At 44.1% G+C, this 72,089-nt stretch overlaps 2 protein-coding genes across 5 annotated transcripts; both read right to left on the bottom strand.

Annotated features, from left to right (window-relative positions):
* Window positions 1–4,855: 4,855 nt before the first annotated feature.
* REELD1 (reeler domain containing 1) lies at window positions 4,856–22,786 on the bottom strand (the record flags this gene model as incomplete). Its single annotated transcript, XM_079770260.1, is given in 10 exon segments — window positions 4,856–5,488; window positions 6,262–6,325; window positions 6,835–7,129; window positions 11,267–11,430; window positions 13,619–13,716; window positions 13,718–13,931; window positions 15,177–15,226; window positions 15,230–15,396; window positions 18,668–18,783; window positions 22,716–22,786. Coding segments are annotated over 10 exon segments (1,872 nt in total).
* A 2,466-nt stretch (window positions 22,787–25,252) lies between these two features.
* Window positions 25,253–38,252, bottom strand: LSM6 (LSM6 homolog, U6 small nuclear RNA and mRNA degradation associated). 4 transcript variants are annotated; one of them, XM_079770639.1, is made up of 5 exons: window positions 38,054–38,252; window positions 36,531–36,634; window positions 31,379–31,494; window positions 28,079–28,192; window positions 25,253–25,578 (listed from the first exon to the last, which is right to left on the bottom strand). In XM_079770639.1, the coding sequence occupies exons 3-5, from the start codon at window positions 31,470–31,472 to the stop codon at window positions 25,544–25,546; spliced, it is 243 nt and encodes an 80-aa protein (XP_079626765.1). In that variant the 5' UTR covers window positions 31,473–31,494; window positions 36,531–36,634; window positions 38,054–38,252; the 3' UTR covers window positions 25,253–25,543. The 4 variants fall into 4 exon arrangements, with proteins under 4 accessions (XP_079626765.1, XP_079626766.1, XP_079626764.1 ...); XM_079770640.1 differs by lacking the exon at window positions 38,054–38,252 and adding an exon at window positions 37,491–38,035; XM_079770638.1 differs by lacking the exon at window positions 36,531–36,634.
* Between the last annotated feature and the right edge of the window lie 33,837 nt (window positions 38,253–72,089).

Below are 72,089 nucleotides of genomic sequence, written 5' to 3' on the forward strand. Positions count from 1 at the left end.
TATATATATATATATTAAAAATTAAAAAAAAAAAAACAACCTTCAGTCTCTGCCTTTACATGGCATCCTAGTCAGGGGAGGCAGAACAGAATAAAAAAATACAAATAAATGCATAAGACCCGCCCAGTAAGAAGCATGATAAGTATAAAGCAGGAGGGGCACAGGGAGTGGGAAGAGGTTCCTGTGGCCGGGGGAAGCCCCTCTGACGAGGCAGCACCGGGACAAAGTTACGGGGGCTGTGCACATCTGGGGGCTGTGCACATCTGGGGGCTGTGCACATCTGGGGGCTGGGGTTCCAGACAAAAAACAGCCAGAGCCCGTGAGCTGAACGGGGCTGCACAGCCTTCGTGGAGCCTTCCCGCGGCGCCGAGAATGTTTGGGAGCCGCGAAGGTGGTGAGGGCCGGGTCAGCCACGCGAGATGCTCAGATTTCCTTCTGAGGGACGGAGAGCCATCGGAGAACTCAGAAACAGTGTGGCATACACAGACCTATGGTTTAAAAGCAAAAGATAAATAAAAAAGCACCCAAATACATTTGGCAGGCTCCGGGTGTCCTGGCTGCTCCACCATCACTGTCAATGGAGCGAGGTCTCCAATGTCCTTTCTGTGCCTGTAAAGAACAGAAGAAACAGACAGAGCGTCCTCTTTCTTTGCATCTAAAGGCTCTCCTGCCGGTCTAAACCCGAGACGACGACAGGGGCTGGCTTCGCAGCCCCCTGGGGCCGTTTGGAGCAGAGTTCTGAATATCCTAAGACTGGGAAGAGGTTCTCAGGTTTAATAAAACAAATTAATGCAAATTCATGTCACTCGAATAACAGAAATTCCTCACCACTTTTAGGAGAGGGAGCTGCGGGTCCGAAAGGCCGGAGTCACTGATTCATGCGCCAAGTCCAAGGCCGGGAGAGGGTCCGCTGTCTGGAACTCGCTCATAAGCCGCTAGCCTTTCCCACGCGACTTTGCAAAGTAAACGCGACACTTGTTTAAATATTTACCAGCTTGTTGACCCATTTTTTTTTGTTGTTGTTAATTAGAATTTTTTTAAAAAGAAAACAAACATTGTAACAGCAAATTAATCCAGACAGCCTTAGACAGTGAGACCGCTCAGCCCGGCTACAGTTGAGCATGAAGTCAAGATTATAGTATCCGAGGGGAGACATTAATTAGAAATATCAAAGGCAGGCTCTGAATGCAAAGGAGGGTAAGGCCCACGCCTGCCCCCAATCTGTGGCTGTTAAATTAACAATAGAGGTGAAAACATTGTTTAGAATATGAAGAGTCTTCAGCAATTGTTTTTCTGTTATTTTCCCTTAAATGTGTGGTCAGCCCCAAACCTCTTTCTCCTATAAAAAGTGGTTGGCTGAACAATTCTGTAGCTGTTCCTACAAAACAAAAAAGCTATTTTTAAGATGTTGCATTGGAGTCCTTTGCTTTTTTAAAACTTTTAATGGCTTTGTGCCTTAGTAGGAGCCTTCAGGTTAAGTTAACAGCATCCTGCTTGCTCCCCTCTGGGCCTCTCTGAGGCCAGGCTGGGAGACCTTCAGGATCCCAGTAACAGAGGGTTTTATGTCTGCTGATGCAGGCCTGTGGACTCCAGCCGCCCTTGCCAAAAACAGAGTTTACTCAGAAAGTCTCAGCAAAAATGCCTGGCCCCCAGCAGGAACTGTTGCCAGTGGCGACCGTGGGGTGGAGGTTGTCATGGGAAGGGAATAGCGTTTTCTTGGTGGTCACAGAATTTCTCTAAACGGACTAGACTTAGAGCCAGTGCCGCAGCTGCAGGACCGGGCTATTAACCGTGGCATGTCAGTTGCAGTTAGTCCTAGACAGCTAAGTGTTGAGCGTGAATTTCTTCTACCCAGCAGCCGCAAGAGGTAAATAATTTTGTGATCCGCTTTTCTCTGACAAGGAAGCTCAGGCTCCAAGGTCGTCCGGCCAACTCTTCTGTGTCACTTGACTCTTTTGCCAGAGCTGAAGCTCCCAGCTGGAGGGGAAATGCCCACCTAACCCTGACGCCTGGAGATTTTCCTCACCCGCTTTGAAGCTTTGCAGGGAAGGTGACCCAGGGCGTCTCCCAGATGAACAGTCAGTCTCTCCTTCTGCTCTCATGTAAGCCCCGTGGCAGGTCGGCAGTCCAACGAGAGAGGTAGTGAATTAGAGAGAGCTTCAAATCCTTTGCCACTTCTCCCATCAAAAAGTGAAATTGGCCCTGACCAGTTGCTCAGTGGTTAGAGCATTGGCCTGAGGACTGAAAGGCCTCGGGTTCAATTCCAGCCAAGGGCACGTACCTCGGTTGCAGGCTCAATCCCCGGCTCCAGTTGGGGGAAGTGTAGGAGGCAACCCGTTGATGTGGCTCTCTCACATTGAGGTTTCTCCCTCTGTGTCTCTCCTCCTCCCTTCCACCCTGTCTAAAAATCAATGGAAGCCCTCGTCAGTTTGGCTCAGTGGATAGAGCATCGGCCTGTGGACTGAAGGATCTCGGGTTTGATTCCGGTCAAGGGCACATGCCCGGGTTGCAGGCTTGATCCCCAGTGTGGGGCCTGCTGGAGGCAGCCAATCAATGATTCTGTCTTATCACTGATGTTTCTATCTCTCTCTCCCTCTCCCTTCCTCTCTGAAATCAATAATATATATATCAATGGAAACAATATCCTCTGGTGAGGATTAACTAAACAAACAGCAAAATCGATTGCCCTTCCCTCTGAAGAGTAAGGGCTGGCCCTGTTTCTTGCTGTGACTGCTGGAAAGTGGCCAAAGTAAAACCGTGTAACCCCTGAGGCTGGGCCTTAAGGGATGCCCAGCTTCTGGTTTTGTCTGCTTGGTGCTCTCCACTCGGAACCTGGCCACTAGCTGTAAGACGCCATGAAGAGGAGAACCAAATTGCTTCCTACATTCATCACAGCCCCAGTGGAGCCCCGGCCGCAGCCAGCACCACCTGCCAGCCTTGCCAGTGAGTCCTCTGGGGTGTTGCAGCCCACTCAACAGCATGTGGAGCAGAAGAACTGCCCGGCTGAGCCCAGGCAGCCTCAGAATCCTAAAAGATGATAACTGGTGGTGGCACTGGTTGTTTTAAACCACTGAGTTGTGGGGTAGTTCGTTTCACAACAGTGGATAACCAAACAGTCTGTTTACCCAGGAAAACGCCCTCTTGGACAAGAAAGATCTGGAAGGGGTTGCATTTATATGGGGTATACCTGGCTCTGATGGGATGTGGCCAGGTAAGAACCCTCCGTGAGAAGGTTCCTTGTTTGCATTTCGGGGAGGATATCTCTGAGGAGGGCTGGGCACGTGGCGGCGATGTCTGTGGCCCCCGCTGAGTCAGGGCATTTGTGTCTTTCCGGGGCATTCCCAGCACACTTCCATTGTGGGTACCTGGGTCTCCACGTGCCTGATGAGGCCTGAAGCCAGAGAGCAGGTGTGCCTGGCCCAGAATTCGGGAGGAGAGAGTCTTGGACTTGATGCCAAGGAGCTACCAGGGGCTGGAAACCCAACACACGCAACTTACTGTAAAAGCAATGCTTTTATTGTTGAATCAAGATGTCATAAAGGCCCATCTCTCTCTCTCTCTCTTTGGCAAGTTACTGAACTTAATCCTCATAAAGTCATCATGAGGGTTAAAAGTGAAAATATATGTGAAGTTCTCAGTGCCGTACCTGTAGGATTTAGGTGCTCCATCAATACATACCCTTCCGAATTCATAGTGGTTTTTGTTTGCACATGAAAATGGACCAGGACTCCACAGACTATAGGGGGGTGAAGGCCTGTGCTGGGGGGCGGGGGCGGGCTGGGAGAGGTCAATGGAGGAAAAAGGAGACATATGTAATACTTTAAACAATAAAGACTTAAAGAAAGAAAGAAAATGGACTGGGACTCTGCAAAGGCAGTTACTGATGTGCCATGTGAGGGGAGCACATTCAAGGTTTATATTCGAACCTGTCGTTTTGACCCTCCGTAGTATCTATAGGACTCTGGCTACACCAAGATGACCTTCATGAAGTCACCAGTGCACTTGGGTGGGTTCCGTGCACAATGCTCTCTTCCTAACACCCCCTGAGCGCCCCCCACTTCCCCACAAGGCTGTCCTCCGAACTGTGCTGGCCTCGTTTTTTGTCCCGCCTGACCTTTGGCAAAAGGTAATCCATCTGCTCACGGTTGAGCTACATGAGCCTCCCGTCAAGTGTAAATGGATGGGCGGTCTCAGATCCATTTGCACCTGATGAAGAGCTGGCTTGCCCCGCACTGGTGTTTATGGCCTCGTGTTCTGTGTCTGTCTCCCCACAGATGTGTTTAATCAAGCCCTCACGCTCTCTTTACTTGCCATCGATTTCCACGGCGGGTCTGCCAGACCTCTGAGTTGCCGACTACTCTGACTACCCTTGCGCTCGCCTAGCCCAATAATCAGAGCTGGTTCTGAACTCTAGTTCTGTGGGGGTGGTTTGGATCTGTGAAGCACGAGTTACAGTTCTTTCTCTTGCAAGAGACGCAACCCCACATTCCTTTTTTTTTTTCAAAGAGAGGAGATGAGGCTGACACAGGGAGGAGGGACACAGTTTTTATTTGTGGGTTCCTTAAGGCAATGGAGGAAGCCGAGAGGCCACTGGAGTCTAGTTAATGAGCAGGTTATACAATATTCATTGTGTTGAGTTCAACTCTTCAAACAGAACATCTAATTGCGAAAGGAAAAAAAGCAGCTAAATACAGTTGTTGAAACAACAAAGCTTGGGAAGGACTCAGTGCTTCCTGCAGTAACCACGAGCTGACGGCACCCAGCGGGTCCTGTGCTCCCCAGCTCTTCTCATTAGCTCTGTTCTGAGACTCTACAGGGTCTAAGGAGGCCCCCGAGAGGCTGGGACGACGGCTCCTCAGAGGACTGTTTTCTTGCTATCCACAGAGGGGGTGATCCAGTTGTATTCAGCTTCAACCAGGACACAGCTGTTCTCCCCAAGCTGCCTGACATGCACAGCCTCACCCCCGTCACTCCTGGCAACCGCACCCCCTGCAGGCTCCCTGAAGGACACCCCTGTCCGCTTGTGGCAATACTGGGTGTGCAGATAGCAAAGGCCAGCAGCCAAAACCATGCCCAAGGTGGCCAAAAGGCAAAGCAGGATTCCCAGTTGGAGAGTCTTGAGCTGGATCCCCGAAGGGGCATGGGCTCCCTCTTGCCCAGCCTCGGGCCTTGGGTGGGTCTTCCTGGGGTAGCCCACGCTGCCCTCTCCATCTCCCTCCCCCTCTCGGAGTTCCTCGTGCTTTGACCGAGGCAAAAAGCTGGCAGAGGCCCCAGCTGCCTCCGACTGGCCAGCAGCAGTGAGTGGCCCGGGAGAGGCCGAGGTGTGGAAGACAAGTGTTGGGTTGGCTGCCCCAGTGCCAGCCCCAGCCCCAGCCCCAGCCCCAGCCCCAGCCAGCGTTCCAGAAGGCCAGAGGCGCTGAGGGTAGGTAGGACGGATGGTGTCCAGGGGATGCCTCATCACAGTCCTGTGAGAGGCCTCCACCTTGTCCTAGAAAAGCAGAGGGGAAGTCAGAGGCGCTGCTCTTCACCCAAGCTGCCACTGAATGTTGCAGCCAATCTGTGTTCTTGAAAGAATTCCAGGCAGCAGCTGAAAACCCAGTCTTGTGCCTGCTCCTACAAGAGCTCAGAATAAATAGCCCAACTAGATAAACATGCACGTGTTACTGATGGGGACGGGGTGGCTAATGGAAACCTCACAGAGAGCACGGAGGCCAGTTAAGAATAAACTAAGGGTGGCTTCCAGACCGACATGGATGGTTGTCATCTCCAGTGGCCGAAAGCTTTGAGCGATCTTTTTATGCTGACACCCATGTAAGTGGGACCATTTAATCTGATAAATTTGAGTAAGAATATTATACCATGTTTTACTTTGTGTTCCTTTTACGACTTCAAAGGAACATTAATTCACTGGATATGTGTATTTTATATTGGCCATTTACCCAACCTCTGGGACTAGGCATGGTCTTATAAGGCCAATGTTATGAAGCAGGGGTTGGGGGCAGAGAGGAGAGAGGAATTATTAACCAAGCTGAGTGGAAAAACAAATCGCTAAAGCCATCAATTTCTACAATTGCCAATAACTTCAGTGACAAAGGCTGGTGTTGGTTGGTAGAACGATGCTGTGTATACATTATATATACCCTTGCTGCCTTCTCTCTAGCTTTGGCCACTAGGCTAGTAGCTCTAATTTCCCAGCCTGGACCTTCCCACTCTGAGTTCAAAATACCAACCTCACCCTCCATGCACTACTCGGGCTGTTACCTGTTCATTCCTGTCTGAGGACAGGCAAGTTTCTGACAAATCAAAGCTTGGATCATCCTGAGTCCTAAAGGGAAGAATGGAGGTGCTGAGAAGAGGTCACTAGATCAGAAAGCAATTTTCCCTATCACTGTTGTGCACACTGATAAAGTCAGATTGCCTTGAAGGATGCCTGAGTTTGGAGTTGGAGGCTGGAGGGAGGAATGGGGAAAGAGGTGAGTGAGGATGGCAGCAAAGAATTCAGTGACCATTTTTATTTATTACTTTATATAAGTGTATATTTATATGTTACAAATATATATGTCTAAAATATAAAACATATATTTATGTTTCATTTTATTTATAGCAGCATGTCAGAGACCTCACCCTGTCTAAGAGAGTACACTTTGCCCAAGTGATTATCATACCCAGCTCTTTTGACCAGTAGCCCTTTTACAATCAGGGTTTCTCATACACTGAATAACTATGGTTGAGATCTTTTTCTGTCAGACTCCAAGAAGTTTACATTTCCTCAGCACCCTCATGTTTGGAGTCATCCCACAAGATTACTGACTGGCCCACCCCCTGGCCCATGACCTGTGGTGGGCACTAGGGCTGGAAGCAAAGCCCTCGGTAGACAATCTCCTGAGGCCCACGAGCCTCTCCAGCCTGCAGACATCCAAGGAGGGTTCTAAGGTTGGGTTGCTGTCCCTCCTGGCTGGCTGGCCATGGCTGTCTGTAGTAGCTGTGTGTGACGGCGGCTGGAACACAGCCACTGCATCCCCAGGAAACTCTGACACCCCAGTACTGGCAGGAACAGGATCTAAGCTGTCCTCTTCTGCAGTCCCAGCGAAGGCAACAGCAAGAGTATCTGTGTGCTGCTGCCAAAGAGCTACGGGGAGACTGGGAACTAAACAGAGGCCCAAAGACACCACAGAGAGAGGGAGAGCATTTTGTGGCATTGATTAGCACCAGCAGCTGCGATAATGGGCAAATACTAGAGACTTTAATGTGCCTTGAGGACAGACCATTAAGAGTGAACCACTCAAAAGTGTTAATATAAAAATGACCTGACCAGTAATATGAGCCCTGACCAAGCAACAAAGCACTCCATTTCTCTTTTTGTTAATCCTCACCTGAGGATATTTTTTCCATTGATTTTTAGAGTGAGCAGAAGAGGGGGAGGGGAGTGAGGAGAAACATCAATTGGTTGCCTCCCACCAGCACCTCAATTGAGGCTGGGCATTAAACCTGCAACCCAAGTACGGGCCTTTGACCGGGAATCAAATCCATGACCCTTTGGTGCATGGGTCAACGCTGTAACCACTGAGCAACACTAGTCAGAGCAAAGCACTCCATTTCTTAGCTTTTTTAGAGTAAGTTTCTGGACTTCTGGGCTTGTGTATTCCTAAGTCATCAATCAGGGAATATGGAAACCACTGCATTTTTTCTCATCTCTGCCAAAACCTGCTTCTAGCTAGAAAAAAAAGTGAAATCTCATAAACCAGATGTTGAAAAGCCCTCGATCTTTCTAGCCATGTGAGTAACACAAAGTTTCCGGGCTCTGGCAGTGCCTTGAGCCTCTGCTGTGAGCTCACTGCCCTGCATGCCCTCCACTGTCTCATGTCCCCTCTGTGACCGGCTGACGTGACAGCCCAGCATCAGAAATAGCTGCACACAGTGCAGTGAGCCAGCGTGGGTTTCACAGCCAGATTATTGTCTGGATTGTGCTCTCCACTCTGCTAATTGCTGGAGGCTTGGGCAGGTCCTCCCAGAGCATCAGTTTCTTCATTTGCAAAATGGGGCCAGTAGCAGGACCGGCAGCACGCGAATGTTGAGGGGGTGATGTGGGTCGTTGAAGGAGCATGACGCCCGCCTGGCACAGACACACTGTGCCGAGGGCCTTCCTCCTCGATGGTTAGGATGATGGTGATGGGGTTATTCTCACCAAGTGTTGGCAAAGTGTCCCTGCCCAGGGCTCCAGCTGGGTTGTTGAGTTGAATCTTTTTATTTGGGGGGAGAGGGTGCTACTTTGTTCCAATGACTTCATTACTCAAGAACATTGAGAATGAGGTGAAAAATCAATAAACCTAACACAGAGTATGACACAAATTCTGACAGTGTAACATGCCCACCTAAACTCTGAATGCACTCAGACATCTGCGGGCCCACTGTGTGCTGGGCACTGCCACAGGTTCAGAAGGGGTGATTTGTTTCTGAACTGAAATCTAGGAGAAGCTCTTAGATGTCCAACCTTGTCAACGACATTGCGGCGACAGCTTTTACACCAGAGCTAAGGAAGCAGTTCCATCTGCCTACTAAGGAGAACGGGGAAAGTTTCACAAAGGAGATATCTGAACTGCCCCTTGAAAGATGAATAGATCATCCTGAGGCACAGGCCCGTTTGAGGAAATGTCAGAAGGCAGAACATGGAGACATAAAAGTAGGTCATGTCAAATGAGGTCGGGTAGGACCCCGAAGGGTCCCAAGGGTCTGTTGGGAAACGTTTGAGAAATACAATATGCTATCTTCCCAATGTGAGAATTCATAATTCCCACTGGCCTGTTGAGGTCGTCTTACGGTTAAGAAATCTATTTCATTTTGTTAGATGAATGACACCTCCCCCAAAGACACACACACACACAGTGCACACACGTATGTGTGCATGCGTGCACACGTGCACACTCACACACACACTCCTTTATCCTTTGGGAAACACTAGGGTTTGTGTAGAGGAAGAGGCAGGAAAACAGGCTGGGGTCGGAAGGGGAGGAATGTGAGCAGCATAATAAGGCGTTACCCCGTAGCTGCTCAGACTGGAGTGGTGGACCCCCCAGGGGACAGGGTTTCCGCAGGGTCAGCCAAAGAGGACGTGGCAGGACCATCAGGAGGCCCCTTCCTGAAGCCTCCCTTCTATTCACAGTCGCATTAAAGGAAGCATGCCTGAGATCAGAAAGCCACATTTGCATGATTTATAAAATAAAACATGAGGCTTCAGACACATGGTGGGCTTGCAGCATCTTCTTCAGGCCACACGGAGAGGTTTTCTGTGCTTTTAGGAATATGCTGGTGCAGAGGCTGGAGGAGCAGCGCTGGGGGCTGGGAGGAGACAGGGGCTTGGGGCAAAGGCAGGTGTGGAGGGTGGAGGCCCAGGGTTAGCCCTGTGCCTGGGTCTACCAGACTGAGCAGTCAGGGATTCAAATTGGATCCTGGGCATAACAAGTTAACAGAGAATAAAAGAAAGAATAAAGGAAAGTGGGGTTGATTGGATTAAAGACTAGATTTTTTCTATGCATCTGTTCAGAGCACTTAACTAAAATTCAATAATGAAAATGAATTCCACAGCACCAGGAATTTTCAGGGAGGTGAAGCATTCTCTAGCTGGTTAATGTTTTTGGCTTTTTGTTTGTTTGTTTCAGAAGTTCATCGGCCAATGGGGTCTAAAATCACATGGTGAACCAGGAAAAAGTTTAATGCCATCAACAGACTCCGATTCCTGAGACTGTTCTCCAACCCAGGCTGCCAAGAGCCATCTACCCACCGTGGAAATGAACAATAAAAACCGGATGAGTTCTTATTGAAGAAGGAGGAGGAGGAGGAGGAGAAAAAGGAGGAGGAGGAGGAGGAGGAGGAAGAGGAGGAGGAGGGGGAGGAAGAGGAGGGAGAGGAGGAGGGGGAGAAGGAAGAGGAGGAGGAGAGAGAGGAGGAGGGGGAGGAGGAGGGGGAGGAGGAGGAGGAGGGAGAGGAGGAGGGGGAGGAGGAGGAGGAGGAGGAGGAGGAGGAGGAGGAGGAGGAGGGGGAGGAAGAGGAGGGAGAGGAGGAGGGGGAGAAGGAGGAGGAGGAGGAGAAGGAGGAGGGAGAGGAGGAGGGGGAGAGAGAGGAGGAGGGGGAGGAGGAGGAGGAGGAGAGAGGAGGAGGAGGAGGAGGAGGAGAGAGGAGGAGGGGGAGGAAGGAGAGGAGGAGGGGAAGGGGAGGAGGAGGAAGAGAAGAAGGAGATCATTTCTTTCTTGAGCTCCCCTGCAGCTTCAGGGTTTGAGGAAAGCCGCTGAAATATTGTGATGATTGGTAGAGTTGGGGGTGGCAGAAGGCGATTGCCATTTTTTTGTTTTATTGCACAGTTCTAACTCTCCACCCTAGGGCTCAACTTAATTTGGGTGGTTGAGTGGACAGTGTTTGTTGCTACAAACACAGCAACTGGGCACATCCCCGCTAAGGGCTGCGTCACTGTGGTAGGCAGTGAGAGGACATGAGCAGAGCAAGGACGACGGGCCAGGTGACCTTTCCTCTCCTGGCATACCGATGGGCATGCGGCTTGGACCCCCTGACCTTTCCTCCCTCGAGATAACTTCTAGGCCTCAGTTGTATTTCAGCTCCAGGCCCAGGAAAGCAACAAACCAGACCAGTGACCCCAGGGCTGACCTCAGGACCAGCTGCACTGAATAAGGACCCCCTGCCCTGGTGCCAACCAATCAGTGGAGACAAGACCCTGAAAGGACACACCTGGAAAGCTGCTGGATATTCTATTGAGATCTCCCCCTGGCCCTCCCCTGAAATCTCCACCCTTAAAACCCTTAGGCAGAGGGTCCAGTACCTCTCCCGCCCCAGCCTGCCCCTGCCTTTCCCTTCCCCTCCTCCCCAGCCCCCCCAGGCACATTACCATTAGCTTCCTAACTCCCAGGCTCCCAGGGCCTTCCTTTGCCTCTATAACTTGTTTCCTCGGTGCATTTCTTCTACAAATTACTTCTCCCACTTCTGTGAGTTTATAAATACATGTTCTCTTGTAGTTTGAATTCCTTCCTAGACAGAACTCAAGTACCAAGGTTGCTGAACCCAGGTCCGGTCTGACCCCACTGGTCTAACCTGGAGCCTTTCCGGTCGCCTACTACCTTGTCACGAATTGCTGCAGTTGGCCAAGGAGGGTGACTATTGCTTGTGTTGCAGAAACTGGAAACTAGTAACTCTGAAGTGAAAATAGGTAACTCTAAATTAGAATGCCAACCTGGCCAGTGAATACAGCGGCAAGCGGTACCTGGGGCAGGCCTTTCCGCATCCTCCGGCCTCCGCCCCAGGGTGGGCAGCAGGGAGCCGGGCTCCGCACGGCGATGGGAAGGGGCTCCGCTGCTCGTCTGCTGAGACACAGCCGATGACTCGATCCTCGCCCAGTAAACGAAATATGACTGGACGACTGATAAACTGGGGAAGGAAAGCAGGGAGATCAGGATTTAGTTTTCCTTAAATAATACCACAGTCCATCCTTCTAGAAAAGAAGTAACGAACAAAAAGATACAGAACAAAAGTCTGAATTAGAAGAGCCAGAGAGGGATGACTGCATTAACCCTGGAGCGACTTCATTCTTTTTTAAAAACAGAAACTCAATAGCAGCAAATAATGAAAATAGGAGAGGATAAGCACAAATCAATAAATATAGTCATTAAAAATTGCATTCTGACTAAAGGGTGTCTTCTTTAACTGTTCAGACTCAAAAGGTTTTATCTTTGACTTTATTAATAGCCACTTCTGGTATACTGTATTGTTATTTGAATTACGCCATCAATTATAATTCTACTAGAGGCCCGATGCATGAAGATTAGTGCAAGAATGGGCCTTCCTTCCCCTGGCTGCCGGCACCGCCTTTACTCGGGCCCAGAGCTGCCTTTCCGCCTTCCCACGCTGCCCAGAGGCCAAGAGTGGCTGGGGCGGTGCAGAACACCTGCATCATCACCATGGCGATGACCAAGCATCCCGCCCCCAGCTGCTCAGCACCTGTGTATGCAAATTAACCCACCATGTTTGTTGGGTTAATTTACATACTCACTCCTGATTGGCTGGTGTGCGTCGTAAAGGTATGGTCAATTTGCATCTTTCTCTTTTATTAGTGTGAATCGTACAATTGCACAATTCTATGTAATTGCAGATTCTATTGAAAATTAGAGATAAATCATTAATAAATACTCTAAGCCAGTGGTCGGCAAACTCATTAGTCAACAGAGCCAAATATCAACAGTACAACAATTGAAATTTCTTTTGAGAGCCAAATTTTTTAAACTTAAACTTCTTCTAACGCCACTTCTTCAAAATAGACTCGCCCAGGCCGTGGTATCTTGTGGAAGAGCCACACTCAAGGGGCCAAAGAGCCGCATGTGGCTCGCGAGTCGCGGTTTGCCGACCACTACTCTAAGCAATATTTTGAATACATATGCTTTTCTCCAGTAAAAATCAGTTTCATAAACATTCTCTCATTTATTCTCCCCAAAATTTCACCAAGGCAGTAATTGGATTATTGGCAAGTGTCATTTTTCTCACTGCAAATATTCAGAAAGCAGTTATACAAATGCGATTGATTCGCTGAGGCCATCCAGTGAAGGTGCCAGGAAGAGCCATGGTAGGGGACTCGCCACATGGTGGTTATTGTGGGGAAGGACCCGGAGGTGAGAGAGCATGGGGCGACTTTGGGAGGCGCTTCTGACCAAGGGACTTAGCCCCTTTTCTGCCAAATGGAGATAACAGCTTCAAAACTAGTTCCTGTGGCAGCTGAGATGGTAAGTCTGAAAATAGAAATGAGATGCTTTGGAAAATAGAAGTAACTGTACAGGTTTAAGGACTTCACACCGCGCACATCCCTGCATTGGACCAGAACCAAAAGCTTGGCAGAAGCTGGGTCACCCCAGCAGCCACGTGGCAGAATCATCGGAGCCGGGGGTTCTCCTTGCTGCTCTGCCTGCTGCGTTAGGACATGAGGAAGGGATGGGAAAGGAACACCCCAGGGTGGGGGCCGCAGACCTCATCTGTCGCTGTCCCCAGTGCAGGGGGAAGCATGGGGTCTGGGTGCCACCACCCTCAGGCACAGCCTCCCTCTTACATGCCTGAGTGGGTGGGGAAAACAACTGAGGAAGAAAGGAAACGCACCCTTTCCTAAAAACAACAAGGAAATGCTCCTTTTTGAATGCCAGTGTCCCATGTTGAGGGATGCTGCTGCTTACACAGGGCTCTCTGTCGCCAGGCTCTGCTCTGAGCTGGCTGCCTGCACAGGCTGAGGTGGTGCTGCCATCGCTGCGAGGGGCAGAGACCTCAGTGGCGTCCATGTGCCTGCCTGCCTGCCTCAGCCGCTCTCCCACCAGCAGCCCTCTGGTCCTCCCTGAGCCCAAGATTCATCTGTGCGGCCGGGAGGAGGGGATCGCACCCTTTCTGGACCACGGAGGATGGGAAGGAGGGGGGATGGGGGCAAATGCTTTGGGTTCCCCCCTGCACAGGCTCTCTAGTTGGGGTAGCCCCAGTGAGCCTGTCCCTGTCATAAGGTGGCCGGAGAGGTGGGGGGTGAGGGAAAGCTCCCCTCTTTTCCCAGGGGAAGGCTAGTGACTGCGGAGCAGCGCTGGGCTCTTACAGGAATCGGACGTCCCCCACGGGCTGGGCAGGGGCCTTCCACACGAAGGCCAGGCTTCTCCTCGGGGACTTGTCAGCGTGGGTGACCGTGTCCGCCTCTCCGTCTGGAGTGGGGAGGAACGAGAAAGAAAGTGCCGGCTGCTTGATGATCGGGCGCTCTCCGGGCCTGAGGCAGAAATCCCATGAAATCACCACTGCTCCTCACAGTCACTGCAACAGAAGACGCGCTCCAGGCGAGCGCACCTGGCGTGGCGCCCCTCGCGGATGTTACAGGGGCGTCTCCAGAACGGAAAGCGGCATGCTCGGGGCCGGGCCTCCAGAAAACGAACAGCTCATCAGAGGGGAAAATAAGTTGATGTGATATTTTACACCCAAATAATCTCTATTGGGTCTCAGAGATATGTAAAAATCACATTCAAAAGAACTAAACAATTAAAAACAATGTTTAAAATATATACATCGGAGTGAGGAATGCCTCTCTAAGCAAAACCCAGTAGCCATAAGGGAAAAAAAAAATTTTTTTTAAGATATTGAATATGGAAGAAATCAAAAGACAAATGGTAAACTGAGAAAAATATTTGTAAGATACAAAACAGACAAATACACAAAGAGTTACAGTGAATCCATAAAAAGATAACAAGACCCAAAATTAAGAAAGGACTCCACAAGAAATAAAACAAGCTTGAACATAATTTTAAACGAGACACCATTTTATTCCCGTCATGTAAATAAACTTAAAGCTGTGTCATCATAGCCATACTGATTGGACGACAGGAAGAGGAAAGCGCTCATTCACTAATGCTGGGCCTCTAAATCGGGCAACTCCTCGCGGGGGCAACCTGGGAACATTTTCCAGACTTAAAATGCAGTCACCTCTGGTACACCTGCAACGTGGGTGGACCTAGGAAACATGATAGCAAGTGAAGTAAGTCAGGCCCCAAGTGACAACTATTAAATGATTCCACTTAGGATATGAGAGACAGGAAGATTCGAGATTGCCAGGGGCTGGGGGAGAGGGGAGCAGCCTCTTATTGGTGTCTCTCTCTTCCCTGTCTTCCTGCCCCCCCCCTCCTCATCTGTGCCTCTGGGGATCGCCTCCCCAATAAACTCCCTGCACTTGAATTCTTTCTCTGCTTTTGGAGGCCCCTGAACTAAAACAGTGGGAAATGCTCTTTTCACTCCTCAAATAATTTTAGTTTTAAATAATGAGGAATAAAGTATATTTTGCACATCCTGATACACAGGATACATGAAGTTTGTTCAGGGCAAAACTACATTATGTCTTATACTAAGGACAGAATAATTTTTATAATAACGTTATTTGTGTCCTCTTCCTGTAAAGATGAGTATCAATATAGAGATTAGCTACGTGATAACAAATATTTTGTGCTTGTCTTTGGCTACTTTATTGCTTCTTAGGATTAAGCCAGAGTTTAGCCCAGGAAACTCCTGGGGGGACAAACCAATTTGGAATTGGTCACTGGGGCCCCGAGGCTCCCCGGGGTGTCTCGAAGCCTCTCCTGTGGTACCTGGCACTGTGTCACGGAGCATAGGAAGACCTGCCGGTGTAGATGGTGATGTGGTGGGGCCTGGGGTTCCGCGGCTGGGCCTACAGGTGCTGGGGCTGCATGTCCTCGCAGACCGCCGGGCTGGCTCCATGGGAGAAGGCGGAGGAGCAGGAAGCCGGGCCGAGGGCGGCACAAACCCAGCCTGTGTGGGCAGCGGCCACCCGCATCCTGCCCTTCCGTGTCACAAGAAACATCAGCTTCAATCCAGATGCTATTTACAAAAATGATATGATGTCTTTGTGAATGTGACTGACCCGAGTCCCACACTGCCTTTAAACCTGAGATCCCTTGAAGGCTGCCTCGCAGATTGCAAGCACTCAAGGTCAAGATCAAAGACACACCAAGCTATTGGGAGTGTTTCATTTCTCAACACTTAAAAAACAACAACACCTTTCTTCCTTTAATTTTCTCAAAAGTCCAGACCACTTCTTTTTAGAAAGAAGATTTAATATTGAAGTCGAAGAAATAAGACAAGAAAATAATTATGCTCTATTGCGAGCTCCTGACAGACTGTCTGATATGCAAGGTCAGGGTGAGCCATAGCCGTTTAACACACTATGGCTGAAGTGAGACACCCAGCATTCCAATACAGTCGGGCGGCACGGCATATGGTAGCTTGGATTAACATCGTATCTCTACAATTGCACATCACCGTTAAATGCTACAAAATTCTGCCAACTCTCAATTACTTAGAGGTCACTGCTGCGTTCCCACCACGATGACAGCTCCTGTCCTCCCTCCTGTGGACTGTTTTTAGTTATTTCACTACTTTTTCAAAGAGGAGATGAGCAGAAAAAGTTATAACCAAAGGGACCCACTCTATACCTTGTTAAATATAGTGTCAAAAAGAACTGGCTCAGGAATGGAATAAAATGATTGGATGAAATAACATCGACAGAGTAATTTTAAATTTTTTTTTTTGCCACCTTGAATGACCATCAACAAAAATAATTCAAAGTTGACTGTGTAAAAGAAGTTCACAGGTGAAAATAAAGTGAGAGATAGCAAATAAGACAGGTAAAAAGCTCTCTGAATAAATATTCAGGACTGTCAGACATTCTTTTTTAAATAGTAATTTGTTTTTATAATCATACTAGAGGCGCGGTGCACGAAATCCGTGCACAGGGGTGGGGTGCGGCCCTCAGCCCAGCCTGCACCCTCTCCAATATGGGACCCCTCGAGGGATGTCCTACTGCCCATTTAGACCTGATCCCGGTGGGATTGGGCCTAAACGGGCAGTCGGACATCCCTCTCACAATCCAGGACTGCTGGCTCCCAACTGCTCGCCTGCCTGCCTTCCTGATTGCCCCTAACCACTTCTGCCTGCCAGCCTGATCACCCCTAACCACTTCGCTGCCAGCCTGATTGATGCCTAACTGCTCCCATGCCAGCCTGTTTGCCCCAACTTCCCTCCTCTGCCAGCCTGATCACCCCTAACTGCCCTCCCCTGCAGGGTTGATCGCCCCCAACTGCCCTCCCCTGCTGGCCATCTTGTGGTGGCCATCTTGTGTCCACATGGGGGCAGGATCTTTGACCACATGGGGGCAGCCATCTTGTGGGTTGGAGTGATGGTCAATCTGCATATTACTCTTTTATTAGATAGGATAGAGGCCTGGTGCATGGGTGGGGCCAGCTGGTTTGCCCTGAAGAGTGTCCCGGATCAGGGTGGGGGTTCCCTTGGGGCATGGGGTGGCCTGAGCGAGGGGCCTGTGGTGGTTTGCAGGCCGGCCATGCCCCCCGGCAACCCAAGCGGAGGCCCTGGTATCTGGAATTTATTTACCTTCTACAATTGAAACTTTGTAGCCTGGAGCGGAGCCAAGCCTCCTGCTCACTCTGTGGCGGCAGCCATTTCTGTTGGAATTTATGTATCTTCTATGATTGAAACTTTGTAGCCTGGAGTGAAGGCCTGAGCCGGCCAGGGCTGCAGAAGCTTGGCTTCCTCCATTGCCAGGGGCAACCCTAGTCTCCTGCTCTTCCAGCTCAGTGGCTGCCACCATTTCTGTTGGAATTTATTTACCTTCTATAATTGAAACTTTGTACCCTTGAGTGGAGGCCTGAGCTTGCCAGGGTGTGTGGAAAGCTTGGCTTCCTCCATTGCCAGGGAAACCCAAGCCTCCCTCCTGCTCTCTGTGGCTGCAGCCATCTTGGTTGGGGTTAATTTGCATACTCGCTCTGATCGGCTGGTGGGCGTGGCTTGTGGGTGTAGTGGAGTGATGGTTAATTTGCATATTACTATTTTATTAGATAGGATGCACAGATATTTTAAAAGTTCTAATATTTTTATCTAAGGAGCAATGCAAAGCAACAGTAGCCCTCCTCTCTAGTAAGTTGGTTTTACAAGGTAAAAATAAAATGTAACAATTTGGTGAAACTAGTTAGAAAAGCAATAGATTAAAGAGACCATCCATACAACTAAAAAATCAAGTGTCATCTAGTCCTGTCTTATCTTCACATGCCATCAGCACCAACTTCTACACTGACCAGACAAGGGAGACAGGAGCATGATTTATAGATCAAATCTCTTAGACTTAAGAGTCCTTCAGATAATACCTTTCTCTGCTAGGTTTGCTTTCCATGATGCAAAAACCTCTACACCACAAGGCACCATCCTACAGCTTTCCAGAACATCCTATATAATAAAAGGCTAATATGCAAATTGATCAAACAGCAGAACGACCGGTCACTATGACGAGCACTGACCACAAGAGAGCAGACGCTCAATGCAGGAGCTGCCCCCTGGTGGTCAGTGCTCTCCCACAGGGGGAGCACGGCTCAGCCAGAAGCCCTGAGCTGGGCTCACAGTTGGCGGTGGTGGGAGCCTCTCCTACCTCTGTGGCAGCGCTAAGGATGTCCAACTGACGGCAGGGAGCGGGCCTAAGTCGTCAGTCGGACATCCCCCAAGGGCTCCCAGACTTCGAGAGAGCACAGGCCAGGCTGAGGGGACCCCCCCCCCCCGCCCCCCAGTGCACAAATTTCGTGCACTGGGCCTCTAGTTAAGAGATAATGAACAATGAGTAGTAAAGCATATTCTCAGTGGAGGGGACCTAGGGCCCTGCATTTTCAGAAGGGTCACATAGAAAATGCCCCTATGCCCTTGTTCAGGGCAAAAGGTGGTCTCCTCTCCCCAAAGGCAGATCAAACACTGATGCCTACAAAGGCAGTGGGTGAGTGCCACACACCACAGAACCCCGCCACAGCCACAATCCCACCCCTTCCCTCCTAAGATCTCGCGATTTCTGCTTCCTCCCAGCACCTGGTCTACCTGAACCCGAGATAGCATGAACTTACCTAAGAGCACACGGTCCTTCAGGTTTGATGGAATTGCAAAGACACGTCCTTTAAACAAGTCTTTTCTTCTCCATTCAGTTTCTCCTCGAATGGGCAGGAAAACAGCTGTTACCCTAATCCTGGCATCCATAGAAACTGTCCCTCCGTGTCCAAATCTGGCCTTAATCGCATTGATTTTCTTTAAGACCACATACACGCAGTTTCCACATCAACATCATCCAAGCCCGTGTGAAGAACTAGACCGACTGGAACAGGTTGTGCCCACGACTGGCACTGGCAGCAGGAGCCCAATGCCTTCACCTTGGTCTCCCTGCCGAGGGGAGAATGAATGAATCAGCCAACCTCCGCATTCTCTGCTTTGGGGTCAAGGTGGGATGAAGACGTTACCCCTGGTGAGGTGGGGCTGATGCCATGGCCAGAGAGCCAAGCTTCGTACAAAAACATTCCACAGCACACTCCCTCCCTCCAACTGCACTGAAGCTGGAGTTCACAAACTTGGATACACATAAGAATCATCAGAGACTCTTGATTAACACAGAGCCTGCACAGCAGTGGTTCTCAAAGTGGGGTCCCCAGAGCACATCGTCAGGACCACCTGGGACCTTTTTAGAAGTACAAATTCCTGGACCCCACTCCAGACCTACTGAATCAGAAACTCCAGGGGTGGGGGTCCACCAATCTGTGGTTTAACAAGCCTTCTAGGTTATTCCAGTACAAGCAAGAGTTGAGAAACACTAGTATAGATTCCCCAGGCTTCTTTCTAGTTTTGTGAAATAAAAATCTGCAGGAGAAAGTATTAGAAATCTGCATTTTTATTACACACCCCAGGAGATTCTTTTGACCAGGCAAGTTATGAAAACACAGAGCTGAAGAATCAGAAGAAAGTCAGTCTGTAAACCCACGGAGACTGGAGGCCCTGTCCATTCTGGGATTTACTGGCAACGATGTTGAGCTTCTCCAAGGGCGTTTGATGGATTGCAATGAGAGTTAGTAAAATGAGGATCTGAACACCAAATTTGTGACAGGCATTTATTTGGACAAAAAAACAAAGATGAATTAGACACTACCCAGACCCATCAATACGCACAAGAAAATGGAGGAGACTCAGAAGGCTACAGGGTGTATGATTCTATGTATATAACGTTCTGAGAAAGGCAAAGTGATAGGAGCAGAAACAGTTCAGGAGTTGCCAGGGCAGGGTTATGGGGAGGAGTGATTGTTTGGGGGATGATGACACTATTCTGAAAGGCCTGTGGTGCTCACACAACTGCATGCACTTGTTAAAATTCATAGACTGCGCACCAAACCCTCACATAAACAAAAATTGTGTGTAAGTAAAAAAGCAGAACAAAGAAAAAAAAATGGAGGTGACAGATAGACACAAGTAACTATTAGGTAAGAGGGATTTTTTAAAGGTGTTAGATGAGATGAACTCTATGAGAACCCCACCGTTTCACAGAGGTTACATCTGAACTGCATCTTCGAGTTTTTCTTGTCAATGAAGAAAGAACATTCTGGGATAAGAGGGATGTATTGAGCACATTGTAGTCCGTGCCCTGACTGCAACCCCTGTAGAGCCTCACGGTTCGAAGTGTGGTCCCTGGGCCAGCAGCATCCCCATCGCCAGGAGCTCGTGGAGTGCAGACCCTCAGGCCCCACTGCATAGCCACCGAGTTGGCTTCGCATTTTAACAAGCCACCCCCCCCCCTCCCCTGTGGTTCTTACGCATATTAAGGCCTGGGCACACTTCTCCAGAGCTCATCGGCCCTCACCTCAGCCCTGGGGAGAGTCCCCTCTCACCAGGATTGATTGGTCACAGGTGGCAGTTTTCCCAAGACCTCAATCCATTGATCGGGCAGCAACCAATCGGGCTGCCTTGGGAATACTGGACTTTTCACAAAACACATTTGAGCTAAAAGATTAAGGAAAGCTAGAAGGGACTAGGTGACACAGCAAAGCCGAACAGTTCATTTCTGAGAGCTTTCCCAATGTTCCCCTTCTCCTTGACTGGGTTTAGTGTGAGAGGGTTAGAAACATCAATGATGAAGAAGAATCATTGATCAGCTGCTTTCTGCATGCCCCACATGGGGGATTGAGCCTGCAACCCGGGCATGTGCCCCAGCTGGGAATCGAACCACGACCTCCTGGTTCATACATCAACGCTCAACCAGGGCCACACCAGCTGGGCCTCATTATCTTTATGGACCATTGGGAGAAAAATGGGCTAGGCCACAGTGCATAGATAGTTGGTCAAATATTCTAGGTGTTTCTGTAAAATATTTTTAGATGAGATTAACATATAAACTGGCAGAATTTGAGTAAAGCAGATGGCCCTCCATGATGTGGGTGGGCTAAACCCAATCAGTTGAATGACTTAATAGAGAAAGAAGGGGCGGTTCTGCCGGCAGACTGCCTTTGGACTTGGACTGCATCCCTTCCCCAGGTCTCCAACCTGCCAGCCACCACTGTATTTTGGACTTGTGTGAGCCAGTTCCTTAAATTAATCTCTCTTCCTCTCTCCATACACAGACACACACACCCTATTGGTTCTGTTTCTTTTGTGAACCTTAATACCTATACTGGGGTAGATATTACCATTGTTCACAAATATTTCTGGTTTTCTCTCCTTCTGGGTCCATGAAAAGATTACACGTTCCTGAAAACTTGAAAGTAAACTATGGTCATGTAACTTGCTTTGGCTAAAATGGAGTCAGTGGCCGGTACCACTTCTAAGCAAAAGCATTGAAGAGCTAGGACATGATTTTTAAAAAGTATTATTTTGGTTAGTCCTCACCCAAGGGTATTTTTTCCATTGAATTTTTAGAGAAAGTGGAAGGGAGAGAGGGAGGGAAGGAGTGAAGAGATGGATTAGTTGCCTCCCCAAAAGTGCCCTGACAAGGGCTGGGGGCCAGGGATGGAACCTGCAATTCCCATGCATGCCCTTGACCGGGAATCGAACCTGTGACCCTTTGGTGTGTGGGCTGACACTCTAACCACTGACATTCTTTATGCTCTCCCCTGTGGCAACAAGCTTTGAGTCATGCTGATATGGTCGAGACTTAAGGTGCTGCCTCCCTCACCCTGGGACCCAGGGTAGAGCACTAAAGAGAATCGTCGTCATTTCAAAAAACTGCGATTTGGTGTTGTTTATGATACACCACTCAACATGCTGATTGCAAATTTTTGATTTTTTCATTGTTGCAATTTCAGTAGGACTATTTGATATGGACAATGAATAGTGATATGGAATACTGTGTGTATTCACATGATGGCATGTTTTTCTAAAATGCTTTTATGTAAACTTTTCACTAACTGGCTCCCCTTTAGTCCACACTATTGTTACAATATTTTGCCAAACCCACCAGCATCAATTCCATTATAAAACTTGGAATAAATGGAGCCCATATGGATATGAACATTTTGTAAACAAGACCTCGAGAACTAGTCTAACCAACTGTCAAATGTTTTATACTTTTATGAAGATCCGAGAATGTGTCCACCTTCTAGCTGCTATAAGTCCCAAATTACTACTAAGAAAAGAAAATCTTTCAATAAGGCAGATGAAACAAAACAGAAAAGCTGGCTTTTGCTAGGTGGAAAAATAAGTGTCAAGATGGAGGTTGAACCACACGGGCCTGTGGGGAAATGAGATAAACAGATGGAGACAATCATTTTCAAAATTATCTAGTCCTGAGGTTATCTGGAATCTCAAGACACGAACATATGGTTGAGATTATCAAATCCATCTAAAGTGTTCTGATTTTAAAATGAATTCTCAAAATTTTGACCCAATTAGACAAAAAGAATGGATAGCACCACTATTTTTTTTTTCCATAAATACCCAAATCTACAAACTCAGTATGGAGACAATGAACCAAGTAGCATTTACTTCAATGCCCCACAAGGCCTCGCACAGTACCCTGCCTACAGTTGTCATTCAATAAATGCTAAATTGACTGTTACCACTTTATCAAACCCACCATCCCCCAGACAAGGGAAGCAGACTAACAGAGGAGCAGGGCAGACATCAGTTAGTGTCACCTCCTGTCCCCAATCTTGCCTGTCCACATCTGAAGTCTTGGCCCCACTTTGGCAAACTGACTCCAACTGGTGAGTCAAAGCTGGTCAGTTAACAACGTAGACACTCGGCGCTGCACGGCTGTGTACTGGCACAAACAGGCAGCGGCTATTGGAATGAAAGTAGTTGCTGGGCATTCAGACCCCAGAGCGGTCAGGACTAACCCTGCAACTCGTCGAGTGGAGTCCAGCTCAACAATGATCGGGTCAGTCTTAGTAAAGGTGCTCAGAGCCATGCGGGCGAGTACAGACCTCCAGAAACAAGGTCACCTGAGACAAAACTTTGTCTTCCTTTTGGCAACTATGTCTTTTTGTGAGGAGAAGAATGGTTATGTAGTTTGGCTGTAAAGAATAATCCTGGCCACAGAATGGGTTGGGATTTACCTCTCAATAGAGGAGCTAGCCAGTCCTCGAGGGTCATGTGCTCTGAGGTCAAAGGTCAGTGTCATCCACACTCAGGGAACAGACTGGCCCTTCGGCCTGGAATGCTGTACTGAGGTCGCTGGTGTCAGGGCAATTCTCAGGCAGTTTCCCCCAGAGGTTGCTCCTCTTCTTAGAGATTATTATAGCCGCCCGGGCGATAAACCATACACAGCAAGTCAATGCTGCTGAGACTTCAGACCTTAAGGAAATCCCTTAGTCACTTGTTACTATTTGTCACGTAATTAAGCACACTCCACATTCCCCTGAATAAAAAAGCTTAAGCTGTAAACCATCTCTCAGTCACATTCCCTTGCTGGATGCTGAGATGAGAACAGGAAAATCATACCACATGTCTGCCATCTGTATTTGTACTTGTCAACAGCTCTGTTTTGGGATAAACAGTTTTGAAGTCAGAATCAATTCGACTTGTTGGAAGATTAGCCAAGGAACAGCTCAGAAGACGAAAACAGAACATGAAGTCAAATAGTCTAAAAAATTAAGCACAATTGCTGTTTTTCACTCAACATTCTGTTTTGTCGTAGAACAAAGAAAAAGAGCATAGCAGCCAGGGTTTGGGGGTAGAGAATATATTTACTCAAGCGAAAAATTATTCAACTTAGAACAAACGCCTTTGCTGCAATGCAATTGGAAAGCATTCCCCGACCTCTAGGAGACTACAGTTAAGAAAAAAGTAATTTTAGCAGTCACACTTTTCTCACGGTTCTACTATGTGAAGGCATACACAGGGGACAGCTTGCGTTGGGTACAGTGCATAATACGGCCCGTTATTACCATAAAAACGGTAGCATTTCCCAAAGTCAACCTTGATTAGAAGTAGTTCCATGGTTGAAAACACTACCCACTGTAGAGGTATTAAAATAGAGAGATGGCAAGGGGGAAATAAAGACATACACCGAAAAGGAGGCCAGGGAGGAAGGTAGCACAAATAGGATGCTACAGATTGCTGGGAGATAACAACGGAATTGCTTTCAGAAGCAGCTGGTGTAAGTGAATGAAGGGCCCAGTAACCTGGCAGCCCCGCGGATCCTAGGAAACAAATGAGAACATGCGTGCTCCACTTGGAGGGACATCCATTTTCTCCCTAAAAGAAGTCGTTTATAAAAGAGCAAATTGGAGATTTGTACTTACAGACTGGTTCCTGTTCAAGCCCCTGTCAAGCAGTGATAAATTACTGAAGCACAGCATAGTGTAGTTTTGGTGTACACACAGATAAACCTTGCAAATGTTTGTTCACCTTTCTCAAGTTATTAATTAAAAAATAATTGTTTCCACTTACTCTATGATCTTTAAAACGAAACAAGACGAAGTGCCACACATACCTCTCCAGAACCAGCACCGCCCCTTTCCCCTACTTCCTGATCCGGCCCCCCAATCCTTCAAGCAAGCCATTGTTTAGACTGGGGAGAGCGGGAGGAGGAAGGCCAATACAACATTCACACAATTGTCTGGTGTTCACTCAACCACAGGGCCCAGATACATTTGTTGTCCCGAGACAGCATAAACTGTTTAGAGAATAAAGCAGGGCTGTGGAAATCTCATTAGTAACTTGTGAACCCCCCTCAGCAGGGTCACGTACCGCAGAGGGGCCGCCTTGTGCCAGTGCTGTGCACGCTGGTGCTTGGCTCCTGGACCGCGGCCACCGCACACAGCTGCCACTTGAGGAAGGCTTCCGGATGCCCCTCCGTGGGCAGGAGTGAGGAGAGATTGTCCCAGTCAGCTCCGCACTGAAACCTGACTGTTTACAACCCTAAGCTGTGCTTTAATCTAGATGACCACCAGACGGATGAGGTGGACCAGCGCCTCCCCGGGTGTGTTCACTAAGTGAGTAACATTGATGCCAGGGCTCCGGAAAGGGAGCAAGGGAATCCAGCAGGTCGAACAGCGCACGAGGAGATGCGAGATGACTGCGGGCAGCCGTGGCTTAAATGGAACGTTTTCACCCAACCAGCATATTGGGAACCTTTCAAATTTCTCCCCCAAATCAAGTCAGATTCCCACTCCCTTCTATGGAAGAGCCCCTCCTAGGTCCCTGATGCTATTTTCTATCAGGTGACTGTATCAGGGGCTGAGCTTCTGACCTCATGGACCCTCAGACTGAAACTGGGTGGCTTTGTAGAATATTTTCACTCAAGTATTTTGTATGGGAAATAGAAGGGGATGGAATAAAAGGGACATCTCTACGATGTTTGAATTATCATCCTGTGCATCATTTTAGTCAGCTAAGTAAAGCAATCAAACCAAATGATTTAAAAGTCATGTAGGGAGAAACAAAGATCTTTCTTTTTCTTTAATTCTTTTTGCATTCTGCACAGACACAGAGGTAAAAAAAAAAATGACTGAAACTTAAATATGAAAGAAATCTTTACAATTAAATCCACAACTTTATACATTTATCTTACTCCCGCCAGTGAAAAATCACCATTATTATTTCTACTTAGTAATTGAAAAATCACCAATTATTATGAAATACGACAAATTATATAAAAAAACCAAAAAGATCTCATAAAAAAATATATCCAGGTCTGAAGAGTGCTGTACGCTTGACGCCTTCACATCCTTCTCTTCTGTGTGCTTATGTATAACACTGAAAGAAACAAAACAAAACAGACAGACATTGAAGAAATGTTCTTAAGTATCATAACAGTAAGTTTTAAAAGCAACAGATTTTGGCCTGACACCTCTGCAAATCTGACAGAAAATTTTCATACTAGACAATAAACCCTAGAACTACTTTAACCTTTTGCACTCGGATGTCGAGTGTGACTCGACACAGTTAGCATTAGAATAAAGGAATTGAGAAAAAAGCAAGCGAGTGCAAAGGGTTAAGACTAATTTTATGAATCTAGACTTGGTTTGATGTTATATAGGACTGTGTTCTAGTCTTAGCTGACTTACTTTTGTGACCAGAAGGATAAAACAAAATGTATGTGAAAGTTACCAGAATACAAAAATGTTTTATAATTATAGGCATATCAATTATGCTTGAAGTAAAGTAAATCAATAAATTTTATGAGGCTAGATTCAGATTACGAATAAAGAACATATTTTCACCCATTTCCCCAACAGAAACTCTAAAGTTGCTGTCTAATTTTATAATTGCAACAGGATAAACAAGAGCTGAGGAGTTTGTTATTTTAAAAAAAGTTCTTTTTCTGAGTTCCCTGGTGTTGCCAAAGTGCTGCTTTGCTAAGCTTCCTGGGACCACCCAAACTGACTCTTCAGGAGAGGTGGTCCTAAGAATAAGACAGGATGTAAGACAAAATGCTACGCCTGGGTCACCATCCCCACCTACTCAGATTCTGACAGATTTGTTCACAGGGAAATTTAGAGATATCTTGATCAAAGGTCATCCTATATAATAAAAGCCTAATATGCTAAGTGTCTGGTCGTCCATTCAACCAATCAAAGCATAATATGCTAATGATATGCTAAGGCCGCTCAACCACTTGCTATGAAGTGCACTGACCAGGGTGCAGATGCTCCGACCAGTAGGTTAGCTTGCTGCTGGGGTCCGGCCCATCGGGACTGAGTGAGACGGGCTGGACATGCCCTGGACTCCTCCCGTGGTCTCTCCCTGACCCCGACTGTGTACTGGTGGGGTTCTTCCGCCTGGCCTGTGCCCTCTCGCAATCCAGGAACCCTTGGAGGATGTCGGAGAGCCGATTTCGGCCTGATCCTGCTCAACGCAGGAGCTGCCCCCTGGTGGTCAGTGCGCTCCCACAGGGGGAGTGCCGCTCAGCCAGAAGAGGGGCTCACAGCTGGCGAGTGCAGTGGTGGTGGTGGGAGCCTCTCCCGCCTCCGCAGCAGTGCTAAGGATGTCCAACTGACAGCTTAGGCCCACTCCTCATCAGTCAGACATCCCCTGAGGGCTCCCGGACTACAGGAGGGAACTCCCCCTCCCACCCCCAGTGCACAAATTTCATGCATGGGGCCTCTAGTAGCACAGATTGATCAAGTAAGCCAAGATCCTCTTTAAGAGTCTAGGACGTGAATGTGGGAGTCTAAAAATAACTACCACTGATTATTAACTATTACATCATGGAAAAGATATATGAAGAGAAGCATCAAAATGACAGTAAAAACATCCTGGGAAATTGGACACGGTCTACATGTTGTATGCATGTGACAGGACCCACCCTATCACTTACAGAACCTGCAACTGACTGCTATCAGTTGTCTTCAAATGTTATGAAAAGTCGTAACATTTCTTAGTAAATGTAAGAGATCAAATAAGAACAGTATGAAAAATGAGAAGCGAAACTCTATGTTAGAACTAAAAAGCTTATATATGAAGATATGGGAAAATATGGCACTGTACGACCAGGAGATAGAATACCCACACTAAGTCAGGGCGCTGAGTTCACAGCAAAGGGGCTGAGGGAATTATCCAGAACTAAAGAACGCACACCAATAAAAAATCCAAACTCAGGAGTCCCAGAGCTCCATGTGGGGAATGGGAACAAAAAGTGGGAAGGGGTCAAGGGATAATTGCCATACTTTTGAAGTCTTCTCCTTCCCCCTAAAAAATTCATATATTACTTTAGTGATAATGTGTTTTTAAACGAGGTACTTAAAAGTAAACATAATAATCACAACCATATATTAGCTGTTAAAAAGCTGAGTAACTTTAGAACCATATTTCCTGTTTTGTCATTTTTGTCAAATTAAAAGATACAATCTCCACAGAGAGCATTTAAATGATTAACAAAGGACAAATAGGACAAGCTAACTGCCAAGTGATACAAACCAAAGATAGCAGGGAAACACTGGCCATTCTTACAGCCCCAGATTCCAGCGTGAGAGGCAGTGTTGGGGGAATAGAATAAACTGTATTCAACAGAAAGAGTTCGGGCCAGTATACCAATGCCCTGCAGTAAGGGCAGGGGAGAATTTTTAGTCCCAAAATTCCATGAAGCTACTAAAAATAAACTGGTCACACTGAAGATCTGAAGTATAAGAATTTAAAAGTAAAACTAAAACTGAACTTTTAAGTTATCTAGAAAACCCGTTGGTGATCCCGACTATAAACACAAAGGCTTAGTTCAGATGTTGTACAACGACACTACAGAGTGAAGGAATATTACCATTGTTTCCTCGGATAAATGCATCCCCATACTTATTCTTCAGTTGTCCATTTACATATTCTTCCGTCTGCTCCAAGGCTATATTCATGTAGCCATCCAGACAAGCCAGGACTCCTGCAGACAGATTGAGTCAAAGAGAAGATACACAAAGCAAGCAAGCATTGAAAATTACAGGGTATACCTTAGAGCTGACCATCTTTCCATTCATTAGCTCTTACATGCTTAATATAAAAATTCACACTGTAAACGACACTAAATAGATGGAAGCATAGAAAAATGCCTTTATTTAATGTCCATCTGAATAAAAGCTAAGAAGCATACAGCATGAAAGTAGGAAAAACAATGAACTTTTAAAGCCTTCACAAAAGTAACATTATAAGAATATGCCAAATAAAATACCATTCATCAAAAACTAAAAAAAGGAGTGGGCAATTATGCGGGAGCAAATGACCATTAGCCAATTCTCCTCACTTCCAGAGGCATTTCTTACTTTAGCCACTAAGTGAAATACGGGTCTGGCAGATTTATTTCATTCTTTCACAACAACTACTGCAGCAAATGAATGTACTCCAAGGTTAAGAGGAAGTCTCCACAATCTGTTAAAATAATAAAAGAGGAGACAGCAGGTGCTCCTGAAGGAACAACTTAAAGCTGTGACTCACAGTGAAGAGCAGCTTGAGAATACAAGGCAACATATTGCATTATAACACATCCCTTTCTGTTTGTTACAGTTATAGTATTTCAAATCCAGACTAATAAAGAAAAATGGCCACAAACATTCTAGGGAACTTTCAAGGAAACTGGGTGAATAGTTTTCAAAACTGAATCTCTAACTTAAAGTGGTATTTTCTAGAGAAATAATTGAAGTGAAAGCAAATATTACAGATTAGATTCAATTAACCAAGTCAACAACTTCATTTAGTCTCAATTTCGTTAGTATGCTCCTCACTCCCTGCCTCTGCCCCCATTCTCCTCTAAACAAGTTTCTTTTCAAAATTGTATACGTGTAATGAGAGCACAAAACATTCACCTAAAAGAATTCTGCTAAAAACTGGAAGCTTTCAGAGAATCACAATGGATTCTGAACATTAACAATTACCTCCTATCAAAAAGTTTATGATACAACTTTAGTTTATTTCCTGCTGTATTAATTTTACAATTAAACCACAATCGTAAAAGAGCAAAAAACTTCTGATACCTGATCTGCAAATCTGTTTGAAAATGCATCAAGAGCATTTCAGAATTAAATATTCACTTCTAATAAAAACAGCTATTCTCAAAGGAAAGGTTTTTTTTAAAGAAAAAGGTGCCAGGAGGTTATAATTGTAACACCTTCCTTTCTCTAAGTGTTAACTACTATAAATATCAGAAAATAAAGTTTTTTTCAAAGTTAAACAGAAATTGCTACAAAGAGCTGGTTTTTATTAGTAGTATTTAACCACAAAATGAGAGCACTGTGTAGTAATACTCTCAACAGTGTACAACACTTTGCTTTAATAGTATAGAAGCCATGAGCAGACATTCAGAAAAAGTGAAAGGTTATGACTACTACTCATGTGAAAGGTTATTTAGCCTCACTAGTAAACAGAGAAATATAAATAAAATGAGATATTACTTGTTGTCAATTAGAATGAAAAAGTTGGGAAAAAAACCTAATACAAGGGTTGGTGAGAGCCTAAAGAAGAATGAATCCTCTGCTCCAATGCTCTTTGACTCAGATATTGAGGGGAATTGATTCTAAAGAAACACTTGAACAAATGCTCAAGATATATGTCAAAGGAGCAAATATGTTTATAATAACAAAACTGGTAAACCCTTAAATGCGCATTCATCGGGAATTGGTTAAAAATTAACACAAAATTGTGGTACATCCACACAAGATAACCCCATGCAGTCATTAGATACTTTATATTGTCAGAGAACTGAACATATTTTTTAATATTAAAAAAAAAAATCAGGGTGCATGTATAGCTGATCCCACTGATGTAAAACTATGCTTATATGGAGACAGATCCAGTTGGTAAGGCAGATTGTCTCTGGGTAGTAGAATTTTGGGAGAATTGGCTTTCTTCTGGAGTATACTTTTCTCCAGTATTTGCTTTGAAATTTATAAAAAACAATCCCACATATATTACATTTATAAAATTTCCCTAAAGATCAGAGATAAAAAGGTCCAGCTGGTTGATCTCCTCAATGAAGTGGGTACTGAGAAGATATTGAACACAGTGTTCACCGTAATCATCTGCTGAACATAGAAGTCTATTACATACTCTTTTAGGCTCATCAGAAGTTCATGGATGAGAAGCAGTACAGAGAGACTTTATAATATCTCACTATTCAGTATAATCCACTGGTTTCACTAAAAAATCAATGTAAACTGGAGAAGTTATTAATATCAAGAAATCAAAACAGTACATAAACAGCAAGGTGTTTGTGTCAAGCTTGAGTCTGAGTCCTAGTTCCTCTCTTACCAGGTGGGGATAATCAACAGAGATCTCAAAGGACTTATATGAAGATAAAATGAAAATTAAAGTGTTGAGTACTCACTGGACCCACAGTAAGCTCTCAATAAAATTAAGTTTGCATGTGTGAAAAGAGAAGAAAGCTCAAGAGATTACTATCATTATTCAGAAGAGATGAAAAATTATTCAAAAAGGAGACTAAGAAAAGGCCATAACACTCTGCTAATGAATTAGTTTTTTGTACCTGTAAACTAGTCCAGGTAATTTAACATATCTTAATTTTGGAAGACTAGAAATTTAGTAACTTTAAAAAATGGAATTTGACACCCACAAAATTAATTTTAGTAGTGTCACAGTCTTAAAAAGAGCATTCTCTAAAAGAACAGAAAGGTGTCTTTGGATAACCCGCACATTATGTGAGTGGGAAGTTTATGCTGTAAAATGACACTGTCTAAATAGCTGCTGCCAATCTTCAATACTTCTGCAAAACAAACGCTATTGTGCCAACGGTTCTTCAGTATCCAGCCAGCTATTCACGCCTGAGGTGACTGGGAATCCGTGGCTGCTACCAGGGTACGAGGGAACTTAGGCACATAGGCTCTCAAAGCAGAGACAGGAGCCGGGAGCCACACAAACCACACCGGAAGTCAGAGCACACACTAGTGTCAGTTGTGTCACGAAAGGGGATCAATCCAGGGGAAGAAGAGGTGGGCATAAAAACTGTTGACAAACAATGCTTTTTGAGGTTCACTGGGTATGTTTAAAAGATTGCTAAAAATCAGTTAGTCACATCTACTTATTTAATTACACCAGTGAGGATGAAGCAGAAAAATATTACCTCGATAATCCACTCCAGAATTTAGTTTTACCACCACTGGTCGTCCAATGATTTGCTTTAAGAAGTCGCTGGGAGTTTGCTTCCGTAGACTCATTGTAACAATCCTGATCAGAAATCTGAAAAGGGGCAATAAAGGCAAGGACAAAAGTTAATTATTGAACAAAAAAAAGCCTGAAGTCCTTAACATATTTACAGGACACCAAGCATCAATGGAGCACATGTGAAGACTCGACATTAATCCACCACCACTCAACAGCTAACATGTTTCAGGACCTACTAGGAGCCAGAAACTAAGCGAGGCATTTTCCATACATTATCTCATCAGTCCTCACATCGACCCTCTGACATAGCCTCATCGTAGAAGGGCCTTGTTCTCAACCTCTTGTAATACTGTCTCACACACAAATCAGCATACCCACTTACTGAATGCTTGTTTTATTTATGCAGAGCACTCTGCTAAGATCCTTATACACACTACCAAATTTAATCTTTACAAGAACCCTGGGAAGGTCTTAATATCCCCTAATGAAAATAAAGGCACACAGAAAGATGAAATAATTTGCTCCCAAATGTGATGAAACCAACATTCAAGCTCAAATCAGTCATATTTTAAAGTCTATTCAAAGGTTCTCATAATTTAAGTTAAATAATTTTCTTTACCAAGAGAAGTCAACATCCCAAGTTAAATAACAGAAAATACAAGTTTCAAAAACTACTCTTGAATTTGGGGGTTATTTGGACCTCCTCATCCACTGCATCTCCCCAAGTCCTGAAAAAAATCTTAATGTGTTCAACTGATTATTTTGCTCAGCAAATTTTAACTTTTTCATTGAACTGTCAGTGTATTTTTTTGCTACACAGTCTAAACAGATAACTAAAATCACAACTACTACTCTGGACAACCACTATTCATTCAGGACTCAGACCACACAACAATGTTATGCAGTTCTGAACACAAGGAAAATAAAAAACAAAGTAAATACTGTAACAGATTATATACCTTTAATGAGTTTAGTAAAAACAAATCTTCCCATTCATTTATAAACTGCCTTATTTATGTGCTGAACATGTGCTGGTTTGTGGATGAATGGATCTAGAGGCTATTAACCCTGAGGGCCTGATATTGACTCCACTCAGGAGTCTTAAGTTCATTTCCTATCAGATGGTAAATCCCATTATGCCAGTTTCTTCATATACTCTGTATAAGATCGAGATCAAACTAGCTGTTTATTTTGTGTTAAAAAACCAGTAAGATGCATCATGAAGTGAAAATCTAGTTCACAAGAATAGTATTAACTGCCTTGTCCAATTAACAACAGAAAAAAGAATATGAACCTAGACTATTAGTTGTTTAACTGATGGTGTCAAGGTTTTTTGTTCATTTGTGAGTTTTTTTGCATTTTTCTTTTTGTTGAATTTTATTGGGGTGACACTGGTTAACAAAATTATACTGGTTTCAGGTGCACAATTCTACAATGCATCACCTGTTACTGTATTGTATGTTCACCATCCCAAGTCCATCACCATTTATCCCCCCATACCCTCTCACACCTCCTCCTTCTCCCCGCCCGCCCCCCCCCCCCGCCCGGAAACAAACACCACACAGTTGTCTGTGTCCATGAGTTTTTTCTTTTTTACTTTATCTCCCCATCCCCCACCCCCAACCCCATCCCCTCGACAGCTGTTAGCCTGCTCTATAGACTGTCTCTATTTTGCTTGTTAGTTCATTTTGTTGATCCCAGACTATTAGTTGTTTAACTGATAGTGTTATTATTTTTAAAAATCTTAATATTATCTCCCCTCGACCTTTTAAAAAAAAGTATAGCTATAGCCTTAGCCGGTTTGGTTCAGTTATTACAAGGTCAAGCTGTGGACTAAAGGGTCCCAGGTTCACTTCTGGTCAAGGGCATGTACCTCAGTTGTAGGTGCAGTCAGAGCGCATGTGGGAGGCAACCTATCACTGTGTTTCTCTCACATAGAGTTTCTCTCTTCCCGTCTCTCTGCCTCCCTTCCATTCCTTCTAAAACATCAATGGAAAAAATAGCCTCAGATGAGGATTAACAAAAAATAAAATGAAGAAGTAAAAGTATAGCTATATTCTTCTAAGCTCATCAAAGATCATACCTCTGCCATTAAGCCTCATCTTTACTCCAATTAACACTGATTTCTGCCTGAAGGCTTTCAACACTTCAAACTTTCACCAGCACCTTAGTGGCAGGCGCACAGGCTGGATAGGGATGTAACACCGACAAGATAACGCCTTGGACCCTTAGAATTTATGCTCAGAAGCAGGCCGCGCACACACACACACACACACACACACACACACACCCTTGTAAAAGGAGAATTTAAAGTTGTATGTAGTTGGGTAGAATTTTGCAGAGAACAGCACACAGAAAGATCAGAGAGGACTTCTGGAGGGGAACCTGAGCTGAGTGTGAAGGAAGAGTCCACCAGCTGAAAGGACAGAAAGCTGGGCAAAGGCATTGGACAGTGTGAGGAGAAAATCTACACAGGCAAGGAGGGCAAGCTGCGGCCCAGAAGCAGCAGGGCCACATTCCTGGGGAGCAGGACTAAAAGAGCTTGGCCTTGAGCCTCCAGGGCCGTTTCCCAAACATGAGCCTTTTGGATCACTTGGAGATTCCGCTTCGGTAGAACCAGGGTAGGAACCGGGGATCTGTTTGCACAAGCCTAGGAGACGCCTATGAACTGGTGGGTATGGGAAATACTGTGTCCGTGGCCGGGGACATGGGAGGGTTGAAGCAGAGACCTGCAGGAGTACCAATGTCCACTTCAGAGAGAGTGGAGATGTGCCACCTCTGCTCTGGCATCAAGTTTCACATCTGGTTGTATTTGATGTAACCTGTCACCAATTACTGTCTTATATTCTTTTTTTTTAAAAATACAAGTCTTTTCTTCCTCAATAGACTGTAGTAAGCCACATGAAAGGAGAGACAAATACCAAGCTTTTCATTTATTCTCCAGAACATCTACATTCTGGCAAATCTCTTGAAAAATATTTTAAGAGTTATTTGGAAAGAGGATGTTGCTTCAAACACATTTTATCCATCACTTTAGAAACCATATTTTTTACATTCATCTTCATTAGGCTTCCTCCGTACTCCCTGTTACTTAATGACTTGCCCATAAATCCATTTTTGTATGAGTAAATTGGTCTCAACATCAATTTTTCCCATCACTTGGCTCATGTAACTTTAACCCTTTGCACTCACTTGCTTTTTTCTCGATTCCTTTATTCTAATGCTAACCGTGTCGAGTCACACTCGACATCCGAGTGCAAAAGGTTAAGTTTCCATCTTTGCAATTGGGTAAGGCAGAAGGAACAGTTCTGACCGTTTCTGAAGCAAGAGAACAGCCTCTTGAATCACAGACACGTAAGGGGAAAAAGGCCTCCTTTCTGCAGGGTCACCTTGATAAAACTCCTCCCTTAAAAATTAACGCCATGATCACCCTCTATGCCTCCTCTGCCTCCAACCCCGGTTTGTTCTAACTAAATTACCTATTTTCACACATGGCTATTAAAAGGCAGAAGCTTCTGAGAGGTCTAAGATGAGAACATCTGCAAATTGCCCTGCAGTGATTTCCTTTAGTTAAAAAAAATGGAGGTGGGGGGGAGAACCAAATTTTACTCATCCAGGTACGTGCCAGGCATTAGAGTCCTGAGCAGTTCTCAAGGTCACCAGGTGAGGTGGCAAGCAGAACCAAGGCTTGATCCCAAAGCCCAAGCCCTTGCAAAGGCACAACTGCCCTTTGGACTATGTCACGGTTCTCCTGCAGAACCAGGCGACGGCCAGACAGTGAGAGGGAGCCTAAATCATTGCAAATCAGCCCGCAAAGAACTATAACGATCAGAAAGAAATATCTCTAATGTGACTATGAGTTACGTCACTGAGGAAAAACCACGTAAATTCTTGTTTCTTGGCCATGTTTACCTGGAAATGTTTGCCTACTCTTAGAATATTTACTAGTACAGCTTAGGGTGAAAAAAAATTTTTGAAAAGCAAAATATTGCTATGATACATAACATTACAACCCAAGTAAATGTACTTTAGCAGAATATATCAGTCTGAGAGGACATCTGACACTGAGAACAGCTCTCCTTCCCAGCGGACCAGTCTCCCGCAGTAGGCTCCAAGCTTCTTGGGTATCTCTGTACCTAAGCACACTGCCCAAGCTGTGGAAGGGGCATTTCTGGGCAGTGCTAAGACAAATCCCCGTCCCTCCCCTCGCCAACTATGGGTATGGTGACTAATACAGTGTCATTCATGCACCTGAGCAGCTATAACAGAGTAACATCTCTATTACTAACCACCAAATAAGATAGGGAGAGAGGAGAAATGTTTCTTTGTTGTCCAAGAAGCACCTGCATCTGAATCAACAGAGATGCTTGCTAAAATGCAGATTCCTGAAGCCTTCCCAAAGTCAGGCTGTCTAGGCAAGGGGCACTGGAATTCACATAAAGTTCCCCAAATAATGCCCGTAAGCAAATGGTTCTTGACCAGGAGAGATTTTGCCCCCCAACCTCAGGGACATTTGGAAATGTCTGGAGGCATTTTGGATTGTCCTGAATGAGGATACTAGATACCTACTGGTATCTAGTAGGTGGAGGCCAAGGATATTGCTTACCCGGCTACAAAGGATAGGAAAGCCCATAACAAAAAATTAACTGGCCCAAAATGTCAATTGCGGGTGAGAAACTGCTATTAAGCCCTAAATCAAAAAGAGCATTGTTCTCTGGTCTCGACATCAAGTTAAAAAAAAAAAAAAACAAACACCTTCAAGGTATAACAAATGAGAACAAACAGCTAAGTTCTAATGGGATGACAGAGTATAAATTGTAACTTATTAAATACTTTACCCCACAGTTAAGAGAATCTAAAAACAACTACTGTCAAAAAATCTTGAAGGGGTTATCATTCTGAATAAGGATTTCTAGTCCTGGTCATGAAAATGGGACCCTTTCCCATTTTTCAGTGTCACAGATCCCTTGGAGGATTGAAATCTCTGTTACTTGGTACAACTGTAAGAGGAAAGATTAATCCAAGGGATGTATGTAAAAATCTCTTCAAATTCTAGTATCGAGTGTGCCACAGCTCAGTGAGACCACCGATGCAGCATCAAGAGTACTCACTTGGGAGGCAGGACACCTGAGTTCTAATCCCAGCTCTGCTACTTAATTAGCTGTGCGCCTTGGATAACTCATCATTTCACCTCTCAAGGCCTCAGGCTCCTCATCTGCAAAATAAGGCAGTTATGCTAGAAGATCACTTAAGTGACCGAACAGTCAGCCAGCCTGCACAGTAACTCCAATAATATACACACACACTAACATAACCTCTCAAGATTCCTTCGCAAAATTTAAGGAAGTGGACTTGCCAGACACCACCATTTAACAAACAAACAACAACAGCAACAAAACTCCAAAGACAGGCTCACCTTTGCTGGTTGGTGTATTATCAGCTATCATAATTTTGGTGCAACAGGCACAGCCCTACATGAATGATGTAAACTACTGAACTATTTTGTTAAACAATTTGGCAATGTGTATGAAGACCTAAAAAGACCTTACTAGGAGGCAGCACCTATTTAATGATTTCACTTCTCAGAATCTAGTCCAAGTAATAATCTAGTCCAAAAATAATCTAAAATACAGGTGTGTGGGTTGTTGTTGTTTTTTGTTTTTTTAGTTTATCAGAGTATTGCTAAAATGAAGCAAGAACTCACAAATATCCCAAATGCCCCACAGTTGGGATAGATGAATAATTTTGGGGACATACCTAATGATGGGTTAGGTAGCTAATCAAAAGAATACACAAAATTAGAGATGTTATTTAGAAGAATTTTTTTTTTAAATGATGAGAGAGGGCAGGAAGAATTTTTAAATAAAACTGGAAAACTAAATATACCGTGAAATGATAAAATAGGTAATCAGCTCAAGGAGAAATGAGCACATGCAAGAGTGAAATACGCAAAGAAACTGTAAGTGGAAGGGTTCGGAGAATGGTTTTCTCACGGAGCTCTTCGGAATTTTCGATTTTTCTGCAATAGCCTGAACTACTAAGGGGAGCACACTCAACCACGAACCCCTTACCTGCACCACCCTGATGCTGGAAGCAAGAGCAAGACCCCCGGCCAGGAACGCGCGCGCCCCTACACACACAAGCCCTGGGCCAGAGCTTAACGCCAGACAACTGCAGGTGGGCGTCCCCACCCTGGGAAGGCGGGCTAGCCCCGCTCTTAATTCCTGGGGTTCAGTGCAAGCACCCCGATGGCTTCAGGCCCGGCGGACAAGGTCCTGCAGCCCTAACGCCCCGGCGAAGCGCGGACGTGCTTGGGAGTCCGCTTTCCCGCCGAATCCCCAGGCTAAAGTCGGGGTTCCCTGCGGAACCTGGACAACCTGGGTGCACTCGGAAGCCAGATCCGGGGGCCCCGGCGGGTGCCGTTCGTTCCCGCGCGGTCCAGGCGCCCCCGCGGGAGGGACTCTCGGGGAGGGCTCGTCTCGGCGCCGACCACCGCGGACCTCCCGGCCGCGCCAGGCGCCACGAGCACCGCCTTCGCGGGACCGGCCTCCCGCAGGCCCCGCGGCTGCTCCCCACCCTGCCCGGGGCGGCGGAACACCGGGGCTAGGAGTGGCCCGGGCGCCTCCGGGCTCACCTCGTGGCCGGGACCCGGAATCCCCGCTCAGGGAGCCCCACAAGTCCAGCCTCCGCCAACGGGACGAAACCGAAAGTGAAACCGCAGAGGCAGCGGCACTTTTCCGCCTCAGCCAATCCCTGCTCCCGTGGCTACGGCGGCCCGCGGGGCCAAAACAGCCCAGCCGGGCGGGAGCGCGCAAATCCTGGAGTTCAGGCAAAGTCGGTGCTGCAGGGTGAAATGGAAAGCGCTGGTGCTCTCTCCTTTAACAGAAAGCCCCTCTCACTCCCGCCCCCAGAAAAAGCCATAAAAGGAAAAACAGGAAGTGCTCTTTCAGGCAGAAATGTAAGAAGTAGCTTGAAGTCATAGGAAACTCATGACTATACACACCCTGAAATGTCCTCAAATAATTGAAAGCAAATAAATAAATAAAAGAAGGGGCCTCCGATCTTTAAGTCCACCTTCGGATTTTGATTTAAGTGTCTGAAGATGACGCCATTATTAGCAAGAGATTGTTTCCGTGGCAACGTTAATTGGCACAAATAGGATTAAAATCACCAAAGTAACTCTGTATTATAATGGAATCAATTGCGTTACATTACAAACTATTTCTAATTGGAAATGGTGTGCAGACATTAAGTGCTGCTATGGGAACTTGGCTTGGAATTTTGCGCGAATTCTCAATATTCTTGCTGTAAATGGAAAGGGAGAGGTAAATAAGGAAACTGTCAAACCCAGACTTGATTCCTTTTTCTGCACACATGGCCTCATCAAATTAAATCGTATACTTTAATTCTACATAATTTGTAACACCATAAACAGTGGTAATATCTTTAAACAGATTCTTAACCCTAAGTGTTATAGAATCTAAGAGGCAGAATTTTTTTTCTAAGACAAAAAATGAATTCCTCCTCTTGTAAGCTAAAGAGATGAACTTTTGATTGATATCACAGATAGAGAACAACTGGGCATGGTTTGGTACAAAAGACAGACTTTCTTGTATCCTTCTATAAAAGCTCACTGTGGGTAAAGACCAAGCATTATGGATTTGTTGAAAGACTATATTTGAAGTCCTTGCAGTATAAAATATAATGTAAACACAAAATTTAAGTATTAATTAAATAAAATAATTAGCTGCAAAGAACATATATAATCCTGTCTAATAAAAGGGTAATATGCAAATTAACCATCACTCCATCACAAAAGATGGCGGCGCCGATAGCCACAACATGGAGGCGCCCAGTCCTCTCAGCCCTGCCAGAGTCCCCCAGTCCTGGGGGGCGGCTGCTGAGAGCGGGCAGCGTGAGCGGCCTGGCGGAATGCTTGCTTCGTTGCCACAGCGACGAGGCAAGCCTTACACGCCCTGCTGCCCATGGGCTTCTGGGCCATGGAGAGCCTCTGGGCAGCTGCGTGTAGGGGCCAGGCCCCGCAGAGAGCTGCTGGTGCACGGATTCGTGCGCAGGGCTACTAGTAGAATATAAAGCCCTGTCCCTTAAAACCTTTTTCACAAAAGATATCAAATTGTACCATATTCCCCACTACTTGTTTCAATTATTTAAAAAAAAAAAAAGGGGGTTTGATTCATAGCTTCTTTCCCTTTGCCAGAGTGCCCTGATGGAGTCATTAAGACTGGTGTGGTATTCAGGGGGTCATGAGGAATTTTAAGGTCATGGTTCATCTTCAGAGGCAGCTGCAATAATTTCCAAGGGGCATGGACTGTAAGGGCCCAACTAGACAAATGGTGTGGGCGCCATGAATTACTTCACAAGCCAACAAGTTTACCTAAATGTGTTTATCCAGAATTCTTTCAGCAGCTTGTGATTGGCTTTTACCAATTCACAAAGCAACTGTCCATATTTCACAGGGTATTTTTAGTATCTTTAATTTTGCAAGGAATCGGCAAGATTTTTCTGAAGACTAGTCCACCAAGAACTCATCTTCAAACCCATGGACATAAACATTAATTTATTAAAGCCATAAAAATAAATATTATAGGTCATAAAAGTAATTTGACAAGATTTAGTTTATCTTACATAGTTGTTTAGTTTAATTTTTAAAATTGTCGAAACTACATTGACACATCATTATCACCCAAACTCCATAGTTTATATTGGGGTTTTTATTGATTTCAGAGAGGCAGGGGAGGGAGAGAGAGGTAGAAACACCAATGATGAGAGACAATCATTGATCAGCTGCCTCTTACATGCCCCCCTACCCGGGATCAAGCCTGCAACCCTGGCATGAGACCTCACAGGAACTGAACTGTGCGTGACGTCCTGGTTCATAGGTTGATGCTCAGATATGGTTTCTGAACCACATTGGCCAGGCATGGGTTTACTTTTGGTGTTGTACATTCTATGGGTTTTGACAAACATATAAAGACATGTGCCTATTATGATAGTATCATACAGAGTATTTTCACTGCCCTAAAAATCCTCTGCGCTCTGCCTATTCATCCCTCTGTCCCCACTAATCCCTGGCAACCACTGATCTTTTTACTGTCTCCATGGTTTTGCCTTTTCCAGAATATCATAAAGTTGGAATCCTACAATATGTAGCCTTTTCAGATTGGCTTCTTTCACTTAGTAATATGCATTTGAATTTCCTCCATGATTTTTCATGGCTTTAAAACTCATTTCTCTTTAATGCTGGATAGTAGTCCATTGTTGATGTACCATAGTTTACTTATCCATTTACTTACTAAAGGACATCTCAGCTACTTCCAAGTTTTGGCAATTATGAATAACCTGCTATAAACATCTGTATGCAGGTTTTTGTGGGGACATAAGTTTTCAACTCATGGTAAATGAGTTGAATTTTCAACTCTTTGGATAAAAACCAGGGAGTCAATTGCTGAATTTTATAATGAGAGAATATTCAGTTTTGTAGGAAACTGCCAAACTGTCTTCCAAAGCAGCTGTACCATTTTGTATCCCCTCCAGCCATGTATGAGGGTTCCTGTTGCTTCACAATGTCACCAGCATTTGGTATTGCCAGTGTTTGGATTTTGGCCATTCAGTAGGTATGTAGTGGAATCCCACTGCAGTTTTGTTTTGCATTTCCCTAATGACATATGATGTGGAGTATTTTTCTAAATAATTTTAAATAGGTTTTTATTGATTTTAGAGAAAGAGGAAGGGAGAGGAATAGAGAGAAACATCAGTGAAAGAGAAATTGATCCGCTGCCTCCTGCATGCCCCCTACTGGGGATCAAGCCCACAACCCCAGCATGCCCCCTACTGGGAATCAAACTGGGGACTTCTTGGTTCATGGGTCAATGCTCAATCATTCAGCCACACTAGTTGGGCTAGAGTATTTTTTTTATATGCTTATTTGCTATCTGTATATCTTCTTTGGTAAGGTATCTTTTCTGATTTTTTGCCATTTATTAAGATTGTTTGATTTTTTTTATCATTGAGTTTTAAGAGTTTGTTGCATATTTTAGACAATAGTTCTTTATCAGATATGCCTTTTGCACATATTTTCTCCCAGTCTATGGCTTGTCTTCTCAATTCTCTTGAACATATTGTGTATTCTTAAAATAGGCAAATCTATAATAATAAAATCGAAATATGCTGAACGACCTTCTGGACATCATTCTGGATGAAGTTGCAGTGGCGGGGGCCAAGGCAGAGGTGGTTAGGGGCAATCAGGCAGGCAGGCAGGCAGGCAAGTAGTTAGGGGTGTTTGGCAGGCAGGCAGAGTGGTTAGGGATGATCAGGCAGGCAGGCAGAGGCAGTTAGGGGCGATCAGGCAGGTAGGCGAGTGGTTAGGGGAGATGAGGCAGGCAGGCGAATGGTTAGGGGCAATCAAGCATGCAGGCAGAAGCAGTTAGGGGTGAGCAGGCAGACAGGCAAGATCAGGCCTAAACCGGCAGTCGGACATCCCCCGAAGGGTCCTGGACTGCAAGAGGGTTCAGACCAGACTGAAGTACCCCCTTCCCCCCCACCATGCACAAATTTCATGCACCAGGCATCTAGTACTAGTATAAAAATACTAAGGTGAACTCTTGCCATTTCATTAGTTGTTCCACACTTCTAGAGTTCTATTCCTTTTTTTTTTTAAAATGTCCTTTAGTGTTTCATGTTCATAACAAATAGTATCATGTCTAGCTTATTTTTAAAACACCCAACAACCTTGTGGACATGTGGGTGATTGTATTATGTTTATGCTGCTGCTGATATATACAAACATGGAACTGGATTGGCCAATAGTCTCCAGAACAGATTTGAATACCCAAATCAGTGTTATAATCCTAAGAATGCTGGTTGTTCTTCTTCAAGCAATGCATTACTGGTGAAGTGCTAGCGTGCACTTGGGCCTTTCCTGGACCTTCAGACTGGACAATAAAAACATCTAATCTGTCACACCCTAGTTTTGGACTACTATTATCTCCCTTTTATCCTGGGATGTGAAAGATGCCCTATAGTTATTGAATATCTCCCCCCTCTCTCTCTTTTTTACAGTGTAGCCTCTCAATCATCACACTTATGGGCAGGGTCTCAGTTACAACTCTCTACCCCAAATGGGCCCAATGCCTTCTCTCTTGTACTCCTGGGCATTAGAACTGTCACTGCCATTCTTCTTCCTCCTGATCCAGTTCAAACCTCATCACCGTCTGGGTGACTGTGGGAGCCTTGGAACTGGTCTCATCAGTTGGAGCCCAAGCCCTTTCTCTTCAACCAGGCAAACTCCTAATTGTACTTTAGGTCTTAGCCCAAACATAGATGCCTTAGAGAAGACCTTTTTTAAAAAAAACATATGTTTTTATTGATTTCAGAGAGGAAGGGAGAGGGAGAGAGAGTTAGAAACATCAATGGTGAGAGAATTATTGATCAGCTGCCTCCTGCACACTCGCATGTGCCCTGACCAGGAATAGCACTGTGATCTCCTGGCTCATAGGTCGACTCTCAACCACTGAGCCACACAGGCTGAGCATTATAGAAGACCTTTGATAATCCCTCAGATTAAATATTGTTCCTCTTGTTCATGACATGTACTTCTCCTTTATGCCACTTGTGAATGCCACTATTAAATAACGCTGTGTGTGAGTGTGTGTGTGTGTGTGTGTGTGTGTGTGTGTGTGTGTGTGTGTTTCCTCCCTCATGTGTACTCTGTGAGCCCAGGGCCGATGTCTATATTATTTAATATCATGCTGTAATATCTTCTGAGGAGTAACATGAGCTCATGGACTGATGGACAAATTTCTCAGTAAAGTCAGTGTGCCTTTTATTTTTTACACAAGATGGGACATATTCTGCCTCATGGGCACTTGGTTTCAGATATCATGTTTGAGATGCTTAAATAATGCTCAGACTCCATTTTGGTATGACTTTGAATTTCAAAAGCGATAGGCCCCAAGTCTGAGCTCCTCTGAGCAGAGCCTTTCAAACGCCAGGATGCTTTATGCGCCACCGTGAACTCCAGAAAACCTCTCTCAGCTGTAAAACTCAGTGAAATCGGTGTGACGCTGCCCTTGTATTTTAATCAAGATGAACTTGAAAGGTGAACATTATAAGTGGGAGAAATTATTTATAATTTGGTAATAAAAGTTTATGTCCAACACTCCAAATTTCATACATCTGCAATGTGCTGGCCCTGAGATATAAAACAATTGGAGTTGCCTTTACATTTGGCCTTATATGAAAGGTCATAAATTAGAGTGATAGCATTCGTCCTCTTTCCTAGCTCACAAAATTTCCATATTAACTTCTTCACCTCAAACATAAATGGTTACCCAGCTGCAAAGAAAAGAGTTGCGTTGGCCTTTATGAATTATGGTTTACGTTGGGAATCTGCGGAACATGGCCTGCTGTTCGTCTTGCACTGGAGCTAATTCTGCCGCAGTGAAACTAATTAAAACTGTATGGCCAGTTCAAGTCAAGACAGTACAGTATACAAAATTCAGGAATACTTTAGATGCCAGCAAATGACATGTGGTTCTTTTAACTCTTAAAAATGCATTTCTACATCTTTCAAGGGTTTTCTCTGCTAGAATACCTGCTACCACATTTATATAAAATAAATTCAATTTTCAAAATGTTCCTAATGTGGTTTTAATGGATAATGTGAAAATTTTGATTTTTTTAAACTACAAACCCCCCACAATCCGTTTCTATTATGACATAGCATAACTAAATTCATTCCAAAATATTAATGAATTGGACCAGTGCTTTAAACATTTCCAAAAAATGTTTACAGCAAAGAAAAAAGAAAACAACAAAACAAAACAGATGTCCTTGATTTTCTAGGGTGGCTTATCAAATCCATATGCTTTTTTTTTTTTTTTTTGGTGTAAAGGTTACTTTTGCAAGCACTGTAGTGCAGTTAAAATGAAGCATATTATATACCAGCAGGGTCAGGTTCAAGAACAACTGCAGAATCTTAGGCTTTCATCTAGGGAGAATGCAAAAATGTAATACCAAATGCTACTTCTCTGTAACTTTTAGCATTAGAAGCGTTTTTTCCAAATTCTGGATTAATAAACATAATGTAGCTGAAAATCACCAATATGTTAGCATAAGCTCTTTTATCTCAATTTTGTTTTTCTTAAGTAGTTGGCTATTTTTCTCTTTAATTCCAGGGGAGATGGATGTCTCTGCAGTCATCGAAGTCATTGCAGTAAGAAGCACATCTGTTGTTACCTAAAACTCCTAGGAGCAAAGGCTATAGTTGTCTCTGCTGTAACAAAGTCCGCACCAATGTCTGGACAAACTTCCAGAAGGTCACCATACAGGGAGGGTGATCAGCTGTCTCAAAACACAACTCTGGCCCGGCCAAAGTGGCTCAGTGGTTGAGCATCAACCTATGAGCCAGGAGGTCATGGTTCAGTTCCTGATCAGGCCACATGCCAGGGCTGTGGGCTCGATCCCCAGTGTGGGACATGCAGGGGGCAGCCTATCAATGATTTTCTCTCATTATTGATGTTTCAATCTCTCTCTCCTTCTCCCTTTCACTCTGAAATCAATAAAAATACATTAAACAAAACAAAGCAAGCAAACAAAAAAACACACACCATTGTCTTCTTTTTATAACTGTCATAATAACAATTGGGGGAACTGACAGTAATCTCCATAAATTCTAACTAGAAAAAAGAATAATACCCTTTTACCTTGAGAGTGCTCTCTACCAACTCAAATGAGAAGAATCCTAACTGCTTTTATTAGAAAGAGAATCGAGGCCTTCTGATGTATGCTAAAGAGTTGAAACAAACAGGTTGCAGAGGACACAAAATGTGGGAAGGACAAACACAACCTCCATCTAAGTCAAGAACCAGGATGGATGTTACCATTCCTAGATTGACTCTGATCACACTCGAGGGAGGAGGTGGGGGAGAGGACTGAGTAGTAGGTGTAAGCATTTGCTAGATTAAGGTCTATCCTAACATTATGTCCAAACTAGATTCGTGCAAGAATGGGCCTTCCTTCCCCTGGCTGCCGGCACCGCCTTCGCTCCAGCCAGAGCCGCCTTTTCGCTCCAGCCCCAAGTCACCTTTCCGCCTTCCCACGCTGCCCAGAGGCCCAGAGCGGCTGGGGAGGTGTGGAATGCCTGCATCATCGCCATGGCGATGACACAAGCATCCCACTCAGCGCCTGTGTATGCAAATTAACCCGCCATCTTTGTTGGGTTAATTTGCATACTCACTCCTGATTGGCTGGCGGGCTTCGCGAAGGTACGGTCAATTTGCATCTTACTCTTTTATTAGTGTAGATGACAAGTTGTTCCCTTTTAAATAAAGTCTTGTGTATTTGTTCAGTGTCTGACAAAGAAAAGGTGCTCCTAAATATCAAAGGATAAATAAATGGATAGGTGGATAAATCCTCAGCTGGTCCCAGGATAACAGCCCCTGGGTATCACAGCTTGAATAAATGTTAAATAAAGTATGAAAGAAAACAAATTCCTAAATGTGGGTTCTAAATCAGAATCTCAGCACTTCTTGAACCTTTTCCCCCCAACACTAATCACACAACTAATTAATAAACATAGCTTCACCGATGATTATTAAGTGCCTGGGCCTGCTGTCCCAATCGGATTTTTGCCTCCATTCCTATTCAGGGGCAAGAGAGATCTCAGAACCTTCATTGAAGCTTACTTTTCACTCTCCTCTCTACACAAAGAACACACCAACCAGTTCAGTGCATAAGTTACCCCCTAATTACACATGAAGGAAAACAAGAGTCTTATGGATCCCAACTTCCCCTCACCCAAATAATTTATTCTGAGAAAAATTAAATAGTACACTTATAAAAATTCAAAATCAAGAGAAAAAGAGATTCTGGCAGAACTTTAGTCATACAGAAAATTGATTGCTTTTAAAATGTAAAAGAATATGACTTTTGTGTTCTTGGGGTAAATATATGTGTTTTAAAAAGTAATATGTTATTCGTTTCCACTAGCTGGAGCAGAGGAAGCCTTGGCTAAGTGCTGTGCATGGCCCTTGTCCATCTTTGAAGTTTCTTCATTCCTAAACCACTGGCAACTTTCCATTGGCCCAAGAGCACACTCAGCTAACTTGGTGGTAATACTTGACAAAGTGTGAGGCCATGGACTTCACAGAGTGCTACATTAGAGAGAGAGACACTTTTTTGCCTGGGAAGAGCTGCTGAACAAAACTGGGGCAGGGCTCATTTTCCTCCTTTGAACATATGCAAGACCAGTGCCGATACTAAAGCTGAATATGTTCATCTGAGGGATTTGCTGGAGCGTTATGACTGTGGCAATCATGAGGTATACCACCATAGCTCCCCCATCCCTCAGCCTGAGAGGGCCATGGCAAGTCAGATACGGTGGCACAGAACAAGAAAACCCACTGGAAGACACACTAGGAGCAAAGTGTCTATAGAGAAGGGGCGTGAGGAAGGGATACGCCTTGCCTCCTGGTAGAGGAAAGTAGGCTCTGGGATGGTGCCGTCAGCCTCCCATGTGGACAGTGAATACTGGCCAGTAAGGATGCTCTTTGAAGGAGATGGTTGTCTTTTATGTCCTCCCAAAGTTTCCGTGTCAAGGAGCTCCTCTTCCTAGTCTCATAGGTCATCTTCTGACATCACGTGAATTCTCACCACGGTGGCCCCAGCTAGCGCCGCCTGGGCTCTGGGCTCTGCACTTCTGCCCTCTCACTGTTCCCCAGGATAACTCATGGGCTCTCAGCCTCTTTCCCAGTTTTTCAACTTAATGTCATCATGACAAAGACCTTATAAACACATTTCTGGTAAGGTAATAATAGTAGATCCAATATGTGATGCTGCCCATGCACATTTTCATATGGTAGAGTTCCTTAACAGCTTACAGGGGTAAATCTCTTCTTATGAAATGCTGGCGTCCGGACCAGGTGTGGGAGGTAGTGCATGTATTTGTAGGTGCAGGAGACAGGTCCACTTGCCTACTGACTAGCCTTCCTTTTGTATCGGGCCAAGAGTGAACTACATAAATAAGACCCTTTAAACTCCCCACATGTAGGAATGAAACAGGCAGTCAAATTTTACTAACAAGAAAAAGCTTACATCCAACACAAAACACAAAGGCGACTTCATTTATCAATTACAGGTGAATTGTGGGTTAAGCATTCTTTTACCACTTTTCAGAATGAACAACTAAAAAGGAAGGGCTAATCATTGAAAATGTCTAATGATTTACTACAAGAGCAAGTGTGAAGTGCATGCATTAGTAAACTGTCCTCCGGCTGGCTTTCCTATCTGAGCTATGCCAGCCCACGTTTTAAGCCTGAATTTTAAAAACTTAAACAAACAAGAGGGAGCTATCTTTTCAAAATTGGCTTATATAATCTTCAGTTAAGAAAAAAGTATATTTATTTTTTAAAGTAATGTCATTTCCAGAAGCCTACCTCTTTCCGATTGACAGTCCAACAGAATGCTTATCTTCATATTTTCATAATGAAAACTCCCCCAGCTCAGGCTGCTCTGGCAGATTTACAACCTTTGAGCAGGAGAGCTGACAGGCATTTTAATATGAAAGGAGATATGATGTCTTTAATGTACAGTGATGTCACTCCTAACAAGGGGAAGCAGCTTTCCGCAGTGCAATCACCGTAACAAGGCCAACCTGGCTGCTGCAGGAGAGACCTTCTAACCTAGAGAAAGGTCACAGATACGGCAGAAAAGCGAAAAGCGGGGCATCTCTTGACTCAGGTGGCAGGGCACTGAGTGAGGTCATAGTCACAAGCCTATGGTGGGGGTGCATCAGCCACAGGAAGTTGAAGCCAGGAACTGTCCAGACAGAGCCGACCTTGAGAAGGGAAAAGGTCAACTATGAGACTGAAAGGGTAATGAAAACCCTCCAGGGACTATTCAAATGAAAGCTGGATTGCCTGTTGACCATCCTCTTTCTCCTCTTTCTCCTCCCATGCATAGGCCTCAGAACTTTACAGTGATATTGACAGCCAAGTGGTCATTAGCAGGGTGTGTGATTATTGTGCCCAGAGAAATGACCATTAGCAAATGCTGGAAATTTGCGGCCTTTTATTTGCAAATGAAGCCTTAAAGGTTTAGCATTTTGTGTGGAAAATATTGCTTTAAATTCTCTGAGGCTGATATTCACATGTCCTTGTCCTAAGCTCCCTAATTAATACTGCTACCTACTCTTGACTGAACAGGAAGGATCTTCATCAGATAATCTGAGAACTGCTACATCACTAAATCCCATGTACCCCGGAATGGCTTTTCCCTGAAGAGCCCTATGACACCAGAGAAGGCTTGGTTCTCAAGGAAAATCCTAATATTAAAAAACTGGGTAGGCTCTCACTATCCAAGTAAACTTCCATTTGTTAAGCAACATTTCTGGAGGTACGAGGGTTAACTTAAGAATTTAGAAGATTTTGCCAGCTCAGAGGATAGCCAAGCATTGAAAATTTGCCAGCACAATTAAATGTACTTCACTTTAATTAAACATAGGTACATTCAACCATTACACACTCAAAATTAAGTATCCAAGATTTATCATGTCAAGGAGCCAAACAGCAAAGGCAAGGGTCAGAACTGACCAATATCACAAAGGACTCTAATATTTTTTAATCTGTTATTATTTAATTGACTTTATTGCGTGGTTATAAGCTGGGGCAGGCAGTCCTGGGCTGTGTTCTACCTCTGCCACTAATAAGTGATATGATTTGCAAAAGTTACCTCATTTCTTGAGGCCTTGGTTTTATTGTATGTGACATGGAAATAATCATTTTACATATCTCACATAACTTCTGTAAGAATTAACTGAATCAATGAAAACCATTTATCACGATGTCTGAAGCATGGTTAAATATTCTCTAATTGTTACCTAACACTACTATAATTACTATTGAAAACAGATAAATATATATATTAGTCATTTGTCTTGTATTAAAAATCTCATTTGTAATACTTCAGATTATATAAAATTACCTTATGGTTACAGTTTGTAAAGGAAATTTTTTTTTTTTCATGGTTGCTCAAAGGATGATCTTCAAGCTCTAAAAGACTACAGGTGGGACCGTGGGCTAGTCATCCTTACCTGATGAACTTGACATAAAAATGGGTACAAAGCTGTGTTCAATTCTTAATGGCTACTACTACTCTTCATGTCTGCCCTCCCGCACCCCATGCCTCTCTAACCTAACGCTCTCAAACTTTGATGTGCATAGGAAAATAAGGGGCATGTATTATCCATGCTGAAATTCTGGCTTGGTAAATTGAGACAAGAGCCCAGGCATGTGCAATTTTAACAGGTAGTCCCATAGATTCTGATGCATGGAATACACTGATTCCATAGAGATCCTAATAGCCTCCTGGAGGATTAAGCTTTCCCTCTCACTTGTCAAGGGTGAGAAGAGGGACCGTTAGAGGGACGTGTAGTTTCTATATTCTTTCTTGGTTAAGACTTGGATTGCCTTCTGCTTAGGAGGGGCCTTCAGATCCAAAGGATTCAAATGGGCCAGGTGAGGGCCAAGCGGAAAGCAAAAGGGCAGATTTCTTAGGCTAGCTCTTTCCTCTGTTCTGAGGGAAAGACAGGAAGGATTTCTTGATGTTTCACTGATGTAGGAAAGGAATTAAGGACACAGTTGAAATCTCAGTACAATACTTAACACTGTGTCTGTGGCTGCAGCATTTTTTGTTGTCTCTTAGGTTCTGAATGTAACGATAGATAGTAGGTAAGATTTCAGATTCAGGGGAGGTGTGGGAACCAAATGATATCCTTGGAACATAGGTGGGAAGGTCATATACTATATATTATAGGGGCTATTAAACTTAGATCAAGTCTTACTCTGGCTCAGCACAAGAGTTCATGGCCCACACACCAAACCTTTTATGCTTTACTAGCTCCATTTTCTGTTTTTCATCATCTGCATATATTTTTAAAACTCACAACAAGAATTTTATAATACTGTGAGGCATGCCAGGCAGCCTCATTACTAAAATATGGAGTCAAAACTTTTATTAAACTCTGTTAACATACCACTATTGTTTATAAATGACAAGCAACAGAAAGCACTGACCTCTGGTTTCCAGTCTGGCTTTAGAGAACTTGGAAGTCATCACACCTATCCACAAAACAAGAAAGAGCTAAGCAAACTAAAAAACAAGTGTTCTTAGATCCATCAGAGCATTGAGGTCACAGGGCAAAACCTCTGCCCCGAAGTTGGAAAGGCAGACAGGTGGATATAGAGAACCAGAACCTACCAGAGCAGAAACCTCTTTGGGAACCAGTGCTGGGGTTGGAAAACCTACACTGGATGCTCAGCCAGGGGCCCCAGTCCAGGAGGCCTCCACCCTTTTGTGAGTTTTACCACCAGGAGGCCTACAGTTTCCCACAGTAAAAAGGGGAGAAAAAGCCCTTTGTGTTCCCGGCAGGGGGCAGGCAAAAGTAGCCATTTTGAAAAATATGAGAGGTCTCTGTTCTTGAGAAGGCCTGCCCTCAAGGAAACTATTTTACAAAAGCCTAACCAACATGGGCTATACCCAGTGATACCCAGTGGAGGGGAAACACCCAACTGCAGCCACCTCTAGCCTTCCTGTCTCACCGAAGAGGGAGAAAAAACACTGAGAAGCACTTGTGAAGGTCACAGCCAGGGGCCTGGGCTCACTAACATACTAAGACCTAATCATCTTACCTAATAATCGACAAACATGTAAATTGACCGTACCTCCGCTACATCCACAGCCAATCAGAGTGAGTATGCAAATTAGAAGACCAAAGATGGCGGCTGCCCAGCTGCTCCAGGCGCTGAGTGGCCATGCGGGGCAGGACACCTGCTATGAGAGGGAGGGCGGGGGGCGAAGGGATCTACAGGAGCAGAGTGCCCCAGCGAAGACAAGACTGCAGACTCCAGAGTCTGCAGCCAAGATGAAGATAGCAGACTCCGGCCTGAGTCTGCAGTGAAGACTAAGAAGGCAGACTCTGGCCGGAGTGAAGGAAGCCGGTGCTGGAAGCCAAGGGAAGGAAGGCCTATTGCACAAATCTCTTCGTGCAACGGGCCTCTAGTAGAATTATAGAAGGCTTCTCCCTTTCCCGCATCTTACCAACATGTCCTGCATAATACATATCCTGTAGGGCTCCTGTGTAAGAACAGAGGATTATAACTGAAATAACTGCACATTTCAGACTTCATTTAAGAAGTCTCCAGGGAACCCAACAGAAACAGAGGTAAAAAAAAAAAAAAAAGAAAGAAAGAAGACCACCAGAGAAAATTTTAACCTTTGACACCTATAGCTACAACAAAAGTACACCTATCTTAACTCCCATCCAGATAAACATAAAACTTTATATTCAAAGCCTATTTACTTCAGTTCTTTTTATTCAGTACATCATGTCATCCTTTCAACAGAAATGTACACTCAGATATGGCAGGTCCACATTCAGATATGGCAGAGTCATTGGAATGATCTGACCAAGACTTTAAAACAAATATGATTAACTTGCTAAAGGATCTATTGGAAAGAGTAGACATCTTCCAAGAACAGATGGATAATGTAAGCCGGGCGATAGGAATTCTAAGAAAGAATCAAAAGTTAATGATGTACATTAAAAACACTGTAACAGATATGAAAAACGCCTTTCATAAGCTTAGCGATAGACTGAACACAGCCAAGGAAAGAATCAGTGAGCCTGAAACTTCTAAATGCCCACTGGAACTTTTAAAACTGAAATACAGTCCATCAGCAGGAAAAGGGGCATAGGAAATACGAGAGGGTGCATTACCGAGTTGCCAGAGTTTCACAAGAAAACACAGCCATTTGTTCGAACATTTAATGTCTCCAAATAGAATGTTTGGAAAAACCACTTTAGAATAGACTGAGAAGAAGAAAGAAGAATTTATCTGCTGGTTCCTCACCCCTTGCTTCTCTTATCTTTCACTGTTAAAGTTTGCCACATGAGTTAGCAACCCCTATACTTCTGATTTGTGTCACTTAGCGGCGCCCCCCACCCCCCCAACCCCCACCCCCCTTCCTCCTAGGCATCTGCTGGGGAAGCCATGCTCCATGATCTGCTGCATGAGACTTCCTTTGAGTCCAGAAGTAGGTGAGAGGATCCAGAGCCTCCGCGCCTGGGTGGTAGCTCTTGTAGTAGTAGGCGTGTTGAGTCATTCCAGAACCAGCTCTTAACCTGGGGGACGTTAGGATAACTAGTGGTGTCAAAAATTGGTGCTGGTTGACCTTAGGTGACAGGCGCAATGGGCAGAGCTCTCCAAGGAGAGCAGGTGGGGTCAAGGGAATCTGGGGAGATGCATACACTGGGTCTATTACACATGTCTAAGCTTTGTCATTCAGTCCTGCTTTCACGAGCAATAAAGCAGATGTTTTTATATTCATCCAAGGTCTCTTGGGGTTGATTTAGAAGCACCTGTGCCCTCCCAATTGGTTCCAAGCTAGAAGGGGTAATGGGCTATTTCCGTGGCCTTTCCAGATCTCCTACCTGTTTCTCCACCTCTCTGAGCTCCGGAAGCTGCCCCGAGCCCCGGTATCTATAGGTTCCCCAGTTGTCCAGCTTCCAGTTGTTTAACCAATGGGATGCACCAAGCCATCGGAGGATGAGGTGAGAGCGAGGTTGTCAGTGTCCGCTGTGTCCTGTGTCCCTTTAACGAAGAATACAGCTCCTATCAAGCAATCTTCTCCCACAGCAACTCTCTGGTCTCGTGGCTCCTCCCCTTGTCCCACCTGGTCTCAGAGCCCCCCTCTGGTGCCAGCCCTGGGAAACTGCTCCACGCTGTACAGGTTTCCTGTAACACAGCCCATACTTTTGCAAAAGTGTCCTTCCTTAAAACTCCCCTTTCTTACAACTTGTGCCTTCTCTTTCCTGTTAGCACCCTAAGTAGTACAGGTGGGGATGGGAATATAATTATCAGCACAAAAGTAAGGCCCAATAGTTGTTAGTAAATTACTAGTAAATACTCTTTGACATAAATAAAAATAAAAGTTTTGTTATTGGCTCATTGTACTCCTATCAGTAGAAAAATGAAGGACTTCATTTATTAATCAGTATGAGGCTCATCAGGCGAGCCACTGGGGCTCAGCTAAACAATTGCTGGGATGAAGCAAAATGCCAACGTGTTCTCAGGGGAAATAGACAGAACTCTCATTTCCTACCATCTGCCAGGGAAGAACTGGAAGTAAAGAGGTAATGAAAACAGCTAATTTACTCTTTTTGGGAAATTAGGCAAGTCCCAACATTGATTTTATGAAGGCAGAAGGAACATTACTGAGTGGCAAATATCCATGAATACTTTTATCTGAATATAATTCAACCAACTGGAACTCTAGGGCTGTGGAGTTTTCAATGCAGTCGCTACTAGCTGTGTGTGGCTATTTAAACTTGAATTCATTAAGATTCAATAACATTTAAAATTCAGCTCCTCAGTCACACTAGCCACTTTGTAAATGCTCAATGGTCGCCCAGGGCCGATGGCAACAGTGTCGGACAGCACAGAGGTAGCCCTTGTCCATCATGGCAGAACGTTCTATGGGACAGCCCCGCTCCTAAGAATGAACTCCAGACGTCTCTATGTTGCATTGTTTTTTCAAACTACCATGTTTATTGGACATTTGGGGCACTAAATTATCTGCTACCAGAGAACCATATCAAGTGTAAGGGTGTGATGGTATATGGACAAGTGAAAGAGGTCTGTATTGTGACCCTTTAGAGGAGAAAAGATTTTATGGCAGTGCAGAACATTTTAAAGTGTGCATTTTAAAATTTGTTAAATTTATTTTAAAAATAATAAAATGGGAAGATATTCACCCTAATTGAATAAATATGTATGCTTTTTTTCCTCTCAGATATTAGCATTATAGCAACTTCATTTGTTTTAAAATCAATTCTGGGTTGAACATAAAATCTTAAAAGCCATGCATAATATATTCAGAATGACTTTTGTTTTAGCATATTTGAAGGGGAAAGTACTTTTTTTAATGAGAGAAAAAAAAAAGCATGAAAACAAATTAAGTAAAGACCTACAACCTACCTACTCCAAGTAAGGCCAAGGAAAACTAATGTTAGGTACTTAAGCTTGAAATCTATTTGAAAACAATGGGAAAGTTAATCATTAAGCACTCCAGCCATAATGAGGCAACTGATGAAAGAAAAAGAGGCAGGGGAGGGGATCCATGCAAAATTGATAAACTACCTAGGATATTAGAATTGATTGGTATATGAGTAGATCCAAATAAATAGACAGCTTAGCTTAGATAAGAGGCCTTTAAATTACTTTTTATGCATCTCAATATGCATCTTTTATATACGTATATTGAGATTAAACTAGTTTGCAATTTTTACTTTTAAATTCTCAAACAGAGGAGCCAGGGTTTCTTAAAAGGGCTGTCATCATGGTTGGGTTGCACTTACTACCTTCTCCTGGAAAATATGCTAAAAACCAGACCGCAGGAGTGGGCACTGAAAGTACACTATTGACTCTTTTAAATGGACGTGCTGTTTTTCTGGAAGAAAAAAAAAAAAAAGACTGAGGGGTATGGAAAAGAATAATCAGTGAACATCTACAATCAGTTGATTTGAAGTAAAGGCGATCACCCTGATAATATGGGTGGGCCTCATTCAATCGGCCGACAGCCCTCAGAGCAAAGCCTGAGGTTTCCTGAAGAAGGAATTCTGCTCAGACTGTAACAGAGAAATCCTGCCTGAGTTTCCAGCCTGTGGCCTGTCCTAGAAATTTCAGACGTGCCAGCCCCCACCATCCTGTGAGCCAATTCCTTAAAATAAATCTCTCTTTCTCTCTCTCACCCTGACTGACACAGAAGCTAAGTCGGGAGAATATTTCAAAGAGGCCACACCAACACCATCTAACCGTCTGATGCCCTAGAGGGGTCAAGTATGGTGCAAAAGAAACACTATCAAGTCAAATGGACATTTTAACTCTTGCTATACTGTTAACTTGTTTCCTGAGAAGGCTTTCCATCTTTGGGAGGTATTTCAAGCCGATATTATGCCTCCGTACCTTATTGCTCTTAGGATTGCAAAATGAAACCTTGTGCTCTCAGGTATGAGTTCCTCCCAGACTTCATTTTTCTTTGCAATGCTGATGGTTCCTAGTATTGAACCCAGTGGGGTCAAGGAATTTTAACACAGTCCTCTTTGACGCCATCTTCACTTTCATCACCTGTAACTAGTGAGATCTAAAGCACTGTCATTTCCTCCTGCTCAGATCTGTCCTGTTTTGTGTGTGTGTGTTTTCTCATCCGTTGCCATTGATGCCACTACTGCCCGGCCTTCGCTTCACCTCTAGTCCCGGGAGTTTTGAGGCGAAGCAGGACTTCAGGATTGGTGGCGGCAGTGCGTGAACACGGGGGATTGAGGAGCCTCCTGGGGAAGAATGGCTCTGAGAGTGGAGCTAGGTGCACAGTGTGGTCCAGGGACACCCCCTCAGGCTCAGAGGGCGGAAGTTCTTAGGACAGTTTGGGGTCCCTCTGCCCCGACGTCCCACTCCCATGTCACACTTGTGCCTCCGTCCTCTGGAGAGACAAACAACTGACAGGGCCTTTCCCACAGCCTTTCACAACCTTTCTGAGACTGGAAATCCGAAGGAGACATCAGCTTCGGGAAGATGCAGCAGCTTATGTATAAGGGGGTTGAAGGATGCTGCCCACTTTCTTCCAGAGCACGGAAGCTTGGCTTCTGTGGAGTTCAGGCAGTGGTGTGCTGATAACTTTTAACCACCAGCTCCCTGGAAAGAAAGAAACGAAAGCCCAGATTTGTAGAACTTGCTGGTTCTCACGGTGTGAGTGCTCCCACGGTGCCAAGTCCAGGCTACCCAGGTGGTGTCATTAGCACAGCGCGGGGAGGGGACAGACAGCAGCTCTTTCCCTCTCACACGTGATGGAAACTGATGAGAGGTTCTCTTCCTCATCCCACTCCTAGGGTCCACCTTCCATTCCTTTCGCCTTTTAATCCATTTGAGGCCTTTATCCATGAGCTGGAGGGGCAACGTCTTGGGAAAGGGCAACTCTATGGTACTTTTCTATAGCGTTTCTCACTTCTCAGAGCCGCCTTTTCTAGGTCCTGCCTGTCTGTGACCAGGCTTTTTTAAATTATTATTTCATTTTATTTTATTTTTTTAATTTCTTTATTGATTAAGGTATTACATGTGTGTCCTTATTCCCTCATTACCCCCCACCCCCCCCCCTTCATGCGCTCACCCCCCTGGTGTCTGTGTCCATTGGTTATACTTATATGCATGCATATAAGTCCTTTGGTTGATCTCTCCCCCTCCCCCCCACCCTCCCCTGCCTTCCCTGATGACAGGTCAGGGCAGTTCTCAACTTTGGGGAGGAAGGAGGGTTCTTCATGCTTCGTAACACCTCCCCTCCCCCCCCCCCATTTGTATCTCTTGCTTGTACAAGAGAACTTTTCACTTTAAAAGAAGAATCCTGGACCCCCAGAATCCCATCAAGCTCATTTCTTTCCTAATAAGTAACAGCGTACAGTGAACACAGTGTACGGTGATTAAAGATGTCCACGGCGACAGTTCCCTGGAGTGAAACACGAGGTCCTACTTGGGCCACACCGCCCACCAGGAAGGATCTTCGTGGATATGCTGCGTCTCTGCTTCAGTCCCTGTCTGAGCCAGGAGGGGACTGGCACCTTGCCTTGTTGAAATTGGCTCTGCCCCTTGTTTAAGTGGGCACCCCGCCATACTAATTGATGGGTATGAGTGCAGACATGCTAGAGAACCAGTATGCACATCAGATCTGGGTAGGAGAAGGATTGCAGCCCAGAAATAGCAGAACAGTGCTGAGCTCCTATGCCAAGGACAGAGGGAAGATGGTATCAATGTCATTGCTGCAGCTCAGAGTTGGACTTATTTTTAAATGTCCCAAATAGCTTAAAAAGAAAAAAGGAAGGTACGGGCCTGAGCAGGAGTAAGAAGGGGCAAGGTTATTGACTTTCAAAAGCAATAGCTATGCCTGCCAACTGTGGTACAAGAAGGCTTTTCATCTAAGAAGCTCCTTGATTAGAGTAACTTTCTAATCAAGACGTTGGGCAGATATAGACATTAGAGTCACTCTGGGTTGGGGTCCCCAAGTTAATCACAGTGGGACTGCTGAGGGTGGATGTGAATTAGTACTCCCTCCCTGGGGAGTGAATCTTCCTACGTGTCCTTGACCTCCAGCCACTCGGTGGGATCAGCCAGCTCTGCAGCAAATAGTCCAGCAGGCCAGCCATCAAGAGCATAGCCATCAACTTGTCAATCATCTTGTCAATTGCATATTTGGTGCAATACACTCCCTCCATTGGAAGGATAGCTCAGTAACAACCCAATCTGAGTGCAGAAATGAGAGGCTTGACAATGTTAGAATAACAAAGGCATCAGAGAGGCTCTGCATGCATGTGAGCACAGGCTACCCCTTGTTTTACTCTGTGGCTGGCAATGACCTTCTTCAAACAACCTGGGGATAAAAAGCTCAAGAGAATATTAAGTGAAGGACTCAAAGACCGAATAACAGAGATACTGGGTCATCAAGACACAGGACCTAGTAAGAGACAACTATACAGATCACTGATGAAGATGGAATTTATACTTCAATATATATCTGTCCCAGAATAATATACAAAGTTAAATATAAAGAAGCTTTGGTTGAACTTGAAGAAAGGACCTGTCTGAAGACTTTAAAAACTCACTCTGAACTGCTGCATCCCTGTGTGCGTTGACTGACCATGTACCAGACTATATGGGCCCACCAATTCAGCCTCTTTCAGCTTTTGCACTAACTCGCTTTATTAGCAATTGAATTTCTGTGCTGAGTAGGAAGAGAAGAAGCCATTGCTCCGAGCCTATTTTTACAGCATTTCTCCCTTCCTGATTGTAAAAGTACTTCGTGTTTTTCTAATATTTAAGTCATAAAGTCAAGATGAAAAATTATATAGTGGTTAAAATAAATATGATCATGTTTAACTCATTTTTAGTTTCTCTCTGCCTTTTTTTGTATAGCATTTTATTTTATTTTATTTTTTATTAAGGTATTATATGTGTACATATCTTACCATTGCCCTCTTGTATAGCATTTTAAAAATGTCAACCTAAAAGAAACAAAATCGGGATAGGGTAGTGAGAACAACACCAAAAGTTTCTTAGTCTCAGCTAAATTAACATGAGTGGGAATAGGGTGAGTTTGCTTTTACCAAAAGGCCCCAATCATTCACTTGAAACCAATGGGAAGCACTGAATTCCGAAGCAAAAGCCAAAAGAAAACCCTTTGTGTTGTCCTTGGGGATGACTGGGTCGCTTTTGCTGAAAGGGAGGCGAAATCATTTGAGTTTAATGATTCTACTTCTAATGTTGTCAAATGTTGGATGCAGCCTAAGCTTATTGCATAGAAACTTGTGTCCATAATTCCCAGTAGTGCCGTTAGAATGACTTATGCGTGTGCATATTTCTTTCACTTGGCTTCCAATCCCATCCATGGTGATCAGTCCAATCAACTTTCTAAACCGACGGTCACCGAGGCCCCCTCCACACAGATAGCACTGTTCACAGGGAGCCTTGAGAAGTTCCAGCTCGGTGCGAGTGACTCGTGAAGTTTTCAAGCATGTTCTCTTCGTGACTAATTAAAGGTCAGAGGAGGGATGTGGGCCATTTTCCTCCTCAGTTTTCCTCCTGCGATTTGTTAATTTAATAACCTTTAAGATTCCAATTCCACAATTACGTCTGACATTCCAAATGCTGCTCCGAAACAGTGTAGTGCCCAGCTTCTCCTTGTCTGATTTCTACTTCTGAGACAGGGGTGGCGTGTGATGGATGACTCACTCCGTTTCCAGTGTTTTCCTTCCCAATTCTGGCTTCTCAGACACTCAGCATCCAATTCTGTGCAGAGTCAGAAATGATTTCTTTTTCCCCAAAGGCCCCGTTCTTCGCAACGGCGGCCTCGGTTCTCAGTGGTCAGCACTGTGTTTTTCAGGCACACCCCCGGGGTTCACAGTGTCAGTTACCTGCAGTTTCATTCATGCATTTCCTGAACCTGTCTCGGCGCAGTCGCAGCCCAGGCCAGCAGCTGGTGGGATCGGGGAGCCGTGTAACCATATACCATCTGGAATACGTCGAGTGTGCCTGGCTCCTGAGGCCCACTGAGTGGCCCTCGCCCTGTACTTGTTTCCTACGTCTGCTGCGACCAAGTGCCACCAACTAGGTAGAACAACAGGGATCTATTGTCTCACCGCTCTGGAAGCTAGAAGGCCACAGTCAAGGTTATCAGTGGGCCGCGCTCCCTCTGACACCTGCCGGGGGAGTCTCGCCTTGCTTCCTCCAGCTCCGGTAGCCCCGGATGCTGCTTGGCTTGTGGCAGCACAACTCCCATCTTCGTTTGGAATTCTCCTGTGTCTCATCACGTATGTTTGTGTTCATGTCCAAATTTCCATTTTCATAAGGACACCAGTCATATCGGATCAGGGCTCACCCTGATGACCTCATTTTAGCTTACTACATCTACAAAGACCCCGTTTTACCAAATAAGGTCACCGTCTGAGGTCCCGGGTATTAGGACTTCAACGCATCTTTTTGGGGAGACACAATTCAACCCATAACACTCCCGCTCAATCTTTCACCCAGTTCATCTGCTTTCATTCTACAAATGTGTTTAATTGAGTACCTACTATGCGCCTCACACTGGGGAGGCACAAGAGAGAGGTGTGAAGAAGACCAATGAAGTCATAAAACTTACATTGTAACAGTCGAGGCAGACAATAAACAAAGAAAATGTGGCATGAGATGAAATCTATGAGTAAAATAAACGGGGTCTCTGATTGGGAATAACAGAGGCTGCTTTAGAAAAGAAGTGAATGAAGCATAGGGGTAGCCCTACCTTTCCTCATGTTTTAGTTTTTATTACTTCCTATGAGATTCCACAGAAGTTTACCTTTGTAACTTCATTTGAATTGCCCTTTTATTACAATCCAGAGTCCTAACTAATATGAGTCTATTGTTCCATTTTACAGATGAGGAAACTGAGTCTTGGAGAAATTAAATAATTTGTATGTGGTCACATGGCCGGTAAATGGTGGGGCCAAGATTTAGATCTCTGTCTAAGAGACTCAAAAAAATTCCTCTACACACCCTATGGACTTCTTATAGCTGTTAGATCCACCTATGCGCTATTTCCATGAAACATACTTAAAGAAAACTTTCACTGGTTGGACAGAAAAAGTAGGCAAATGTTAAAAAAAAAAAGTAAGTAAAACTATATCAGCCAAATGTAAACTAAATGGCATGTAAAAGGTTTGTCAAAATATAGATTTTAATGCAGAAATTTTTAGTGTAATGTGAGGTAGTATATATATATATATTGATTTTAAAAATACAATACACAAAGAAGATAAAAGAGCCAAGAACTATTTTATACCAAAAAAACAACAACAGTGATTAAAATATATATATAAAACCTAAAAAATTAGAAATACAAGGAGAACTGTCGAAACCACAATCCTAATGGGAGAACCATACCTCTCAAAACTTGGCAGGTCAAATAGTCAAAATCTATAACATTCTAGAGAATTTGAATCACAAGCAACTAATAAGCAAGCCAACCCACAAAAACTATGAAACATTAAAATTTTTATTATGTATCAGGCCATGAAGAAAATCTCAATAAATTCTAAATATTATACACAAACACATTCCCTGGTCATTATGCAAGAAAACTAGATGTTGAGAACAAAATATATCTAAAATAAATCTAACTGTATGGGATGGGGAAAAACTACTTTAGACATTCTTTAAAAAAATAAGAAAGGAAACTATTCAGAATGAGGTACATCTATAAGTGTGGCTAAATATATATCTCCAAACTAAATTAAAATAGCACAGGTTATAAAACATTTTAATTTTCATGTATTTAAAAGGATCTTCATATGTATATGATATTAAATACATAAATAACTTTTCTGGAAGAATACACAAAGAACTGTTGACATTGGCTATCTTAAGAGAAAGGGGATAGGGTTCAAAGGCAGGAAGGAAAACATGGTACAGAATTTAAATCACACACAATTAACAAGCTATCCGATGTACAAAATTATACATTCTTTCCAAATCTCTAGTGAGTATTTTGAAAAGTTTATTATATAGCAGGCAATGAAGAAAAATTAATAAATTCCAAATACTATATACAGACCATGTTCATTAAATGAAATGAACATAACGTAGCAAAAGCCAACAAAGATTGCACATGAAAGAAAACTACAGACGACATTCACTTATCAATCTCTATAAAAATATCCTAAATAAAATATTAGTAAACAGAATCCTGCAGCATGCTGAAATAATAATACACCAGGACTAAATGGGGTTTGTTTCAAGAACATAAAAAAATGTCAACATTTAGAAACTTTAATGTAATGTCTCATATTATTGCATCTAAGGAGAAAATCCATAGGATTATTTCCACAGATGCTCAAAAACATTTGATAAAACTCAAATACATTCCAGACCAAATTTTTAATAAAACAAGGCTAGAGAGATAATTCTTCGACATGATAATTTTTTATATATCTATAGATATAGATGTTTTTCTCCAAAAACAAGGACTAGAGTCAATTATTTTATTTTATTATTTATTTATTTTTAAATATATATTTTATTGATTTTTTACAGAGAAGAAGGGAGAGGGATAGAGAGCTAGAAACATCGACCAGCTGCCTCCTGCACACCAACCAATGTACATGCCCTTGACCGGTATCGAACCCGGGACCCTTCAGTCCGCAGACCGATGCTCTATCCACTGAGCCAAACCAGTTTCGGCTAGAGTCAATTATTTTAACCGAACCAGGACCTCTAAGGCTTACCAAGTGGCTAGGTGGCCCTGATGTAAGTCTCACTTGGTGGGTCCCCAACAATTATAAACAAATTGCTCCAGGACTGTACTTTTGCTGGGAAGCCAGGCATTAACTTGCCTCCCTCCCAAAACTATGGTGACTTGCCCTTTGGGGGTGGGTATCACAGACACCTTCGAGTGTTTAAGGAAACACCGTGGGTAGATATCATATAGCCTTCAGATGGCTGTGGAGCCCGCTCCAAAATAAGGTATTATTCATTACTTGGGGTTGCTTCCCAGATAGATATCACATTATTTATGCACACTTGGCAGGCAATTATCACTATGCTAGGAGATAGGAGTGATCCAATTAGAAAAGGTAGTATGAAATGTGTCCTTTACTTTAGCTCAGGTGAGCAGTGATACCACCCAGGCCCTGGAAGGCATTCTGGTCAGCCTCAGCTCACTGGCAAGGCTTGTTCTGGGTGATAGAATCATCCCAGGCTTCCTCCTATGGGCCAAGGAGAAATCTGCACAATCGCTGGTACATTCTGCGGCACCTGGAGTAATGCCATGGCCAAGCAGAAAGGTCAGTGCTGAAACTTCAGGAGGAAGCCACCTGGCTTTCTAAGGCAGACCCTGGTGGTTTATCAGATTTGTGAAGCGGGGTGGCCCGGAACTCTGGAGGGCATGGCTGAAGTCAACACTGTAGGTTGCCCTCATCCTGCCACTTGGGATCCTGTTCATTAGGGCCTTAATTGTATCAAAGGAGCCTCACGAATGCTCCCTGAGACAGATTCTGTGGATTTGGTCCCAGCCTCCGACAGTCAGGTAACTCAGAATAGCCAACGGGGTGGCATGCTGAGGGGAAGATTCTTCAGAAGCCAAGATAGCATAAAACAAGGGGTGGATGTTATTGAGGGGCAATTCTCTACTGATCTGTTGCATTCCTGCCTGTCCTGAAAACAGGTACCAACTACTCTGAATTTCAGACTATCTTTTCAAGGATGCTTGTATAGCAAACAGTCAGATGATAAAGATGTGTCTCCTTCCAGGGCAAAGGGTAGTTTTGCTTACAGCCTTAGACAATAATGTTTCCCACTGGAGAAAAGAGGAGGCATGCTTACTGCTTAGTATAAGAGATTCAAATTCCTGAAGCTCAGGGTTCCTAACTTGTAATGCGACGCATGGGTTGCATCGACCTGGGTCCATCTGCATCACTCCCATTGGGCTTGGGAGCGAGGATAATGGACACAAATATGTTGATGTTCATGGTTATTGCTGTGCTGAGAGTAATCAAGTTCTTTGTCTCTGATCTGGGAGTCTCATGTCTTCTGCTGGCTCCATGAAACTATGGCAGGCCAACTCATTAGTTTGAAAGTAGAGTAACATCTCAAGCTCTTCATTCTTCTTGACAATAATAGAAGACAAAGACTGATTTATCTAGCCCAGCTTACAGAAAAAAAAATTTTTTAATGAAAATTCTATGGCTTCTTGTCTAAATGAGACCTCACATTATCTCGATATCCCTTAGACCTAGAGGAATTGACAAAACCTCCCCCAAGTTCCCTCCAAATAGGATATCTGAACCCACACAGTCCAATCTATACTATTACATTCCACAATTTCTAAGGCTTTTTTAGATTCTACCTTTGATCCCACTTGAAGAAAGTCTTTCTTTATCTAATATATAAAACGTCCCTCCAGGGATATCAAGCCATCTTGCAAAAACATGATACTGGATTCTTCATTTTTCTTCTGGGGATTTCAATAGCCTTGAGTCCCTGGAAATAAAATTCTCACATCATTCACCCATTTATTCATTCACCAAATATCTGTAGCACCTGGTATACCCAGCACATAGTAAGTGCTCAATAACTGTTTAACAAATGAGTAAATCCCAGTCTAGTTAGGAGAGCTGTCAATCAAATCAATACTCAAATATTACATAATTACACACTGTCTCTGCTTCATCAGTCCCTCCACTGACCCAAGCAGGTTCCCCATCTCAGCAGTTTTCATCCAAACCCATGCTCACTGTGAAGGGACACACTCCACTCTCTGCTAATTTGCATACTCTAAGCCCAACCACTCATGCAACCTTCATTGATTATTGCCACTATAATCAATGATTCTCATCAACATCTCATCTCTCAAGTGACTTCAAAGAAACAAGTGTCACATTAAGCGTTATGATACAACAAAACTTTTAAAGATGACAGAAATAACAGAACTAGAAAAATAGAACGCCAACTCCTTACAGGGTCATTTGTGAGCCCAGCAAATTCCTGTATTAGTTGACCCGGCACTTTTCCCTGAACAAAGTAATAGAAAGTTAGCCATCCACAAAGAAATGTCTGGTGGCCAGTGGTAGACTTCATAGATAGCAGTAAATACTGCTACCTTTCATCATAATAAAATAGTTGCTGTTTTCTCACAAAACTGTTGATTGGCATTGAAAAATGGTGCTTATCAACCACTCTATAACAAAGCATAGGAATGTCTATGTTTTAAACATCATCCTTCATCATTCGGATCAGAAGAGGGATGTGATTTTGAGAGGAGGAAATGCAGTAGGTGACTGACATTGAGTGTAGTATACACCCATCTCATGTTCAGGCTTTGGTATGGGGCAGGGTAACACACCAATTCTGGCCAATGCCAGCCAAATTTGCTGTCAACAATGAGATAAATCCACGACAGGGTAAGAATTGCTGTCTACCACAGAAAACGGCTTCTTGTTAGTGACATTACTTTGCTGTTCTGTGACCTCCTTCCAGGGGTGATGAATAATATGACAGGCCTTTTGTGAGCTTGTCCAATAAAATTTACAGTTCCTTGCAGTGAAACGAAAGTGGGTGTTGAAGCTGTGTTCCGTGCATAGGCTGATATTTTCTTAGATAATAACTTAAATTGATCTGATATGATGCTATTTTGATTTGAAAAAATAAATGATTGCATTTTGGATATATAATTTCTAAGTCTGAAGTATTTTGCTCTTCACCCAGTCTTTCCCTCTCTGAATTACAAATTCAACACTAAATACAGTAACTCATGATTGTTTGAGAACCTCTTATCTGGGGGGTTTATATTTTAAATTCCATAGATCTTTAGTTTCCAAAATTGCAAACAAAACAAGTGCTAATGTGAGTGGTGATTGAAAGAAGGGTCCATTCACGACTCTCTTCACATTAATGCGAAATGACATCAACAAGAGCATGACAGGTAAGGCGTGTTGGTGGGTATAATGGGAAATACCACTGAATCATGTTTGTTATTGAAAAGACAATCAGTAAAGCCCCCTTGGCTCTGGCCATCTCACCAGACAGCAGTAGTTGGGTTTCAGCCATGTAATCAATTGAGCTCCACTGAGATCCACGATAGGACAAAAGCCACCAAGGGAATAAGCGGGTAGCCTTTAGGACAAACCACTCCGCAGAGGGAGGATGGCTTCCCATGGAGCCTCTGGCTCTCTCCCCGGAATCTTCCCCCTTTCTGTAGAGTACTTAACCGTCTGTCCTCGTCAACCTGGGACATATGGTCCTCATTTCCCCAACCATAGACATAGGCAGGGCACCACCCGAAAAGGCAGGGGGAATGACCACGTGGCATGCTTCTGAGGGGAGTGGAGTTAAGAACCTGGGCCCAGGCAGGCTCTTTTCCTCCCAAAGCACAGCTAAGGAGATGAATGGCAAGTTACATTCATTTTCCTTCCATCTTTGGCCCAGTGAAGACTGGAATCTTCCAACAGACTTTGGTAAGAAAACAGTTAAAGAAGTAATTTAGAAAATCTCTAAAGGCCAAATTTATAATGTAGAAATTTCTGATAATTAAATTCTGGCAACAAGTTGATTGACTCAGGCTGCTTTTCCTTCTGGTTCTGCTTTTTAATCGTGGTTTTTGTTTTTATGTTGGCATATGAATTTAGGGTTTCTTTTCATTCCATGCCCCTCAATTTCACAAGTAGACCATCACCAATACGGAAATGTTGCCTGTTAATAATAACGGTTGCCATTTATTGATCATCTACCATACCCAGGCACTTAAATAAGAATCCTATAATGTAACTAATAATAATAATAATAATAACATAAAATAATATCATAGATAACTTTGGGGAACGTTTCCTACATGCCAAGCTTCATTCTCATTTAATTCTCACAACTATCCTAAGAGGTAGGGATTATTATCACCATTTTAGAGATAAGTAAACACTATTAATTTCACATAGCAGATAAGTAAATGATGCTCAGAGAGGTAAATAACACCGCTATTAAGTAGCAGAGACAGGATTTAAACCAGGGTCTCTGATTTTTAAAATCCATTTTTTAAGAATAGTGTTCCACTCCACCTAAGACGTGAATACACCACCTCACAACCAGAGAACTTCTATTTTCAAAGTAGCTGCAACGTAGAGATCTAACATGACTAAGCCCACTGTTGGGTTGGGATAGCCCCATCCAGGATCAAGTTCTTAGCCTCACTCACCTCCTAGAGAATTCCAACTAGTCTTTTTTCTCCCATTTTGGGTGGTCCTTTCCCTTCCATTCCCTGGGAAAATTCCTGACTTACCAGGACGGTTCACGATATTATCACAACATTGTGGCAACAGTGTCACAGAGGCAGAGGAGGAAGAAAGGCCGTCCCTAGACTCCTGGGGATGTGGGGGCTCTTGGACCACACATGGCACCTCCCTTCCCTGATCGCAGAGTCAGAGGTAAACTAGCCCTGTGATGAAGACAACAGCTGTGGTCAGACGGCCCTACCTTCCGGTGGCTTCCCATGCAGGAGCCAAGTGACCTTTGTTCAGTCACCGATTGTGCCTTGGGTTCTTCATTTGTAAAACGAGAACAGGACCTTCTCGGAAGTTGCAATGCGCATTAGAAGTAGCATTTGGAGAGTACCCAAGTCACAGGAGGCCTGTGATAAATGGGAACTGTTATTATCCACCCGGATTTCCAGGATCCTGTTCGGCTTCATCTTTATTTTAAGGTGAAATCACAGAGGGTGCTAATAAAACAAATCAATATTTTGCATTTAACTTTTGTGAACAATTTAAATGTCATAGTCATTGAGAAGAAGGTGGATCCTGATGACTGTTCTAGATTTTTAATTTGGGCTGGAGCTTTGTAATACAACAGGAGGGCAACAGACAAGGTGAGTTGCCCGGAGCCTCCCCCGTAGGCCCGTCATTAGATGGATGTGGTGGACTTCGGCCAGCTCTCCTCTGTCCGGGCTCTGAATTAGTGACTCTGGCATGGATGGATCCATGAGCCTCAACCCTGAGCTGATTGGGCTACTTTTGGCTTTCCTTGACATTATCTCCTACTCTAAATTCCACAAATCATTGCTTCTTCTTTTATTGTATTTTGCTATGAGTGATTTATGCCACCAATGTTTGAAATGAGCCTGCAGACGCCCCTGTGTCAGGTGCAGGGATATGAGCTTTTAATACTCTGTCTCCCTAATTTCTAGAACAAACCAATGAGCTAGAGACTCCATCTCAGAGATGACTGAACAAGTTCAAAGAGTGAAGTAACTTGCCCAAAGTCACATAACTAATAAGTCACAGAACCAGGTCTATCAGGTTTCAAAGCTGATGGAGGAAATGAAAACATTTCACAAGTCTACTTTCCTTGGGGTTTTGTTTTGCTTTGTTTGGCTTGCTTTCTTCACCAGCCTGGTAACTGCTGCAAGTCTAACTAAGCTTTTACCTCCTGGAGGTCTTCCCTGTCCCGTAAGGTGGGGAGCCTCCTCTGAGCTCCCATAGGGTCCGCACAGACGTTGGTCATAGTACTTACCACACTGAATGAGAGCTAGGGGTGTTCCCCTCCGGCTGCCCCTTCGAGACTGAGCACCTTCGGGCAGCAGCGTCTTTGCTCCCACAGCATCTCACTCAGTGTTTGGTGCCTTCGCAGGGGCTCAGGGAAAACTGCAGACTCGCACTGCAAGAGATCACTTTAGCACAAGTATTCAATTCTAATATTGATCTGAAATGTTTGCTAAGGAAAGAGAGAGAGAGGGAGAGAGAGAGAGAGAGAGAGAAAGAGAGAGAGAGAGAGAGAGAGAGAGAGAGAGAGAGAGAGAGAGAAGCAGTAGGCACTACACGCTTTCTCTCTCCTCCTATCCTACTATTATTCCCAACATCACTAGGCCCAGAGAATTTTCATTTTTCCACCTGAACATCAGACATTTCTCTGTCCCCTTTAAATGATCCCTCATTTTATGTCTCCCCGTCTCTTCCTTATTTCCTTTACTTCAGACAAGATATGAGCCCTAACACCACCTTAATTAAACTCCAAATGAACTGCCATTTGTTTCATGTTGGAGGCAATAAGGAAGACTAGATAAGACTATTCAGTTGAAATGCACAATCTAGCCCCATTTTTCTTTGAACATAATAGCATAACTAAGATTATAGAATGTATACCATGTGCCAGGGACCATGCTAACCACTTTACTTACATTTACTTATTTACTCTTTACAATAACCTTTTGAAGTAGGTACTATTATTATCCCCATTTTACAGATGAGCAAACTGGGGAACAGATGGGGCAAGTTACTTCTCCAGGGTCACACAGCCAGTAAGCGGAGTCAAATAATGAGACCAGACAGGCTGGCTCCAGAGCCCACAACAGCCCAGCCCTGCTTTCTACCACAAAAGCCTTTTATTTCATCATGAAATGAGGTCCATGACGATTCTGACCTTATATCAGTTGTTTAAATTGTAAATTATAGGATCTTCAAATTAGAAGGGACCTTGTAATTAAGCCTAACTCAATTTCCTATCCACTGCAAAAATCCCTTCTGGAACTTTCCAGATTGACGAGTATTCATTCCACTCTGCTTGAATACTCCCAGTGACAGGGAAGAAATACTGAAATATGAATGTGAAATATAAACTGCTCACAGATAAATTATTGCATAATAAAAATATACCCAATGGCTACACTCCACTAATATGTTCATTCATAGCTATTTTTTATGTGTAAACCTGTCTTGAGAAAATTGTTTCTTTTAAAAAAAGTTATATAATTTGTCTTGAGACACCTACATTTTCCTTTTGTACCTCCTTATTAATGGGCTTATTAAAGAGGAAAGTAAAGCAAAGACAAAAGAGGAAAAAAAAATAGTCACCTTTACTCTTGTTGTTGTTGTTTGGGGCTTAAAAATAAATGCTAACAGTGTGTGAGTGATCTTTTCAATATTTGCCGTTAATTTCCCACAAACACTTTCAAAAGCTACCATGGTACTGTTTTCTCCTGCTATTAAAAAATCTGTTTGAAATAAACTACTGGAAATGTCAGGACATCATAAATCACGCTAAATAGAACAATTTCTTTGATATTTAATCCCCAATTAAGATGAACATATCAGTTGCAGCTGTTCATTAGGTATGTTCTTGGTTTGTGTTTACGCCACAGCCGGGGAAGAAAATCCCGAATCCCATAATTTGGGAGCGATTGCTAAATGCTACTGTTACCCAGAACTTGCAAGGGCAGATGCTCCTCCACTTAACGATGGGCTTACATCCCATTAAACCCACTGAAAGTATCAAAGCCAAAAATGCATTTAATACTCCTACTCCATCAAACACCGTAGCTTAGCCTAGCCTACCTTAGGAGACCACAGCTGAGCAACGTCATCTAACACAATGAATACACTGCAGAGATTCGGTTGTGTAGCTTCCAGATCACGTGGCTGACCGAGAGCTGTGCTCACTGCCGCTGCCGAGCATCACAAGGGAGTATGGTACCGTGTATCACCAGCCCGGGGAAAAGATCAAAGTTCAAAATTTGAAGTATGCTTTCTATTGAATGTGTATCACCTTCATGCCATCATAAAGTCAGAAAAGTTGTAAATCAAACCATCAGAAGCTGGAGACTGTCTAAATGGTATTGTGGGAAGCAATGGTACCGCCACATCTGAGAGTGTGGGGGACATTTTATAAAATGTGTGATTGTTTAACCACTATGCTGTACACCTGAAACGAATACAAAATAATACTGAATGTAAACTGTAATTGAAAAAGTTTTTTAAAGGAGTGTAGGTTCTGCTATTACACCGCCTGGTTTTCATCTCTCCAAGTCTTCACCTCATTGGGAAGCTGAGAACATTCGTTGTTCTTAACGCCCAGCTCTTTAGGTGCCTGATAAAAGCTAATGATATTGTTCCTACCCCCATGAGATCTTTTTGGACACGTAGGCAAAGCTCGGGACTGAGAAGGAGGGCTCAGATGCAAAGTCTTGTAGTTCAAAGTTTCTAACCATTTCCTCAACTTACCCAAAAATGAAATAGGAGTGAGGTGCTCCATGAGTGACATATCAAAGCACCAAAAGGACAGACCAGGGCAGTGGTCGGCAAACTGCGGCTCGCGAGCCACATGCGGCTCTTTGGCCCCTTGAGTGTGGCTCTTCCACAAAATACCACGGCCTGGGTGAGTCTATTTTGAAGAAGTGGCATTAGAAGAAGTTTAAGTTTAAAAAATTTGGCTCTCAAAAGAAATTTCAATTGTTGTACTGTTGATATTTGGCTCTGTTGACTAATGAGTTTGCCGACCACTGGACCAGGGCATTGTAGGCCAAGAAATGGCTATGACCCATGTCAGTTAAGACGTCAGCAGCCAGAGCCCTACCCCTGGAGTCATCAGGGCGAGCGGGAGCAGAGATATTTCCCACGCTATGGTGCTTAAAGCTGACCCATCTCCTTATATATCCTTGTCATGGATGAATGACCCCAGATCAGGCTTCCAAGTACTCGATGTTAGTCCTGGGTCTGCCCTCTGTCAAATTTCAGGCAGGTCACATTTGCTGAACCTCAGTTTTCTCATAATAATGTGGTGTTTTCTTTCTGCCTTCCTTAGGGGTTATTGAGATATGGTGTGGGGAAAGTGCATGGAAACAAAGTTTTAGAATACTATCTATCCAAATGTCACATTTATCACTATTACTGCTGTCTTCTAATACAATTACTGACTTCCCAGGACTAGCCAGCAGGGACTGGGAGGTAGGCTGATGATGCAAAGGCAACACATGATAAAAACAGACACAAACTTTCTTTATTTCACCTCACAAGCGTAGCTTAAGGCCAGGCACATAGCAGATGCCAATAAAGTCCCATGCACTGATTTAAAAGCGTTTACTTTGCCTTTTGTTTTCAGGAAGTCCTTACAGAGTACTTTCCAGTGGGTGACAACGTTGGCATCAAATGCTCAGTATAAAAACATCACTCCAAAGGAAAGGAATTAAGTATTGGAAACAATTAGAATGGCAGAGTGAAAGGGGGCAGTTTGCACACAAGGAGGCAATAGCACAGTTCACTATATGCTCAATGACATCATCAAAGTTCATAGGTAATAGAATATTATGCAGTAATAGATGAGTTGCCTTTCCTTGTTAGACAATTCTGTAAGCTTTCTCTGTATTGAAATTTTAAATATAAAAGTTTCCCTAAAATGAATGAGGCATTATATCACTTTTAGTGATTAAATACAGCATTTCCTCCATCTTAATGAAGCAATTTTGTTCAACGGAGTGATTTTATTAATTGAAAAGAATGACAGGTGTGTGGCAGCGTGGTCACAGAGTCCGCAGAGTTACAGAATTTTAGAGCCAGAAAGAGCCTGCCCAAAACCCCATCCAGTGCTCTCAGGGTCTCCGTCTTAGAGTCCAAAAGCTGATTTCCGGTGCCATCTGAGCCATTAAATAGCTCAGACGTGTGACCTTGGGCAAGTTACCCAAACTTTCTTTGACTCAGTTTATGGGTCGGTATAAAAAGCAACTTCTAATCCATGACACTTTAAGTTTACTTTGCTGGCATTTGT

Source organism: Cnephaeus nilssonii, assembly GCF_951640355.1.
Source record: "Cnephaeus nilssonii genome assembly, chromosome: 5".
NCBI classification, from domain to species: Eukaryota; Metazoa; Chordata; class Mammalia; order Chiroptera; family Vespertilionidae; genus Cnephaeus; species Cnephaeus nilssonii.

What these genes read in the sequence shown, in the direction of transcription:
- LSM6 (XM_079770638.1), bottom strand. Translation starts at nt 31,472, where the DNA reads ATGAGTCTACGGAAGCAAACTCCCAGCGACTTCTTAAAGCAAATCATT. An exon ending in TTCTGGAGTGGATTATCGAG is followed by an intron (nt 28,193 to 31,378) that starts GTAATATTTTTC and finishes ATCTGTCTGCAG; the next exon opens with GAGTCCTGGCTTGTCTGGAT. An exon ending in ATTTATCCGAGGAAACAATG is followed by an intron (nt 25,579 to 28,078) that starts GTAATATTCCTT and finishes TGTTTCTTTCAG; the next exon opens with TGTTATACATAAGCACACAG.